The following is a 72,089-nucleotide window of genomic DNA, read 5'->3' on the forward strand; positions in this document are numbered from 1 at the left end:
ATTGCAAAGATATATTTTAAACTAAAATGTTCTGATCTGTCAAGCTCTTCATCGGTTATCCTTCTCTTAATTTCTTCCTTAAACTCTTCAACTGTTATCTCTGGTTCTTCATATTCTTCTGCCCCCAAACAATTTCCCTATATCCTCTGCTGCGTCCCTCTTTCTCAACGATTTTAACATTTTCTAATTTGATCATAATTGTTTTTGTTTGGGTTTTTTCAAAGTTACGACACGCGTCTGACCGTTTCCTTTTGTTCTTCAGTAAGTGTTTTTAGGCTGCTAGTTCCCTTAAGACCTTCTGCTAACTAGCGGTAATAGATCCCTTAACACCCTGATGATCAGCGATAATAGCTCCCTTAAGACCCTAATTATCAGCCGTAATAGCGCCCTTAAGACCCTGCCGATCAGCGATAATAGATCCCTTAAGAATTTGCTTATCAGCCGTAATAGCGCCCTTAAGACCCTGCCGATCAGCGATAATAGATCCCTTAAGACCCTGTTGATCAGCGACAATAGCTCCCTTAGGACCCCGCTGATTAGCTATAATAGCTCGCTCAAGAACCTTTTAATCATCCAGTTTTTTTAATAGTTCTTGTTATTGGCTTAAATAACCTGGACCGCTTCTCCTCATCCTCAAGTTGAACTTCAACAAGTAGGGCCTGCTGGAAAGCCTCTTTTGCTCAATCAACCTTTTAAGTTATTCTTTTCTGTAAATTATTTATAATCATTTCATAATTTTCGTAAAATCAAGGATGTCAGAGCTAAATATGTACTTTTCATTCTGGGCGTCTTTCTTCAACAGGAAAAGAATCATGTTTTGATCCTTTGGTATCATCAAAATAAAACTTAAGCAGTTGGTCTTTGGCAACAGCACCGCAATGTTCTTTGTCAATGCTTTCAATAACAATATAATTCCTCAGCTGACAGACAGTAAACAGCTAAAAGTGATGATTATAAATGAAAACGCAGAAAGACTATTTGATGCCGGTGAAAACACAAAAATAACAGTAGTAAATACTTATGAGAATAATGAATATTTTCCCCGGCTGAATCGTCTGAAAACACAAATTCTACCCTACCCAAGAAGAAAAAAAAAATGTCTCTCCGATAAGCAATTAAAACTTTGCAAATTTAACAACTGATTTTGGTTCCTAACACTGTTACAGGTGGAACAATCTTTTTTGCACCTGACAACGTGTTAGGAAAACCTTTATTTACATACCATGGCTGTTTCCACTGTCGTTGACAGAAGTGAGTATACTGTTCCACCCTCTGAGGAGAAGGTTCAAAATCTGTTAAACGTTTTACACACAATGATTTTGGGAGAACATACATACCAGGAATGCAACTAAAATATAGACGCAGACTCCAAATATTTTTGACAGCTTGCTTATATCCCATATCTTAGTTGTACAGCTTATTCGTCTATAGTTCAGATGTGTTATGATTACACACTCTTTTTTGCTGAACATACACTTTGGAACTGATGTGCATAAAGATACATAGTTTCTTGCCAGTATGCTGTATTTTGTCATTGAATATGCATTTATTCTTGTTATTGTCATTATTATTATTATTATTATTATTATTATTAGTAGTAGTAGTAGTAGTAGTAGTAGTAGTAGAAAGTATTGAGTACAGAGTTTTAGTGCTGCAAAAGACGTGGGACACCTCTAAAACTGGCTTGACACCTCTAAAACTGGCTTTAATAAGTTGTATTAGTGAAGAACCAGATGGCACAATGTTACACTTTTTGGCGGCATATTAGGGAAAACGCTTTTCTGTGCGTTTCCTCGCAAATTAGGGGCACGTTATTATATTTTTTCTGTTTACAACATTTGTGTATATAATGCAATATAGTGTTTACGACAATCTCTTTTCAATCCAGACAGAAAAATGGGGACCAAATTCACAAATCTAAATTGTCTAACAATTTACAATGCATTTTCTTTATTTTAACATCTAATATTACGTTGGCTTAGAGAACATCCCCAGGCCCTACTTCAGATGTACAGCTTGTAAAAAGAAGATCGCTAACTCTGTGTTGTCATTTAATTTTTGTAACCATCAAAGACAATTTATTAAAAATTCACGAGTAGAATAGGTAATTTGGATATGTATCAAAGAGAACACGAGTTATATTGTATGAAACGTAAATTCAAACAAAATAAACAATTTTCATTTTTTTTCTTCACTCTTGTAATTGGCGTCCGCCTCGGATGCGGGAGGTCATAAAAGGTATTTTCAGAAAATGGTATTCAAAGGGCATGCAAAGCTAGCGTACTTAAAGTGCTTTTACTCAGCACAAGAAACAGCCATTTTTCTGTATTATGTCTGCTTCAGACAGCATGCGGTTTTGATATTGGTCATACAAAATACGTGCCAGTTCAAATGGTTGAAAGACACGTACGTATATGTTAACTTTCTTCATACTGTGAGAGCTATAGAGCAAACAATTCGTCCCATCCTCACTTTTCAAGGCGCTCTAGTGATATAAAGAGGAGGAGAAGAAAAAAGAAATGCTACGCAAACATTGAGGTAAAAAAAATTGCGTTCCGTTTTCAGATTAAAAGGATTTGAAAGGGAGTCGTTCCGTAGCCGCTTTACACATATTTTGTTGTCTCTCAGAAGCTGAATAATCTTTAGCATAGTGTAAATTGTCATGTCCCTACCATTTGTGTCCCTGTTTTGTGTTCTTCTAGAACAAGAAAAACAGAACGGGGGTGGGGTTGTAATGATGTTCGTGAAATCATAAAATGTAGGATAATTTTAAGCAGGGAATAATTCGTGGCATTAACAAAATGAAGGGTATTATTATAGAAAATCATGAATTGTAACCAACTGAATATCCAACTGTAATAAGTGTGTGGCCTGGACAGACGAAGACCCCGGCAATAAGATTCTAAGTTTTGTTAGTGGCGGCCCTAAAAATTACGGGTAAGAATAACCGGGACAAACAAGAAGTACACACCGAGTGTAAAGTGAAATGATTGAGTCTCAATTATCGCAACAGTCGAGTGGTGAACTTTGGCGTATTGAAAGAAGCCTTGCCGTCTGGACAGGATGGAAACTTTAAAGTGACCACCTACGAACCGCTCAAGATTTACGTTTACTCACTCACCAAATCATCAGCCGTCCCTTGGAAAAACTGTATCAAATCGTGTACCAAAAGCGAGTGAAGCTTCCCAACCACTTCACTTTGCCGGTCACGTCGATATTGGTCAGCATATAAAAAGGAACAACGTATAAGACCAATAGTTCATTGTCACTAACAACGTTAATCGAGAAAAATTAATCCTTTCAAACAGCAAGTATCGAGCGTAAGACTCAAGTCCAACGAGAAACTCAGGTGTGATTCTATGCCTCACGTTCACATCACCAATGCAGCACCACATCTTAGTTGTTTATGTACTAAAGCCATGACAAACTACGTACAACCAGTGCAACATCCATACCACAAAACTTTACCTTATGGACATGCTGATATCACCAGTAGAAAAAGGAACGACTTCCAGGAACGACACTTCATTGCGAGGACAAGCGACTAGAAAGATGAATCACTCTACGCAGAAGAAAAGATAGAAGAAACAAACACCACTGACCTCTTTCACCACCATACCGTCACAGCAAAGTGCGTTCAAGGAAGGAAAGAATTCAGTAGACCTAAAGGAGTACTTTAGCATCCAAATGACTCAGACAGCGACCTCGAGAAAATTTAGGACGACAACTTAAACCTACACGGTGAAATTTAAAGACTTCGCATCTGACATTCCAGCCGAAGAAGTAGCAGGTTTCATTACGGACCTACTTGACTCACTGTTAGAGGAACTCAAATGCCATTGTCAAGTCAAAGATCGAGGTCGACTGAGCCTATCTATGTATCACGACAGTTTGAATTCGCCTGTATGTCTTGGGTTTAACACACCTGGAGAACTAACTTCTTCCAAACGTTTGAGGGCTATAGAAGACGTGCAAACGATGAGGGGAAAAATTTACATCACCGATTTATTTAGCACGATGGACATAGCATCAGATTTACGAACGAAAGGGAGTACGTGATGGGAAACATCTACGCTGGGACACAAATGGTATCTGACCAGATTTTTAACAACTTGTATGTCGGATACAGAGAGAAACATGAACTTTGTCCTATTGGTTGATACTTGTTTTGTTTTAGCTTTTTCTTATAAACGAACATTAAATGTAAATACTTTGCATATGAAGTGATTTTAGAAAGGAGTGAACTTTAATGTTAAACAGTAGTTTACTAGAACCAAGAACTAAATAACTCGTAAATAGGTTTGTTTCATGTCCAATGTTTATGTATTAAATGGATAGTGCTTACACCAAAGCACAGGCCAGAGAGCCCATGTATATACTTGAATATATGTTTTGAACCCATACAATAAACTCTTCTTTTTCGAGTCTCTATTCTATCTGTGAGTCATTCTTTAGAATATGTCTGTCCTCTTTTCTGTGTGTTTGGATGCGTATTTGTTTGTTTCTGTATGTCTATGTTTGTCCCAATCAACCCTTTGTCCCTACAAATATATTTCACCTATAAAAAGTTTTGACCCTATAAACCCCATAACGCCACCCAATGTTCAATTCCCATTGACCTACAGGTGACATTCTCATGTTAAATTCCGACTGACGCCAAAGTGCAAACCCCATTTTGTAACATTAAAGTCCCATTGACGCTAAAGTGCCCATTATTACTACTACTAATTCAGGGGTCTCAAACACGCGACCCGCGGGCCTCATGCGGCCCGCCAAACCGTATACTGTTGCATGTAAACGATTGGCGTCACAAGGTATCATGAGAGATAACAAAGGTCTGCGGCCGTTGGGCCATCGAAAATGCCATCATGCGGCCCTCAGAGTCGTTTGAGACCCCTTCGACTAATTGGTTCTTACTGATAAGCTAACGCATTTCCACTCGCTCTAACCGATCTCTACTGATCACAACACATCTACATTGTGAGTTGCTTCCAATATTAAAGAATACGGTTTTCTTTAGAAAATATCAGTTGTAATGATTAATAGCAAGGTTCTCTTTAGAGAATATCAGTTACAATAATTAATAGCAAGGTTCTCTTTAGAGAATATCTGTTACAATAATTAATAGCACGGTTTTCTTTAGACAATATAGATTTGAGACTAACATGCAGCAGCACTACTTGCACCCTTATTGTACTAAATCAATCATACATTGACAACTGTCCTATTTTGGGAACTGTTCTCCAGATGTTCACGGTTAGACCGAGTGCGTCATCCTGCGTACGGTAAGAGCAACTAATGCAGATAGCATTTCTGCCCTGTGGTACGTCCCGTGATCACGTTCCAGCCAGTTCCATGAACATTTTAGGAGCAGTTGATGAAAAATATATAATCAGCTTTGTATTTTAGGTATTTAACTACTATTTTGTTCTTTGTTTTGCCTTTATCATTATTTTGTAAGCTTTCTGTGTGATACCTAAAACTGTTTGGTACTATATAGCATTATTTTAAACTGAAAAATGAAGCTAGCAAGACGACAACTTAACAATGTAAACGGAGGTAATTATATATATATATATATATATATATATATATATATATATATATATATATATATATATATATATATATATATATATACCGGAAATCTCGGACATTCGCCTCGGCCGAATATCCCGTTTTTCGGTACTATTCGGAAGTATTCGCCTCGGCAAATAATACGCGCACAAATGGTTACAAGTAAAATAAGTCAAAAAATATCGAACTTTAAAAAAAAAAGTTTTTTAATGCATAATAATTTAGTTCAAATTAAATTATAATTACACAAACGGTTAACATTCCATTGGACTTCATGAATCATGATTGATGTCGCACCTACTACTCGGTTCGTGCCTGGATCTGGCAAATAGTACATCCAAATACTCGGATTCGGTACTCGGTGAAAATTATCTACTCGGTTAGGCCCTAATATATATATATATATATATATATATATATATATATATATATATATATATATATATATATATATATATATATATATATAATACTGCATAAAACATCTGAGGGGTAAAAACACGTGACTTATTAAATGTTTCATATGCAAAATTTTTATTTAATATTTTTGATTATTTGAGAGAAAAATGTATTTGTTTCTGGGATCTATATACTGGGGGAAAAATTGACAAATATCTTAACTTCTAAGTGAAACTAAGGATGTTTCTCGACAGTAACTCACATTGAAAAGTCACCGGACTCCTGAATTTGGACTGGAAGTTTTTTTCACGGAATACATAATTGCCGGTTGCAACGAGTACAGATATGCCTAACATTGTGCAGGAATTTGTATATACAAAAGTTTTAAACACACGAAGTAACCAATAGCAATCTTTATGTTGCGTAAGAAAGGAAGGGAATATAGAGTTGTTCTAAACACATTTTTTGTGCGTAAGAAAGCAAGGAAATACAGAGCTGTTGTCACACAGTTTTATTATTAGCATGTCAGAGATTTGGGTGAAGGTTTTGAATTGCTACGGAAGTAACATGACAGATTTGGCTGAAGATTCTAAATTGCTACGGAAGTGACATGACAGACTTGGCTGAAGGTTTTGAATTGTTACGAGAGTGACATGACAGATTTGGGTGAAGGTTTTTAATTGCTACGGAAGTGACACGACAGAGACTTGGATGAAGATTTTGGCATGTTACAAAAGTGACATGACAGAGACTTGGGTGACGGTTGCGAACTGCTACGGGACAGTGATATGACAGATACTTGAGTGAAGGTTGTAAGCTGGCTACGGGGCAGTGGCATGACAGAAAGATTTGGCTGAAGGTTGTGAGTTGCAACAGAACAGTAAAAATGGGGGGGGGGGGCAGGATTACAAAGATGCAAATCATTATGTTGACAAGTTATGTGGCAGAGCAAATATTCTTATGTTGATGTGCAGAGAATCATCCCACACTTATACACTGAGCAGAGAATGTTTGTGGTTTTGTGGGTTTTAACATCATTTTTTTCAGCACATGATAGGCCATGGTTGACGGCCACTATATTTGGTGCAGGAAGAACTCTGGAAGGCGCCGGGAATAACCATCATCCAAGGAAAGCTACTGTTTGTGAAGCTTTGTCACATACTCACGTTGGTCGAGCCAAGACTCGAACCCACGCGGACAGAGGTGAGATTTGTGCGTGATCGGTAAATGCGAGTGCCTGATAGTTCTTAGCCGCATGAGGCCCTGAGCTGAAAAGGACCCTCTAAATCTAATTAATATTGGGTCAAGCGGTACTAGATGTCATATAGATAATTATAGCCGATGCACCCAGACTCAATCTCCCATCACCCCGAAAAACCAATGGATACAACGAACAGACGGAACTTGGCGGCAGGATGAGTCAACACAAGAGCGAGATATGACATATGACAGTGTCTGTGTCTTGTGAGTTTACCGCCATTTTCAGCACGTAATGTCTTTCACATTATCGTCAGTACATTTGGTGGAAGAAGAACCCTCGAAGACCCTAGGCAGAACCACTGATCCACGGGACTGAAAAGATTTCTTCAACACACCCCACGTTCGCCGGAGATGAAACTCGAACACATCTGGAAGAAGCGAACGATTCTTAGACAAGTCGCTAACCCTGGACACCGATATAGGACAGACGAGAAGGTGAACAAAATATTTTCCCATTGTCAATGTTCTACTAAGACTGGGTTTTATGAGATTTAGGCTACTAACGTATATCTAGCAAAGAACAAACTGGAGAACGTCCCTCGACTTAAAATGCATACTAACATTTAGTAACCCAGTAACTTAGATACACTTAGGCCTATTTGAAGATGAGCAGACAAAAAAAAAATAAAAAAATAAAAAAAAAAGGATTAGGCGTGGGATGGGGTTGAAGACTCAACTACACTCCAGAATTGGTGTCGGTTTCTGGGTTAAATACACAGTTAATACAGTATTTACGCAGTCGCACGTGAACGTTAAAGAAAACGTTTTTGCGTTATCATTTTTGTTTTGCTTATTAATTAAATAATTAATTTATGTTATGTATTAGAAATTAGGTATACTACGTGTTACGTCTCAGATGTTGCAAGAAAGAAATCTACTGAGGCCTGTGAAAACTGAATGTGTGAATCTCATCAATCCTGTCTTGTTCAAAATACCGCACCTAGTTGTGTACAAAATAATATTCCATCTTACACAGAATATGGTACTGGACGAACTCGAGTGGGTGGAAAAAAGGCAAACCTGACAAAAACAAGACCTATAAAAACATGCTAAATGCGCATTTAAAGTGCCTCAGATGTCAAAATTCGCAATAATCAATAATGTTTATCGTTGTCATTAATATATTTTTTTTTCACTTCAGAGCGTAGAAGATTAATTCTTTGTTGGACTGTCTTTCTCAGTGGTAAATAAAAATATATGTTCTCATTACTGACTCATTTACCTGATACACACCCTGTACACTTAATATAGTAGTATACAGATGAAAAAAAAAGTCACCTCTCAACCAGACTCGCTTCAACTGTTTTCCTTGAACGAGGGCTGAGTTTGTGCAGCACTGCATCTAGTGAGCTGCATTGTTTCGTTTATATTGAAAATAAAACTATATTCAGCGACGGAAACAATGTAGGTGGAAACATATTAACTGTATCAAAGTCACTTTATTTCAATAATATAGGCCTCCGGGCCATAAAACAAAATTCTATTATGATATACACAATTGGAAAGCCACATTTTCTTTAATGCATGTGAGGCATAAAATCTTCCTTTACTTCTACACTTTTTCCGAATAGTAACATTTTCGCATGATTTTATCGGATGGAGATAAAAGAGCCTCTCTCCTGGTAAATGGACTACGTGTATTGATAAATTATAAAGCGTCACTACATCACTGCTAGCCATAAGGGACACAAATTTTTCGACGCTTGGTTGTACATAATATACATTTAATAGATACATGTATAGTCTTCTATTGTCTCACTACACGTTTCCTCTTGAAGGTTATGCACGTAAACTTGCCAGCAACACCAATATACAATCTGCCATTGATAATAAGATGTCGTATACTCTACACATATCTATCAGAGATATTCCAAATGTATTATACTAGTCATACCGGTTAATTCTCAGTAATGTAAAAGCATCGTTTCCATAATCAGTATCGTTTCCAAATCAGTATCGTTTCCAAATACATAGTGCAAAGCGTTGTCTGGTGTAAACTGTTCATGCGTGTATTAAAATCACCTGCCAGTAGCAAACTAAAACGAGCCTTTATCGACTCGATATTTTTACACAAAACTGTAATCCCATTTTCTTCTAGATCATTAAGCATTGACGATCCTTGCGTTCAGACATATGCATATACAAGTACGATATCCGTACTTCTTTATTCAAAGGGAAATAGGAAACATATTCTTCTTATTTACTGGATCCCCCAGATAACAGACCTTCCTTTATAGTGTTATGTATATTTAATTTTTAGTATTTGTTGGCATTTCTTAATGATTATATGTTATATCATTTACATTTTGTACTTGACCTTGTCCAAAATCAAATTTACTGTGTGAATGAAAAGAGATATTGATTTTGTAAACAACATAATACATAGCTGTCCATAGACAGTCCCACCCATGTTAAATTTCCCCTTGTCCGTATATGGTCCCACCAATGTTAAATTTCCCTTGTTCGTATAGTAGCCCACCAATGTTAAACTTCATCCAGTCCGTATGGTATGTTTGAGTGCTAGATTTATGTCTCTAACCATGTCTCTAATCCTGTCTCTATGTTTATGTCTCTATTTGTCCCTTGTCCCTAGAATAGCGTATATTCAGGCCAGCCACTTGCAACACTGTTCCTAACTACTCCGCTCGATTGCGGTCAGCCACTTGCAACTTTTTGCCATTGTTTCCCCAGTGTCCAGTACCGTGACGTCACCCTATCCAATTCCCATTGTCCCTATACAGTCCCATCCATGTTCAGTTTCTATCTAGTGCCCCAGATAGTCCCACCAAGTTAAATACCCATTGTCCCTAGACAGCCCCAATCCCTTGTCGCTACGTTAAACTTCCCTTGTCGCAAAGTTAAATTTCCCTTGTCGCTCTACAGCCCCAATCCCTTGTCGCTATACAACCCCAATCCCTTGTCGCTATACAACCCCAATCCCTTGTCGCTATGTTAAATTTCCCTTGTCGCTATACAGACCCAATCCCTTGTCGCTACGTTAAATTTCCCTTGTCGCTATTCAGTCCCAATTATTGTCACTTTGTTAAATTTCCCTTCTCCCTATACATGCCCACCCATATTAAATATTCTCTATGTTAAATTCCCGTTTGTCCCTAGACAGTCCCAATCCCTTATCGCTGTTAAATTTCCACTGTCTCTATACGGGCCCACCCAAGTTAAATTCCCCTTGTCCGTTGAGTATCCCACCCATGTTAAATTCCCCTTGTCCGTAGGGTACAAACCCCCAAATTTAACATTATGGTCCCCTTGACCCCATATCGTCCCACTCTACTAATCAGATTTACAAGTGGTCATCAGAATTTTTTTTAGCGTTATTTATGTTTCACTTCGTTTGAAATATTTCTTTTAATAACATAAAAATATTAAATGTGCTGATTAAACGTCCTCGAGATGCCTAAAATTTCAAGTGGCTAAAACGGAGTGGCTATTTATTTTTTGCGCCAGTTCGCCGTGAAATTTGCTGGCATCGGACCGGCGGGCAGGCGGCAACGTCACACGCTGCTTCCACATACGTTAACTGGACAGTTTGCACGATCATGACTTTATGCATGCATTGACCAATAGGTACGTCACTTAATTCACGCTCGGGTCTATTGGTTTTCATATTTATGCCTGATTTAGAAAATGTTGCCAGCCTTCAACCAATATGGTTGTCAGACATTAAGTTATATAAATGTCTAATAATCCCAGCACTTGATTCATAAAATGACCTTCATTTTCTTGGCTTGTGAATAACTCCTACGTACAATAATTACCAGTTGTACTGTATTCCAAAATAATAAAAAAAATGCATCATGCGACAACTGTTTATCTTCAGTGTCTGTTATGTTCCTTCGGTGCTCATTAATAGGATGAATATTATTTTTCTGTGAGTCATTCGTATTTAACTCAGCAATAAGCAACTGCAATAGTACAACATAGTGTTTGGGCTTATTAACACTTGGAAATTAACATAAAAAGTTATATTTACACATGCCTTTATTTAAACATGACTTTAAAACTGTAAAGCAACACCCTTGTCATTTGCTGATGACGACTTGCAAATCTCGCTTGTAGCTGTATCTGGGACCATATTTAGATGCGTTCACATCCTAACACTTAATGACATACACACAACGAATATTAGGATTGTATCTGCACGCCACTCATCACATTCTTACCGTAAGAGATGTGCACTTGAAACTGGAAAATGTTTTAAAGTGTTTGTCATGTCTGCCCAAATTGATTCTGTAAATAGCAAGATAAAATACTAGTCCCATACACAGGTGCTCGACGCTAGCTTGATGTTAAGAAGAAGAAAAGAAAAAAAAAAAAAACAATAATCTGAAGGGAAAAAAATCTTACAGAGTGACAAAAGTACTTTAGATTACCCCCATGAACGGTTCTGACATAGGAACCTCTTTATCGATTTTCGCGAATTTTACCTCTTCGGACAAGTCCGAGCACATGTGACAACCGGTGAAAAGAGCTATATGTTACATGTCTGCGACTCTACTCTACATCCCTTCTTTAATTACAGAACAGTGGTAGATGCAGGAGTAAATTTTACTTACCATTAACTCGGTTCAACTTTAGGAATCCTGTTCCATGGAATAATCAGAAATTGTCTTTTTCACTGCACACATGGTAAAAGAGCGACTCTATTTTCAAAACATGTAAACCATGTGGCACACACGTCAACGCCGAAATATGATTGGCTCACCGGTTGTCACATGTGCTCGGACTTGTCCAAAGAGGTAAAATTCGCGAAAATCGCACGTTTCGGAGCCTGTAACTTCAGTTTGGTACAACGCAGACAATTCAATGATGGCTTGATGAATATAAAAATATATCAGGAGTAAAACAAGCCATATAGTGTGGCCGTGTGCTGTTAAAGACAGAAACAGCAGAAGGAGGTCGAGGGTCATAGGTGGAACCAAGTATTTGGAAGTTACGTACCTTCTCTCTTATATAATATGATAGAGAGGGTCCTATATCAGAACTGGTCATGGGGGTAATCTAAGGTATTTTTGTCACCCCCTGTATGATGTTTTTCCTTCAGATTATTGTTTTTTCGCCGCAAAATCCGCGTCGAGCACCTGTGGTCCCATACGATGAAAAGATAATGTGTGCCTGACAATATTTGACTGTCTTGTACAAACTGATGTAAAGTAAAGATATGTTATGATAGCAGAAACATGTACTGTCTCTTATGAAGTAAGAAACAAGTGTATACGGCAAAAACAATTTTATCTATAATATCATCTTCCCTTTCTTCTTCATGTGTATGCTTAGTGGAGAGGTTGGAAGTGAGCGCTGGAAAAGTTGAAAGCAGAAGTTATGAAGCAAAATGCGTGTTCTCAAATGAAACTAACAATAACTTGCTTAAAATAGATTGATCTAATTTGTTCCATTGAATCCATCGTCAGTCAGATATATATTTGTATTGTGTCTGCGCAAATATATCAGACACTTTACAGGGTCGGCTCAGTCATTGGGCACTTTATAGGGTCGACGCAATCATCGGGCACTTTAACGGTCGCCTCAATATAGATAATGCTAGCAGCTTAAATTATACGCGACACTTCAAGAGGAATGTTGAAAAATTGTTCATAAATTTTGCTTTTTCTTTTCTTCTGACGTTCAAAATGTTGAAAATTCGTGAAATCAAGATTGTGTTCAGTGTAGAAAGAACAAAAGATTGCTTTTAAAGAATTAAAGTTTGGACGTTCCTAGGGGTTCCCATAACGACAAGCAATATGGTAACATGACGCCTAAATGTGTAGTCCGAGACGGGAATAGTATTTAGACGTCAAGATATTTCACGTTGATTTCTGAAATCCATTTACTGATGTTACCCATGGGTCATTCTGACTAAAATCAGATCCCCCAGTCCTACATGGAGATCTGACAGACATCGATAAATGTTCGTGTTTTATTCACCTATGGAATTCCCATTCCACTTATCTATCGTAGCTTTTCAGATAAAGCGTTGTAAATTCATGTTAGGGTGTGTGTGTGATTAGGATTTTTAACGTAGCTTTAACAATTTTTCAGTCATATGGCTACGTTGTCTGCAGTGTGACAGTTTGTAGTGATGTCTAGCACTGGGGCATCATGCCGCATACATGTAGCATGATGTCCCACCCAGTCACATTATCCTGACACCAGACCGACCAGTCCTAACACTAACCTCTTAATGCTGAGCGCCAAGCGAGGCAGCTGTTAGTACCATTTTTGTAAGTCTTTTGTATGACTCGACCGGGGATCGAACCCACGACCTCCCGTATCCGAGGCGGACGCTCTAACCACATGTTAGGGAGAGTTATGGCCTCGGAAATTTTGAACGCTTTGATTCGATTGGTGAACCACAAGGTCAGTAGAACACGACCTCTTATTGACGTGCATCAGATTCACACGTAGGACTGGAGATCTGACTTTAATCGGGTTGTTCCATGATTTGACGACGTTTTAATACGCACTAATTTATTTTGTAAGGAATAAAACAGTTTTGATTTGCAATATTTACTGCAGTGGATATAGCAAGTTATTTGTTGTATAATGGGATCTTGCAGGTCATTCACAGTTGTTGCCAAGTGAAAGTGTACTCTCTTCTCTCTCTCTCTCTCTCTCTCTCTCTCTCTCTGTGCAGTTGCATGTCTAAGGGCCTTAGACAGGCAACTGTTGCTTATATGGTCATGTATGCATTCATATTTATGACTCATGTTTACATAAATAATAAGTAAACTGAGGTTGCTAAAATGGCTATGCTACGTTATCGGACCATACGCTATATACAATTGAAGCAGCAAAACATCAACATAGTTTTTGTTTGTTCATTCTTTGCGCAGACCTTTAAAATTGTATCCAATTATAAGCGTGAAAGAAGAGAAAAACTTTTTTAAAAATTTAATTATTTGTTTTTAAGTAATGTTTCATCCAGTATTTCACTAGCGTTCTCTTTATCACTTTTCCAAGTACCAATTTTATTCTTATCTTACTCTAATCCGACTACAAGTTATACATTCCGTAGGATAATTTATCTCAGTCATGTTTTATTCATAGCACCGGATTTTTGAGGATGACGAAGTTGGGCAAAGGTTATTTATTCTAGCGGACGGAAAATCGATGGAAATGGATGTTTTCGAACAGCGGGGAAAGACTTGACAAATGAACTTTAATCCAGTATACCAAGCTTTACTTCTCGAAAATGACGTCCACGAGAAATATTGATTGATTCGATCAGCATGTACTGCTGGATTTTATTGTATGTGAATATTCAGTGTACGGGGGAATAATTATGTTGTACACAACTAAGTGTGTGTGCGTTTGTATTTCATGTAAGTACTTGATAGCATTGCTTTGTTTCAAAGTGGAATGATCACATTGACGATAAAAGCAGCCTGCTTTCGGCTGTTACAGGCGGCGAGTCAAAAGCCTTTCTAATAACTATAGATATATAATCATTCTTCTGCCGACAGCAAGTAATACCTGTCTAATAGATATAAGCGATTTGTACAGAGCGTTTCATTGCTGATATATACTGTACCGACCTACTTCAATTGGCTGTGGAATTCTGCCTGTTTTATTTATGTGGAATGTATTTCCAGGTGATTCTGTATTCACGGAGCGGTCAACATCATTCATCCAGTGCACATCTTTTAGTTACTTCGAAGTGACATCCATCAGTGTTGCCTATAAAATAGCAGATTCAAGCGAAATATTCTTTCAATTTGTCATTCTTATATCAAAGGCCTGAATTATTAGCCTTCAGTAGTCGAAGGAAAACCCCACGGCGACAAATAATTAACACGCGAGTACCGTTAGGAACATGATGGCCAGAGAGGAAGACGGCACTGTTAGTGCAGAAAGCGACACATTTGTTGCTGAAAAGTGCAAGCAAGACTTGCAGTCAGAAATTGAGGTGGCAAAATGTTACGTACAATATCTTAATTATATACACAGGGACCTCACCTCATATCTCGACCAAACTGTGATTAATATCGTACAAATTAAACAAGAGATTGTGAGCCGAACAGTGTTGCGTGATTCTATAGAGCGCGACATAGACGAGGAAAGAAAGCGAGAGACAAACAGAGTAAACGAACGAATACTGGCTGTGGAAAACACTTTGAAAAAGATCAGTGATGAAGTGGACTTTGTATCGAACACCCTAGCATCTCTAAACAGTACAACTGTGATAGACGAAGCACCTGCTTTATTAAAAAAACTGAGGGACATTGTGAACTTGCTTCCAATAATTCATACAGATCGTTATATTTACAAGTTATCGCCAACACCAAAGTCCGCAACAGACGATGAACGCAGTTTCGATAAGGTTCATGTGTCGTCGAGAGTGGCAGTAAAAAGGATAGCTTCTTTTAGACCCAAAGAATGTGCTAGCGTCCGCTTCGTGACGTCACTGTGTCCGGTGTCCGAATCGGAGGCCTGGGTGGTGTGGCACTGGGGACCGCAAGTTCACTTGGTGAACAAGGACGGACAGCTGAAAAGGACTGTAGACACTGGCTGCAAAGTGGATGATATTTCAGTGGACTTTGACGGGAATCTTGTGCTCGCTTGCTTCGAAACAAAATGTTTGAAGAGACTAAATGAGAACTATGAGGTCAAACAGGTCATACAATTGGAGTTCGTACCGAGAGGCTTCCGGTTCACTTCGTGGGACGAAATTGTCGTATGCTGCGTCCAGAACATCCACCATCAGAACGGTGACATATGTCGCCTGGTAAAAATCAACGTGGAGAATGATAGCGTCGTCTCAGAGATCGGGGACCCAACTCATTTTATCCAGCCATGGAGGATTGCAGTCAATATCAACGGAGATATATGTGTATCTGACAGGAACAAGGGGACCGTTTCTATATTTGATCACAACGGCAAGTTGAAAGCAACTTATTGTGGCCCTACGGAAAATACTCGTCATGCATTCGCGCCACATGCTTTGTGTTGTGACTCATTCGGACAGATTTTCGTTGTGGATTACTCCAACCACACTGTGCACGTTCTTGATCCTCTTGGAAGATTCAGGGGCTTTCTGATTATGGACACGGAACTAGAAAAGAGGGCCATTTTTATGGGCACTAGCTCCCCGTTCTCCATAGGTATTGATAAAATGGGGGACTTGTGGGTCGGTAATAAGTTTGGTTACATTACTGTTCTCAGGTACCTGTAAACTGATTTAACAATCATGAGATGAATGTGATAAGACTCGTCCCTCAAGGGTTTTCTGTTTTCCTTGTAGGTTTCAGAGACTGGACCGCTTCGGTCAAGGCAGCCTTGCACAAGCTGTGTGGATGAAGGTGCATTATTATGTATTCAGATCCTGCATTTCGCATCCCAAGGATCTCCAACTCCTTTGGAGAACTGAGCTCCAGGCAAAAGCTCGCCATCGCTCTATAGCTCATCCTCTCAAGCCACGTGAGACAATTCGCTACGCACATCTATCACCCCTTGTCACCTTTGCGGAAGATTTCCTAGTTATGTATGAATATGCATATGCCTGCTTAGCCAATCACTGTGAGCGCGATTACATTTTTCTGGCGATTTTTATCTGGCAAGAATTTCACGATGTTTGAATGAGCCAGTCTAATCTTCTGTTTCAAGCACAGTCACTTATCGAGCACTTTCTTTGATATGTAGGAGATTGTTAGATTGTGTTTTTCGTAACGTATTAATGTTTATGCATATCAATGAAAAATGAAAGGCCCGGCAGCACATGCAGCCACCGGTGATAGGAATGTAGCGAATTATCACCCGCGGTTTGCGACGATGTCAGTCTGTAGGGCTCAGGAATGTTATAAATCAGTATTCATAGGATATACTTGTAGCCAAATTAATTTTTCTTGTTATTTTGTTAATCAGATAATTTTATTATATTTCTTCAATATTCATGATTTACTGTATTTTCAACATAAAGAACCACATGATTTTTGTTTGAAATCATCAGTTTACTCTTTAGTGTTATGAAAGGAATGGAAGCTGTAAACTGTAAATATAGATACACATCAAGAGAAATTCAAAACATTGTGTTTAAGAAATGCTTTGATCTAAAATATTATGAGTTCCAAGAAGGTTTTGGGAAATTAACAGATGATGCGTTGAAACATTCATTCGATGAGATAGATAAACTCGCGGTCAAATGAGAAGATAAGAAATAATAATGTATTACTGTTCTAAATATTGTTCGGCAAACTGGAGAAACTTTAAACAACTTGAAAAAGCTCTGGAACTGACCAATGAAAGATATCCGAAAAGGATCTTACGATATACCAAGCAATATGTGCAAGACAGCATGTCATTCCAGCAAAAGTGAACAGTTGATAACCAAAAGTAATTCTGTCTTTATAAAGGAAACTGGTATGACGAGTTTCATATGGTTCGGTTATCATTTAGATTTATCAAAGAAGATTAAAATCATGTTACAACAGCTTACATACAGCGTTTTGCATTATATTTTGTCTCATCACAGAACGTAAGGAGGCATCTTTTATCTATTTTTGTACCATCATTTTTTGCCTAAACATTTTTTAATTTTATGAAGGTTCTGAGGTCGGATATGGCGTTGTTTTAAAAAAGAATGTTGTTTCAGGTTGGGGGAAAGGGTGTTATCTCGGGGGTGAGGCTCTAGTACCCTAGCATATATAATATATGGGCTACATATGTTTGACCGATTAATTCGAACATGTCTAGCTGGAATACATTCAAATTTGAAACGCAGTTTTATATGGATAAAACATTAAGTGAGTTTTATTTCCAGGGTTCTGATGACTTCATTTAAAAGAGTTATGGGCATTGATAACTTGTTCTCTTGACTTTTGTTTCAAAATCAAACCTTTAGCATGGATTTTAGGATTGCAACTAAAACTGGTATGTGGAGCTTTATTGATGAAAGCCTAAATGGATCTTTTCAGCCGTAAGAGTTCCGACCCTGATTGTTCATCTGTTCTATAAAATGATCTCTGCAGCATAGCTTTATGGTTGTGGATTTCAAGTAAAACAGCTGTGTACTTAATATTACTGAGACATCAAATGAATTTGAATTCCAGCTTTCTATTTACTGACGTAGATGAGTTACGGCCCCTTATATCCAGTCCAACTTTGCAAGTACAATGTGTGCATTAGACGGAACAACCATCATCAAATGATATATATATATATATATATATATATATATATATATATATATATATATATATATATATATATATATATTGCATTTTGAAAATATTGACAATGCTTGCATAGTCTGTTAGTACCTAAACTGTTTTCAACTACATGTATTTATTTATTTGTGCATATTTTACCTTGCAAAGTGTGCTCAGCTGTGCCTTTCCCTTTGTGTCAGCTTACCTCCCCCTCCACAATGCATGTCAAAATATGCAAAATGACCCAACGTCAAGCAGTCCCTGAATCACGTCAGTAGGTGTCCAAAATTGGTGGAATGGTGGCCCGGACTTGGGTGAATGACGTCATTAGGTGTCCAAAATTGGTGGAATGGTGGCCCGGACTTGGGTGAATAACGTCAGTAGGTGTCCAAAATTGGTGGAATGGAGGCCCGGACTTGGGTGATCTAATCAAACAAAATTTAAATAGGAAATACTTCCCATGCAGGAATCGGAAAATATTTAGAACGTTCAGTCTACATTATAACCTTTGTAATGATATATGGGTACTGGGCCATGTACAGAAGTTCTCCTTAGATGGCCTCTGGATCTTTCTTTTAACTCATTCTTAATTTTACTTTGAAATAAATTTCTAAAGAAGTAAAGTTCTCTGGTATATTAGAAAACATTAGCGTATGTAGAAATATGACGGTGGTGTACTTGCTGCAAATGAAGCGGCCATAATCATTTTGAATAAGATTATATTATTGCAGGTAATGTTTATTGTAATTAATGAACAGGTGCACGAAAGCCAAGAGAGTTCATTTTTATATTAAATTTAGATGAGTTTTTTTTTTTTTTTAAAGAAATGATTGTGTCCAGGCCATTTGTTTGACCTCACAATCTTGATTATATGATAACGGTGACTCTAATATCTCCACAGAAAAATAAAATGGCGCGCTACTTCGACGTCTTAAAATAAAATCCATTAATGGTTAAAGTTACCTGACCCATATTGACATAAGATTTTTGATTGCTCTTGGTTATGCGACAGAAATGTACACCTTTATATCTACGTCAGAACTTTAGTTCCAACGGTAACGGTTACGCGTCTGTGCCAATGTGCCCTCGCGTGCGAGTTGGCTGACTGAGGCAAACTTCTCACGACAGCTTATTGCAAAACATATCATACCTTCAACCGAACAAGTATTTAATGTATTGACAACGCTGCCAAGTTGGAAACAAGAGGCTTATGTTGGCCTGAGATCACCTGCCTGAAATCCACACGAACGCCAGATTTAAGAGCGTTTGGCTAAGAAATCTGGGCAGGTATGATGCAATCTTACTGAATCATTTGCGCAACAAAACAAAAACAAACAAATAAAATAGAAATGCCTTCGCATCAGGGTGATTTCTGTCAATTTTATTCAGATTGTTTTAAAAAATTTGTTTGAATTTGTTACTCACCTAGACGTCGCACGTCGTGCTTCTTCTTGTTCAAAAACGTTATTTGCAATTTCTTCGAAGAACTGCTCAAAAGATATTTACTGAACTGACAGACGGCATCGTGGAATTTGTTAATATAATACCGGTCCGAGCTTATATATATGGCTGCCGTTACTTAAATTTGAAACCTCCAAGATTTTTTTCTCTCTCCAAAACTACTAGAGAGAGTTTAACCAGATTTAATGAATGGCATCCTGGTATAACAGTTTTTAAAGCAGTTTTCAAATGATACGGATCCACGGTCAAATATGACCGACGTTACTAGGATTAGAAGATAAAAAATTTGAATGATTTCTTCGAAAATCGTTCCAAAAATGTAATAGAATTTGACTAAATTTTACTGGAATCGTTCTAGCATAGATTTTCTTTCAGCTTTGTTCAAGCGACGTTGATCATATGGTACTTGTTACTAAATATAAAAAAGATGCAAACATTTCCAAAAATCGTTTAACATAATGTGTTCAAATTTGACAGAAAGCAACTTGATTAAAAGTTCATTTAGACTGATTCAAAAATGTCTATCCGCCTTCAAAAATCCCTGTCGGTACTAAAATTATATTTTTTAAAACTTTAAATGTCGTCACAAAAACTTCTTAATATAAATTGACCAAACTGGACAGAAAACATTCGAGTATAAATATCGTTCACATCTAAGCCGTTCTATCGTTAAATATGACCGCTGAAACTAAAGGTTAAAAACAACAACTTAAAATGACTCCTCAGAAACTCTGATCATACTGTGAGGAAATATGGCACACACACACACACACACACACACACACACACACACCGGCAATGTTTCGGCAAGAAGTACTTTAAAATTTATATAAATAATGCTAATTCGCCATTAAATATCGTTACTGTTACTAAAAATAGAAATCCTTCCAAAGACTTCAGAATTTGACAGACAGGATTGGCATGTAGAGCTTTTACGTTATAAAATAATTGTCGGTCTGCCATGAAATATGGCTGCTACTACTACTAAAAAGTAGAAAACATTCTGATAACTACTTCCGAAAATCCGCGTAAATAAATGATCACATTTGAAATAAATTTTCCTAGCTTAAAATGCTTTCAGATTTATAAAAATTATAATGATCCACTATCGAATATAGTGACCGTAACTAACGACAGAAGAAAACGAAGAAAACAAAACAGCATTTACGCAGCTTGAATTAAAATCAAAACCCGCTTAACAGAATTTGACCAACATTGACATGAATCGTCGTGGCATAGAGGCAATTCGAGGTCAATCCTATGGGTCATATCTTGAATATATGCGGATAGCTACGATTCAGACCACATCGAAACAAGGATTGACAGAGAAGTTGCTAATGCATGGAATAATTTTTTTTTAATGTGCAACGTCACGGTGAATCAAACTATTAAATAGCCACGATGGTTCGAATAGACTGCAGTTTCTTGTCTCCGAAGAAATTTTAGGCGAATAAAATGTTTAATTTTTCTGTAAATTACTGCGAAGACATAAATCTGAGGTATTTTTCCGCAGAAATAACCAAGGTGATCCGAATGCTTCTATGACAAAAATGGTGGCCATGATTGATTACATAAAGCATCATTTCTTCCAGCATGAATGGCGTCTCACCAGAATGCTTTATGACAAGTTTGGTCAACATCCTTTCATCGGTTTTAGAAAAGGAGAAACAAAAAAGCCGTTTTCTCTAAACAAATTGTATGTTTAGTAATTTCGGCAATATTTGATAGCGGGTAGGCATCATTTGTACAAATTTTTAATTCTTTTCTCAAAGGAAGCTTCCTGTTAAATTTGGTCATTATTTTCATTGGTTTTGTAAATGGCAGATCGGCGTCAGTGGAATAAATTTACAAGCCCTTTATACAAGGTCGCTCTGTGGAAGTTGAAAATAGCAGATGTACAAAAGAGGACGGGCGATGCAGCACATAGGGCCTTACAATAAGCTGATACAGGTCACGTAATAACCACAACTGTAGCGAGTCGAATACAGATTACAGACTGATGTTCTGGATTGTCAACTTATTTCCAGTAAAATTGCAATTATGTATGTTCTCTCTTTCTCTCAACTACACACATACATACATACATACATACATACGCACACACACGTACACACATACACACACACACACACACATACATACATACATACATACATACATACATACATACATACATACATACATACATACTCTTTTACACATACATGCTCTCCTGACATCAAACAAATATTCGTCGGGATAAAATTTCGTTGATGGCGAATAAACTAGCGATACATTTTTATAGGGTCACACGGTTTATCTCAACTCCAATTTTCCGTGGTAAATTTGATATTTTGAATATTGGTGATCGACAAAACAAAAACCGAAATGACATCTTCAACGAATATGTCTGGTTGTACTCAGAGGATGTTTACATACAAGTGGAATCGCTGCCTATCTGCATTTGTATAAAACCTTTCATATTTGTCTTGTACTTCATTTGTGTGGAGAGAAAGTAACTTGATCTTTAAAGTAATGACGTCATTCATGATTCATGTAAGATGTAACCTCTGAATGTCCGTATATATTCTATACACGCATTGTTAACGTTCCTCATGTTTTCTTTGTCGTACACGAAGCTATTATGCAGTTTAAACGTTATCAGGTCATTGCACAAATACAGACACAGGTTGAACAGTCAGTATGAATAGGTAAGATTGTTTAGAAAAGGTCTTTTTCTTGTAGATATTTCCATGCAGTAGCATGTACAATTGTCGGATCAAGGGCAGATAAAAAGCTTAAGATAACTCACGATAATCTCCTGACAACTTTACTATTATCTAGTATATATTGAGGAACCCTACAACTATGTTCAAGTCAAAACAAAATATATAGTCGATTTTCACAACATTAACATCTGTTGACATTATTAAAAGACTCGTTCAGTATTAGGAATTTAAAAATTATACATAATACCAACTCTCCGTTGACACTAAGAACTGACAAATCACGTGATGCACTTAAGATCATAATTAAAACGGTATGGATGATGCAATATATATGGCATTTTAGACATTATGTACATAATCTAAGATGGTGAAATAATTTACATACATAACGTAAAGAAATATAGTTGAGTGTCATTCATCATACATATACATGTAGAAATACATGCATTTTCCCCCGAAGCTGTTAGGAAGTGAGCTCTACGGTTCTGCATCGAGATCTATATTTAAAACAAAAGGATTAGTACCATATCTCAGTGTTCTCAGCATGGGCGGTTACAATGAATCTTTATATCGATGATTTTACCCACAGTAGTTATACTGTGATTCAGGTTTCATGAACGGCGTTTGGGGGTGGCAAGTGGGAGACCGCCCCAGGCCCCGCTCTTGAAGGGGCCCCGCGCTTCAGGCCTAAGGTCGTCCTTATGAGTTTGTCAAGCTATATTCTCCGGTAAATTGGAAACGCCGATACAGGCCGCACGTAATGCACGCAAAGTTGCGAAGTCAAAGGCATTGTCGTTATGTTATTATTTCGATTTAAAAAAAAACGTTGTCCACAAACAGGATTTTTTTAATGAAAAAACAAAATTCGTGCGCCAAAAATAAGCGAAAGTTGATCTAGTCTAGACATAATCAGTGTCTGCAGTAGCATACCAATCGAGATACCGATACTCTGGCCCCGCGCGGTTATGGTCGGCTCTAGCCCAGTGCAGTCCTAACGCCGCCTCTGTTCAGTTTCGATGTTCTTAGCCGGAGAGTTCTATATCGTTGTTGTCACCCGGGGCATTTTTACATCGATGTTCTCACCCTGTGCAGCTCTATATAGATGGTCTCACCCTGGGTAGTTCTAATGTATATTTATATCGATATTCTCACCCAGGGGAGATGTACTGTATTTCTATATCAATCGTTTCACCCTAGGTAGTTCTGTATCGATGTTCTCACTCTGGGCAGTTTTATATCGATATTCGTGGACTTCCTGGTCCTTTTATTCTGACCTCGTCCTTCTTTCTTTCTTTTCCCCGTACTCCTGTCTTCGGACAGTCTCGTCTTCCTCTCCGAAACTGTTCCTTAAAGGACAAATTTACCCCATAATACTGTATACCTTCTATAGACATGTATACAATTTACTTATTCTTTATTCAGAGCCTGTGGCTATCCACACAAATTCTGACTTAATACGTTAGGACATTGACCTCGCTTTTCAGCGGCAAGCCTTAAATTACCACGTGAATGACTACTAAGTATTGCCGTATTAATTTGCATATGTTACGACATGTTCGATTACTATTGCATGAAATTCAAAAGAAATGTAACTCACAACATTCCTTAACTACAAGATTATCCAAGCATTACAAAATCAGATATAATTAGGTAATTATCGTTAACTCACGATGATCTGTATCATCCTAACAACAAAGAAAGTTATTTCATATAACTATATGAAATCTTACACATATGAACATTTGGATCGCATGCAATCAATTCTACCAATGAATTAAAAACTGTAAAATTAAAAAGGGAAATGGCATAACAATTCTACCATCAACACTTTCAATGAAAGTGAATAAAATATATTACATAATAACTCTAGCCTCAACATATTTCCATGAAATTGAATAAACGATACATAATATAGAAACCTAGTCATAGCAAACACATTTTCATAAAACAAACAATCAAATAATATAATATTACGTGAAACTAAAATTGCGTACCTTGTCGCTGTATTTTTTCCCCTTCCTTCAGGACTTGTGCGTCCTAGCACTAAACATGCCTTTCTTTTTACACGACGACCAACTGGTCCCTTTTCTTCTTTCACGGGGAAAGCACTAATCTTTAGGCTTCCACGGAAACGACTAAGTTTCATCTTCTAGGAAATTTTCAGACTAAATAATTTCGACTAGGGTCGCACTTTAAAATCAGATTGTTCTAAAGTGTTCGCTCTAATTTATTCTACCCATTCGTAGGCGGTGGTCCCTAATCTTTCCCAAAGAAATAATTTCTTTCATCAGATTTAGACAGCTCAGAATCTATGTACGACAGTGCGTGACAATTTCCCTTATATGATAAGTGGACATAGGTTCATGCCAAGCGGTTAGGGTTGGTAGCTCAAATGTTTACTTTCCAAGAACCGTGTTAAGATACCCCGGTCTATTTCACTGGGTCGAAAATATTGTTCTTTTGAAGTTTACACTGACATGGGGGGGGGGGGGAGACGAACGAAGAAAGTTCGAAGTCACCTTTCACAAAGACTTTTCTAGCTTAACTGCGATAAGACTTCAATTGCTAAATGCATTCAACTTTAAAATTTTCTGTAATTCAAAATGCGAGACTTCATACACACACACACACACACACACACACACACACACAGATATATATATATATATATATATATATATATATATATATATATATATATATATATATATATATATATATATATATATATATATAATGTGCACATTATTGCCAAATCTACCGGATTTGTCAAGTATATTTCTTTCACTGTTACTGAAATACGTACTTTCATGAATGAAAGAGCAGTGCAATCTTCAGGTTCTTTTATATTAAGTTTTAAAAAAACATGACTTTTAAATAGGTAACAACCTTAATTCTTTTAGTATTGAATATGCTAAAAATTGAAATCTGATGCCAGAACCAACATGCTCTGTCAAGTTATAGTTTTCATACCTAAAATACGTACTTCGCCTACTCTTATTAGTGTTCCATTCAGCTCTATTTCATCACTTTTTTCCTCATGGGATATGTATATATTTTTATGTACATTTAATTTATATTGTGTGCTTGACTTTTGTCCCTGTTGAGGGTAGAATTATGGCCTTCCTGCCTTCGTCACTTTTTAAAAAGATCTTTAGTTCGATTCGAGTTCAATTCATACCATCCGCTCCGGTGGTTGCGGGAGATCGCGGGTTGGAACCCAGGCTGAGTCAAACTAAGGACTTATAAAAAATGGTACAAGCAGCTGCCGCGTTCGGCGCTCAACATTAAGAGGACATAATACTATATATCCCAGTGCTAGACATCTTAGCGATATGATTGGAAAATAGTTCAAGTTACATTAAAAATCCAAATCTCTCTCTCTCTCTCTCACACACACACACACACACAAGTCCTAAACTTCTTTATGAATTTAGAATGTTCTAGAAGCGATCTGGTTAACTATTTTATGGAATTTTCAATTTAAAATGACCCACAACTTGTGCATTTTATTGTGTCGTGGGTCAGGTGAAATTATTATGTATAAGATGAAGTATTCATTCCTGTTTTTAATATCAGTCGTTGGGAATCTAAGATCAGAGTTTTGGTTTTGTTTAGATGTCATTTGAGAGGAATCATTTATTTATTTATTTAAATTATTCGTTGGTATTTGCAAAGTGCACATTGCCATTTAGGAATAGAAGACTGCTTTTGGATTAGTGTGAATTCATTCAAAGACATTCTGGAGTATACCGTTGTGATACATCAAGACTGTTGGTACATCAACATTTTAAAAACTATTGGTACATCAGCACTTTAAAGACCATTGGTACATCAAGACATTGAAGACTCTTCATACCACATTAACAACAGTTACAGGGCAACTCTGATGTATTTGTCAAATATTTACAAGGCTTTGTAACACACACACACACACGCGCGCGCGCGAGATCAAACATTGCTCTTGGAGTGCCAAGTGGGACAAAAATTGGAATCAGATTTTAATAGGTATCTCTTCATGACATGAATCTGTGCAACCTGCCTCAGTAAGGTATTCGGCTGAAATAAAACAAGACAGTAAGGTATTTGCCTACATAGCTAGACTATTGCCTGCTGTTCCTCATGCGTCAGCTCGATATATGTGTAGTCGATGTTGGAATATTTTTACAGACTTGAAGCACCATATTTGGGTTGCATGTCTTTATATGTCGAGTTTCAGAAACTCATTATGGTGTGTCCCGACTAATAACTTTCCACTGAGCCTACATGCTACATTATTTAATGCAGAAGATGAGCTGCAACTGTAATATCTTCTACATAAAAGGTTTCAATTTTTGTGATCGACAAAGATAACTCCAAATTGGTTGTCCCTGTGCAGCATACCTTGTCTCGCAGTGTACAGCTATGTAATATAAACAGATTTTATTGTAATTTGCATCGTCCGCAGATCATGCAAAATTTAACGATGGATATAACAAATTCATCTTGGGTTTAATATTTTGTTTTATAGCATAGACCTTCTGTGTTATGTTAGTCGTATTAAATACACATCTTTGTGTTTTTTAATGCACACTGTTGTTGCTATCGCCTCTACGAATGACTATTGACCTTATCCTCATGGGTCAAGGCTGCATATTTTGCTTACATCTTTCATTATTTGTATATACTGGTTTTTGTTTTATGATTGTGATTAAGTCATTTTATTATGCTTAATTATCATACCATGGAATCTTCTACGGAAGGAGATGATGATGATAATGAGGATGATGATGATGATGATGTCAGACCCAACATGCTCTACTCTCCAGTTATAGATTTCATACTTAATATGCATGCTTATATTTTGTCTTCGCCTTCTATTATTATTTCTCCATTCATCTGTATTTCATCTCTGTGTTCCTCAAGGAGTATATGCTTCTAAGACAACGTTGGTAACACTTACCCATCCCGTCTGTAATTATATTTTGACCTTTGACATAGGCCTATGTAATACTCTTTTTACGCGATCATAAAACTTTTTCTCGTATGTGCTAATATTATACTTTTCTGTCCAACACCAAACAGTTCTATCACTTCATATACAATAAAATGTTTAAAAAAATTACCCTTCAAAGCAAACGATGCAACCCCCAGAAAACTGTATGCAGCAAATAAACTAAATTCCCTCTTTTTCACACACCTGGTGCATGTTAATATTATGTATATGCCATTACTCTTGCGCCCTCTCTTTTCTAAATTACCAATCTTATCCTTGTTCACTCTTTATAAATTTGAAACTTTCTGCTGCATTACATTTTTTGACACAAATAATATAAATTAAGTAACCAATTTGTGGTGACGACTCAAACTGGCCGAAACACGTTTCCGATATCCATTAATAATAAGTATATTTTTCTGCTATTTCCACTTTGAATAAAACCATTCTTTCCCGTTCTATTGTTGAGTTGGAAAATTTCCCTATATAAGTAAAACAATCAATGTGTTTCAAGATTTTCACACGTTCACTTTCAGCTGATCTGATCAAAAATAATTTAGGTCATGAACTGTCCATTACTCGCTATTTCTTACAGACTAACTTCACATAAACTCCCCAGACATACCAAAGCAGGGGTGCACATTATACAGCCCGCGGACTACATGCGGCCCAGCAACACATTTTGTGCGGCACGTGCCATTACTTGACGCATGTGTATTGCAACTTTTATTATGGACTTTATATTTTCGCAGTGCGAACCGCTTAATTCCAGCCTAGGTCTATTCTTTCCCATGTAAACTTTTGAGTTGTGCACTAAAGTAATAAATGCGGACTTAACGGGAGGCATTACGTAAACTAGATTAAAAGTTCCAGGCCATTTAGTATGTAACTCATTGTTTAGCGTTGTTCATCAGATCTGATGTTCTGATGTTTAAGTTTTGTGTGTGTGTGTGTGTGTGTGTGTGAGAGAGAGAGAGAGAGAGAGAGTATATATATATATATATATATATATATATATATATATATATATATATATATATATATATATATATATATAATTGATATATCACTAACGTACAATGTAAGAAACTCACTTCACAGTAGAACCCGACCGCTGTGTCACGTAAGAATGATCCCCCTGGTGACCATTGTCCGCATTTATTATCATGGCATGTAAAATAAATAAATAAATCATGACATAATAAATAATTAAATAAATAAATAAAAAGAGTGCCCAAAATGATACTGATAAAGCTGTGGAAAATCTCAGTACACCAAGCATATTATAAGTTTGCTCCATGTTTCATTTTAAATGCTTATCTGGCTATAAATAAAATCGCATCATCATTTGGTAACAAAATATTTTTAAACCAAGAAGAAGCAGCCATACCTGACCCGATGGAATTGTCGTCGAGCCTTATTATTCGGACCACTGAATGAATGTATTTCTGATCAAATGCATCAAAGAGAGAGAGAGAGAGAGAGAGAGAGAGAGAGAGAGAGAGACTACTTTAATAATGTCTATTCGTTAACTCGTTTCATATTAAACTGTTACCTATTTGAGCTCCTCTATCTAGTTCGTGACATGGTATCATCCGATGAAATATCATTTATGGCGGGAATCGTGTACTTATCAGTGTCGTATCAACCGCTTGATGAATCCCATTTTTAGGGGTGGGTGCGGAATTGACATTCAGCAGCCTATCTATTGGACGTAGGTTCCATAATTAAATTTCTCAAGGGGTGAGAGAGATAATTTCTTGCTGTGCCACTGGTATGAACATTTTGGGGAATAAACACGAGTGCCATATATACGGAAAATTGTGATATATACGGTAAAGTGTGAACTGTACCAACTTGAATGCGTTTTAGAATTGAATAATAACTAATGAAGCAGTGGCTTAAGACTCTCACACCCGGTAAAAGTGAAATATCACCTTTTGACCTAGAATCAATCTAGTGTCGACAGTTTGTAATAACTGTCGGAAAGACACATGATTGCACAGCTCATACATACTGTAGACCAACTTACCGCTATTAAATCGCTGATCACGTGACTCAATGCAGCTTGCTTTATATATGCCCGTTGTCGGTTCCGCAGTCACTACACACTGGGGTCTACGAGAAGACGCGTTATATTTACTGCAAACTTTCTTGTTAATATCAAAATATTTACGCACCTTAGATTTTTTTTGGTTTTGTTTTTTGGGGGTTTAGGGTTTAAAATGAGGCCAATCCGAGCTGACTGTAAAACTGTGGATTCCAACGGTAATAATATTTCAACATCTCATTCTTCACCTACTAGACTCCAACCGCTGCTGTCGGAAAAAACATCGCCTGCACTAAACCACCAGCACGTGAGTACGCTAGCTAGAGAGGCAGACAAAACCGTTAGTGCAGAAAAGTGCAAGCAAGACTTGCAGTCAGAAATTGAGCTAGCAAAATGTTACGTTCAGTATCTTAATTATATACACAGGGACCTCACCTCGTATCTCGACAAAACGGAGATTAATATCGTACAAATGAAACAAGAGATTGAGAGCCAAACGGTGTTATTTGATTCTACAGAGCGCGACATAGAAGAGGAAAGAAAGCGAGAGACAAACAGAATTAATGAACGAATACTGGCTGTAGAAAACACTTTGAAAAAAGTAAATGATGAATTGGACTTTGTTGCGAACGCCCTTGAATCTTTAAACAGTACAACTGTGATAGACGAAGCGCCTGCTTTATTTAAAAAATTGAGGGACATTGTGAACTTGCTTCCATTATTGCCCACAGATCGTTATATTTACATCTTATTGCCAACATGGAGGTCCGCGAAAGAAGGTGAACGTATTTTTGATAGGGTTCATGTTCCATGGAGAGTGGAAGTAAAGAGGATTGCGTCTTTCAAACCCAAAGAATGTGCTAGCGCCCGCTTCGTGACGTCACTGTGCCCGGTGTCCGAATCGGAGGCCTGGGTGGTGTGGCACTGGGGACCGCAAGTTCACCTGGTGAACAAGGACGGGCAGCTGAAAAGGACTGTAGACACTGGCTGCAAGGTGGATGATATTTCAGTGGACTTTGACGGGAATCTTGTGCTCTCTTGCTTCGAAACAAAATGTTTGAAAAGACTAAATGAGAACTTTGAGGTCAAACAGGTCATACAATTGGAACTCGTACCGAGAGGCTTCCGGTTTACATCTTCAGACGAAATTGTTGTCTGCTGCGTCCAAAACATCCACCATCGGAATGGAGACACGTGTAGCTTGCTCAAAATCAATGTAGAGAACGATAACGTCATCTCCGAGATCGGAGAACGAAGTCAGTTTATTCAGCCGTGGAGAATTGCAGTCAATATCAACGGAGATATATGTGTATCCGACAGGAACAAGGGGACTGTTTCTATATTTGATTCCAGAGGCAAACTCAAAACAACTTACTCTGGCCCAAAAGACGATACTCGTCATGCATTCGCGCCACATGCCTTGTGTTGTGACTCATTCGGACAGATTTTCATCGTGGATTACTCCAACCACACTGTGCACGTACTTGATCCGCTAGGGAGATTCAGGGGCTTTATGATTATGGACACGGAACTAGAAAAGAGGGCCATTTTTATGGGCACTAGCTCCCCGTTCTCCATAGGTATTGATAAAATGGGGCACTTATGGGTCGGTAATAAATACGGTTACATTACTGTTCTCAGGTATGTGTAAAATGATTTGACAGTCAGGAGATGGGTGTAATAAGACTCGTCCGGCAGGGGTTTCTTTTTTACTTCTACTTTAAAAGAACTCGTGTTAAGGCGACCGTGTACCAGAAGTGCACCTGAAGTAACAGTATAATGTATTCAGACCATACACTCCATATACTATGTATTTCTTTTCCATTTGAACAAATGAACAAAAGGCGAAAAGCTCCTATTCACTCAGTAGCTAGGACTCTGGAATAGTGTAGAGTTACTGTTTAGCAGTTTATAATTATTAGAACAAATTTGCTTATGTCCTTTTACCGTTGACGACTTTCATCTCAATGAAACTTGAGTAAATTCACTCTGCACTCTTGTGGTGAATTTGAAGCCCCCCCCCCCGCGACAAATTTGCATAATTATTTGAACTATATAATAGAATGCTGAGAATTTGAAGAGGTATACAAAATAATCTTTTGAGAAAAATTGTTCTTGTTATAGGACTTTATAATGTCATTGTGTTGTATATATCCAGAATGGTTATCTTAAATCGAACTATACATGTAAATCAAAACAGTCTTGGAAAATTAACGTTTTGTATGCGAAATTTGGAGAGCTGACGGTTTTCTGTGTCACGTGGCCTATTATGTTGGAGTGTACAAATGAGGGCCTTGGCAGTTCAGTGTAACTATTATTTTGATGATTTTAGCTTTGTTGATAATTTCTACAGTGCAGATTTTAAATAATTAACCGTGCTAATTAATAAACTGTAATTGTATTTTCATATTGTATTATTTTATGGTTTTTATTATTCCCTATGAAAATGTAAAATAAAAATATAGCACACTAGAAAAAAATTTGATTATAATATATTTTCGAAGTTTATTTATTGGTGTGTAACAGCACAAATTAGTTTTCGTCTTTTTGGTAGCCATACTATAAACGTATTCCAGATTTATCTTCGGATGGTCTTTATTTGCCATTACTGGTTGTTTTGTGACATGATGAATGACAAAATATGATGGAACGTTCGAAAACCATACAGCTTTCAAGGTAATTTACTCCAAACCTCAAAATTACACATCTGTTAAGCTTTTAAAGTGTATTGGGATTTACGGTCGACAAGTATTGCATTCCGTATTTAAAGTATAGATACTGTGGCTGTGAGCTCGATACAGTTCTCCAGAGATAGGTATAAATTCTTACCACCTTATTATTTTATTAATTAGTCCTATGTAATGAGTTTGGGAAACTCTTTTCGTCCAGAAATTGATAACCATTATTAAGGACTTCTAATCTGCTGGCATAATAATAATAATATTTATATAAAAAAAACATCTGCTAGTAACATACCATTTGCATAGGCCGCAGGATGTGTACGTACGTGTGAATGTATGTATATATATATATATATATATATATATATATATATATATATATATATATATATATATATATATATATATTTGCGTTGTGCTTTATATAATACGGTACTACTTTTGAAGCGTCAGCATAATACAGTTTGTTAAACCAATCCTGTTGTAGAACATGAAATTGTGATGGCGTATGAATACGCATATAATTATCGTTAGACTATTGTATGTGTGATAAAGGACTCTATTGAATAAGGGCCATTTTCTGCCCCCTCTCTAAATGTCCTTAAATCATTTCAGTTTCTTGGCTTCCATCGCGACTGAAAACTGAGCTGTTACTAATTTTATTTCAAACCTGTAAAGTGACAGATGTTGATATTATGGATATAAATTCTTAAAAGAAAAAAGAAAAAAAATGGAGGTTTGGGATTCGAACTTGGTGCGACAATTAGCACAGTAATGCTATACCGTTTAAGTTATTGAAGCTAGATTTATATAACTGCAGATCATCCTGTATTTTTTGCCAAATTACAATAGTTTTAAAGAATTAATATTGTTACTATATGATAAAAGACACAGTTAACACAATATAATGACAAAATACGCTGGTTGTAACTGTTATTTCCATCTGGAAATTGATAGATTTATTTAAAGATTACATGTACGGAATTACACTGTAATAGTGAATTAAACGTAGCAAACGGTATCGTGATGGAAATGAAGAAAAAACCCTGTTATTAATGTGCAAAAGATATATATATATATATATATATATATATATATATATATATATATATATATATATATATATATATATATGTATGTATATATATATATATATATATATATATATATATATATATATATATATATATATATATACCCTATTATTCATAGCATTGTTTTGAAAAAATTGGCAATGTAAAAGTAAATTCCTTTTAATGTTCGCTCCACGTAGTCTTTGTTTACATTTAGTTCAAAATGCCCCTTCAGTACCTCTTTAAAAATCTTGTTCCCAAGACAATTTAGAAAGACCGAAGAAAGAGATAAACGAATGGATAACAATGTTTTTAAAATATCTTAATCGTTATTATTTACGGAATATTTTAAAATATAATCATGAAGGAAATAATATAGCGCACTCTAGAAATGCGAAGCTATACGTAGGCAGCTACTGTGCAACAGGGAAAACAACGACAATGATAGACATCAAAATTTAAGAATGTTTTAATTTTTAGTGATTAGCGTAAACGTGCTCATATAAATTAATATGAAAACCCACACATTTTCATACAAATTAATCATTGTAAGTACCTTGTCTGATGAAGCCTGCGCTTAGATCTTATTTCTTGTTTCAAGTTGCTCAAATTTAGCATTTTCTCTTAAATTTCCCATATCAGACCATATTAAAAGGTCGTGTTTAGGCATGAAAAATAAATTTATATGCATATTTAATGCAGAATAGGGTGATTTATACGTCAAATAATACAATGAGACACAGAATTGTGATATTTATAAGAATTTTTTCCCCCCATAAAAACGGGGGCAGGAAATGGCCCTTATTCAGTATAGTCCTTTAATCATTATTCATTTTCATGTATCTGTTTGTAACCTGAAACGCTAAATATCTACTCTATATTTATATTGACGAAATAAAGCTTATTTTCCCCCAGTAACCAGAACTGTTAAACAATGCAGGAACTAACTGTAATTTCTGAATTTAATGCAGAATGAAAAGGATAATAGTTTCTTCTCATTACTTTAATTTCCACTCTTCTAAATCAAGAGGTACGCGAGTGCAAAGTGCCCTTTTTCAGATTTGGAGTCGGTCATGTTTACAATTGTCAGACTAGAATATTTGTAAGCCGCAATAACGTCTATAATGACCCCGCTATTCTGTGAAATTATGATTATGTCTGGAATTGTAAGATCACTGTTAAAAGCCGCGTACTGCACTTGAACTTTAAAATATCTAGTGCATGTCTTGTGCGCTCGAATTTCATCCAGGTAGTTGCATGACAGGCTGATTTTATTCTAATTTTAGCCGCAGTATGTCTAAATTGTCCGACGTTGCTTATGTTTGATCCGCAAATGTCCGTACGCACTAAACTATTCAACTTGAATGAAAACTCAACGTTTTTCTTTAATTACATGAATGAATACTGTGTTCATATCATGATCACATCATGATTGTTCTGTTTGTAACATGTATACTTACATTTAATGACGTTGCTATTGATACAAGGATAATATGATGGTTAAAGCGTAATGAACTAGTCATCAAAATGTATTCGAAATAGTTTCCGTGTTTTTCTTCAAATAAAATCAGCGTTGACTACGGGTGGTAAATTGTGTCGTAAATTTGTGCACTCTCTCTCTCTCTCTCTCTCTTTCTCTCTCAGGGGCTCCGAGTGGTCTAAAGCGCTCTCCGTCACGGATCACTGCCATCTCACCTCTGGCTGTGTTGGTTCGAGTCTCGGGCTCGGCCAATGTGGATATGTGAGAAAGCTTGCCGGTAGCTTCTCGTGGGTCGGTGGTTCTTCCTGGGGTTTTCCCGGGTTCTTCCTCCACGATTAATACTGGCCGCCATGTATAGCCTATCTTGTGCTGAAAAATGGCGTTAAACCCTATAACAACAACAAAACTCTCTCTCTCTCTCTCTCTCTCTCTCTGATAAGACCAATACTGATATTATATCGATCGAATTGTGATTTACTCCTCCTCCATGCCATAAAGGACAAAACTATTTGAATTTATTTGCTTGGGGGGGGGGGCGGCACCAGACAGATGCCTCCCCCCCCCCATTTCCCCAAAAAAGTGAAAAGTGTTTTATGTGTATCACCCAGGTATGTTGCTTGTTTTATTTTTATAAAAAGAATTTTCAATCAAAAAATTATATTTTCAATTTTTGATATGGTATTTATATTTCCTAGTGTTATCTATAGGGGTGTTCATCCGAGCCAAGTTTCTTTCACCTAGCTCGAATTCGCTCCCCTAGTTCGTGTTTGTGACCTTTGCTAGAGGTCTCCTTAGTCTCGTGTTTTCTATATGTGTATTGCTATGTGTGAATGCTATATTAGTTTCCGTGTTGAGACATCATATCAGTCAACTTCCCCAGTTTGCCTTAGTACTAGTTTTTATTTTATTTTTTATTATACTTTATTAATCATTTTTGAAAGGGCAACTGAGCGGTGTACTATTTTCAATAGAAAAAAAATCTAATGTTTTATATGCGTGCTTATACGTGTCGCTCATGGCATAATTTTGAAATGAGGCGGGCTGTACTCGAGTGAGGGTCCATACTTTATTTGTCATATTTCACCAGACTCGAGTTTTGGCCCCCTCTGTTATTTATTTATTGTGGCTAAAAATCCAATTTATATTAGTCAACTATACAGTACGGGAGCTGTATAGTTAAGAGAGAGCGAGAGTTAGAAATAAGTAGAGGTGTTGTGTTTGTTTTTGTGTTTTGCATATACTAGTGTTCCATATTGGGTGTTTTTCTTAGGCTCTTTTAAGGGCCTTTCCACTTCGCGTGGCGCCATGTGATATAGCCCCATTACGTCATTACCTCTTACTGTATTTAAAGGTAAGGAGAATATTCCCTAAGGATTGTTTGATATTTATATATAAACACATGCAAACTAATAAGTGTTTAACGATATATTGGCCACCTCCAAGGAGGGGCCCCGAGTGGCCGAGTGGTCTAAAGCGCTCTCCGTTACGGATCACTGCCATCTCACCTCTGTCTGCGTGGGTTCGAGTCCAGGATTCGGCCAATGTGGGTATGTGAGAAAGCTTGCCAGTAGCTTCTCGTGGGTCGGTGGTTCTTCCCGGGGGTTTCCCGGGTTCTTCCTCCACCATTAATACTGGCCGCCATACATAGCCTATCGTGTGCTGACAAATGGCGTTAAACCCTACAACAACCTCCAAGGAGATCAGGGTGGGAACGAGGTCTTAGCCCGCGTTTAGCGCTCCTAATGAGCGCTATACCAAGGTCCCTTTCTTACCCCTACTCCCTGTTTGGTATTTGGTATATAAACACATGCAAATTTTTTACTGTTTAACAGCATATTACTGTTATATGTTTGTTTGTTGGTGTGTGAGGGGTTTTTTTTGGGGGGGGGGTAAATCCATTTCATATTTAATTTTTGAGAGATATCAAGTCATTTTTACTGACTTTAATTAGTCCATAATTTTTTGAATTTTTTAATAATTCTATCGGTTATGATGGCCTATGTTAGTTATTTTGTAATTGTTATTACCTGGCCACAGACCATCATTGTTTTTGTAATGTAATCTGTTATCTTAATTATTTTTTTTTGGTCGAAATTCCCATCCAAATATAGAATATGTTTCCTTTGATATCTCTTTTTTTTTTTTTTCTTTTTTACAAATCTCCATAATCAGTTTAATCCGGTCATCCTTCCTTCTTTCACATTGTGCGATGGCATTATATTTAGTGAAGTTGGATATTTTACACATGGGACATTTGATTATTGTGCAAATCATCCTTCTTCTCAAGGCATTCTCGCCTGTTAGCCACGCATTATGCAGATATTTGAATATGAGACTTTGTATTTTAACTGATCCGATGTTGGCCCAGTGCCTCCACACTCTATCCCAATCTATATGGTTGTTTTCCTCCTCTATTTTGTTTCTTTTATTTTTTGCTTCATATTCCCTAATCCAGTCATATGTCTCAGGTATATGAAAATATTTCGAGTGAAAGAAAAAAGAATACGAGCTGGATGAAAACCTTGAACTTAAGCTTTCTTAAAGTAACCTAGAATTCGTGTCCTTATAAATTCCTTATAAATGTATGTGTATACTTTCCTTGGCATTATTCTACAGTGTTTACACGGTTCAAATTATACAAAGTTACAATAGCATACGCAAGACGAAGACCGTACTGTAAATTCCTTGGGCGACACCCATAATACTATGATCTATTTGATTTTAAACTCTTAATAACGTTCTAAAACGGATCATTTCTACGTATTACATTTCCTGAAGAGCTCTGTCTGTCTGTCTCTCTCTCTCTCTTTGATAAGACCAATACTGATATTATATCGATCGAATTGTGATTTACTCCTCCTCCATGCCACAAAGGACAAAACTAGATGAAAATATTTCGAGTGAAAGAAAAAAGAAAAAAGAATACGAGCTGGATGAAAACCTTGAACTTAAGCTTTCTTAAAGTAACCTAGAATTCGTGTCTTTATAAATGTATGTGTATACTTTTCTTGGCATTATTCTACAGTGTTTACATGGTTCAAATTATACAAAGTTGCAATAGCATACGCAAGACGAAGACCGTACTGTAAATTCCTTAGGCGACACCCATAATACTATGGTCTATTTGATCCTTTGTTTTTAAACTCTTAATAACGTGCTAAAACGGATCATTTCTACGTATTACATTTCCTGAAGAGCTCTCCCTCTCTCTCTCTCTCTCTCTCTCTCTCTCTGGACAATAGTCATAAACCACTGAAAACTGAAAATGGAGCATAGCGATGTGTCTGGATATAATGATGATTAATCTGAGAGAGAGAGAGAGAGAGAGATTGGGCGCAAAGAAAGTATTTACATCAAATGTAAATAACTGTTTAATTATCTTGTTTTGATTATTCAATTCGACGGTAATCGATTCGAGTCGATTGGCTGCAATTTCACTGAATTAATCACGTGGTATACATACTATATAGAAAGACACACACGTATGTATGTATGCATGGAAAACTGATATATGTTCATGTGCAGGTTTGGGTATAAATTCTAATTCAGCAGAAAATCATTAATATATTCATACTTTATTCCTTCATGTGCTTTCATAATCTTTTTATATGTTTTTAAAGAGAATCATTCATAATGATTATATGAAAGCGCTTGGAGGAAGGAAGGTGTAAAGTAGGAATATGTTATTATTTCCTGTTGAATAAACAACTCTCTCTCTCTCTCTCTCTGCATCAACATAGCTCTGTTAGCAAACTAATTTTCCAAGGGTCGCGGATTCGATATTCGCTCCAGGTAGCCCGAGTCGGCTGTCAGACTGTTTGCTTGGGAAAGGCACTTAGCTTGTATTTTTATCTGCATGATATAGCCAATAATGTGTTAAAAAGTGCCGCAAGAGACAACAAAATAAAAATATTCACATACATGGGCAAAGTGCTTGCAGTAATAAATCCGATGACCTCAAGCTCTCTGGCTGTGGATTTCACAGTAATTAGAGAATGAAGTCAGACTATAGTATTACAATATAACTTATTGTGTGAGGAAGCTGTCCATTTTGCGCTACCAGTCTTGAGATTCTGTAGAAGTATGTGAAATACCGCTCCGGTTGCCTAGTGGTTAGAGCGTACCCTTCAGAAGCGGGAGGTCGTGGGTTCAATCCCCGGCTGAGTCATACCAAAGACTAACAAAAATGGTACTAACAGCTGCATCGCTAGGCGCTCAGCATTAAGAGGTTTGTGTTAGGACTGGTCAGCTTGGTGTCAGGATAATGTGACTGGGTGGGACATCATGCTACATGTCTGCGGCATGATGCCTCAGTGATAGACATCACTATAAACTGCCACACTGCAGACATCGTAGCGATACGGCTGAAAAATTGTTAATGCTACATTAAAAATCCTAATCACACACACGCGCGCGCGCACGCACACACACGCACACACACACAGTATGTGAAATATAAATTGCATTCTTTTCGATATATATATATATATATATATATATATATATATATATATATATATATATATATAAAATCTTTTTGGGGGGCATCAGACAGATGCACCCCCCCTTTTCCAAAAAAAGGTGAAACGTGTTTTATGTGTAAGTGTATGTTGCTTGTTTGTTTTTTTGCTTTTTTTTATAAAGAATTTTCAATCAAAAATTTAATTATTTTAAATTTTTTATGGGTATTTATATTTCCAAGTGGTTCATCCTTTTTTGTTGGGGGTGGGTGGGCACCAGACAGATGTTTTTCTAAAAGGGTTGTTCGTCCGAGCCTGGTTTCCCTCACCTTGCTCGAAGTTCCTTCCCTTTAAATTTTTTGACTTTGCTATAGGTCGCCTAGGTCTCAGTGTTTGCTATATGTAGTGGTGCTATATTGTGTGTATGCTATATTTTCTGTATGTTTGAGATAGCAAGTATAAATCAAATATCTTTCCCAGTTGTATTTGTTCCTAATTTAGATTTAAGATCCGTTATGATATATTATATTTTATCTTTTAATTGGTTTTATGGTTTTCGAATTTTGACGATGGAACGGTGTACTATTTAGATTTTGTTATATAAAAAAATTCCTAGTGTATTATTCGAGTGATAATATGTGCCGTTCCTCGTAATAGTTTTTAAAGATGTTGATAGGTAAAAAAATTCCCCCTCCTCAAACCTTTCCCAGCTTACTCCCTGTTTATTTTTTTATTATTGTTGTTACCCCTCCACTAATATCATTATTTGTAAAACTGTTGCATATCACTATTGCGTTAAGTTTGTTTTCTAATAAAAATTTGAATTCTGGCGTAATTCCATTGTGTGTTTCTTGTATCATTATTACATCAAAGTTTGTTTCTTTGGCTATTTTGTCTGCTTTCGCTTTGTCTATCCCATTGCTGTTGATAGTAGAATTTAATTGTATGTATTTCAGTTAAAGTTGTTATATTAAAAAAAAATTATATTTTATTTATATTATGTATACATTCCTGTGGGACTCGGGATTGGTCCCAGAGCCTCGTTTGATTGGTTGCTGTTTTCTGTAAGCTGTGAGTCGTTTATGTTTCCATGTCTGATTCGTATTCGCTTTCGTTTTCCGTGTCAGTTCCATTTTCGTTTTTTGTTTGTTCTGTCGTGGTTTCAGTGTCCTTGTCTTTGTCTTTGTCTTTGGCTTTCCTTTTTTTTTTCATGATTTTAGCCCTTACGGGCGGGATTACTGTTCCTTGGGTTTTGTTTAGTATTTGGTACACATAGCTCAACTCCCCTTCAGGGGAGGAGTCATGCGACGAAGTGGCGTGTTTGCGCTTCTGCGCTGGTGTTGATTTTGATGTCATGGGTTTGATTCCTGGTGGCTCTTCTTGTTTCCCCTCACTCTCTTGGATAATTTCATCCTCAAGTTGTATTAGAAAATGCAGGTTTTTCCGCAATATTTCATCCTCGTATTTGTGGGTTCCTGGACGGCAGGTCTTTTTTTGGGTGACAAAGTCTTCCCACTCTAGATCTTTGCCGGGTCGTATTTATCGTGGGTGTCTGAGTGTTTCCATAAGGTGTGGTTGTTGTGTCATTTAGTTGTGAGGTTGCCTGGTCAGTTATGTCTGTATTTACGAAATCAATAAAATTTTCGCCATTTATTTCCTCATCAACAATTTTTTTTTTTTTTTTTTTTGTAGCCGCCGCACTTGCATATGTGCTTGGGGCTAACGGATTTGTACAGTCTCTGGGCGCATGCCCAGTTTTCCTACATCGTGTACAGGGAAGCTCGTACTCACGTCCCTTGTACCATGTTTTTAGCAGGAAACCCAAAACAGAAAAATACTGGGAGCTTGGCTGCGTCCTCTTTGGCAACTGTAATGATTCTTACCCCGGTTTTTATTTTCTGGTACCCCCACACAGTTGCCATTTTTTGGTTTTTAATGCTGATCTGGAATTTCTGTGTTTTTTTGTCTATCAGGGCTTCGTTATCAACTTCCAAGGGGAGCCCCGAGACCATTACGTCTCTTGTTCTGGGCTCTAACCCTCTGGTGATTTGTGTGTGTGTGTGTGTGGGGGGGGATGCTTCTGACACCTTTGCTGTCATTCCCTTAATGTCTATTTGCCCCATGTCTGATAGGGGGTGTCATAGTCTTAGGGGTAGATAATAAATCTATTTCTCCCTCCATTTTGTATTCCCGCAACCTCATAATCCTTTCACTTTGAAAGCGGAGATTATAGCTGATTGTCGGGGGCAATCTGCAACGCCCCCGAAATCTAGCAGTTGGCATCCTTTGGGGTGAGAGGCTATTAAAATATCTCTCCCATCCCCTTTCTCTATTTTAACTGCAAAGTACTGATCAAGTCTTGCGCCTTTATACATAGTTTTATGTCCCTGGGCCATAATACTATTTGGAGAAACAATTCCCAAAATGTTTCCAAATCTAACACACTGTAGTAGAAAAGGCACAATTCTCTATACTACACAATTACACAAATTGCCAAATTAAGTAATACAAAAAGGATTAATTGGTATAATGGATCACGGCTATGGTCCAAATTATTTATCAGCTAATCCTAAGAACGACGAGATTTTCGCTCATATGGTCTCACGCTGTTGTGTAAAACTATGTCATGTATTTAAAAAAAAGCACTCTGTGTCAAAGTTACAGATTGCTACGAACTAAATTTAAATTGTTAAGCAACAAAATATGAAACACTGGACAACAAATTTTTACAAAAGTCATGTTACTGAAATAAAATTAGTCAATTCTTATCAATTTTTATGTGCTGAACACGAATATGACAGTCAAATTGCAAAATTGGCTCTAGTCTTTTTTGTAATCTGCAAGAAATTAATGTTTACATAACGAAATGCATTCCAATAGTAAAAGGTCAACTGTAATAGCCTACCTATAAAAAATCAAGTCATTGACTACATCTTAGATTTCTTCGCCTGTCTCTTGTACAGCTGTTCGGGAGCATCTCTGAGGAGTGTCCAGCAGTAGTCAGCCAGCATTGTAGTGGACCATTTTCCCTGGTATCTTTGTTCCATTGTTGCGATATCTTGATGAAAACGTTCGCCGTGTTCATCACTAACAATACCACAGTTGCTAGGAAAGAAATCCAAATGGGAATGAAGGAAGTGAATCTTTAGAGACATATTGCAGCCAAGTTTCTTATACTTCATCAACATGTCTTCTACTAGTTCCTTATAGTTTTCTGCCCTAACATTTCCGAGGAAGTTTGTAGAAACTAGGCGAAAAGCATTCCATGCTTGTTTCGCGTCACCTTCCAGCAAGTTGTTGAACCGGTCATCTTTGAAAAGCTCTCGAATCTGAGGACCCACAAAAACTCCCTCTTTAATCTTTGCTTCGCTGAGTCGAGGGAATTTTTCATGCAGGTATCGGAATGCTGGCAAAGTCGGGTCAATGGCTTTCACGAAGTTCTTCATCAAACCTAGTTTGATGTGAAGGGGTGGTAGCAAGATTTTCTGAGCCTCAACCAGAGCTGGGTGTTGGATATTCTTCTCTCCAATGGCTACATTCTGCCTGTGAGTCCATTCCTTCCTCATGTAGTGCATTTCCCTTGCTCGGCTATCCCACTCGCATAAGAAACACATGTATTTTGTATATCCTTGCTGCAGTCCCATTAAAAGGGCAACTACCTTCAAATCACCACAGAGGTGCCAGCTGTACTTGTTATACTCAATGGAATTCAGTAGCTGCCTTAAGTTATCGTATGTCTCTTTCATGTGGACAGCATACGCTACTGGAATAGATGGAAGAATGTTTCCATTGTGCAAAAGCACAGCCTTGAGACTCAGTTTCGAAGAGTCCACAAATAGTCTCCATTCTTGTGGGTCATGAGTGATTTTTAAAGCATTCATGAGGCCCTCAATATCGGAACAGAATATCAGATTACTTTCCTTTCTGAAGAAAGGCTCCAATTGCTGGTGGCGCTTTCGATATGCAGTAATTGTGACATCTTCTTCTAGAAGATTCCATTGTTGGAGTCTTGATCCTAGCAATTCTGCCTTGTTCTTTGATAAGTCCAAATCACGAATCAGGTCATTTAGTTCTTCCTGTGTTATTCTGTGTGGGGTTGATGATGCACCACAGTGAAAATCTGGATCACTGCATGCTGATGGACCAGGAGAAGAACAGGTCGACTCACCTTTGTCTTCGTCAGATGAATCAAGAGAATATTCTGCTGGAGGTTCTGGAATAGGAAGTCCCTCACCATGTGGAACTGGTCTCAATGCAGACGGAATGTTTGGGTAGACTATTCTCGACTTCTTTCGCTTCGTTATTCCGCCGGAAAGAGGAGGAACCAAGCAGAAGTAACAGTCATTTAGGTGGTTGCTTGGCTCTCTCCACACCATTGGGACTGCAAACGGCATTGATGACCTTTTGCAATTCAACCACTGTGAAAGCTGTGGTGTACATGTAGCACAGCATATATGCGGAGCCCAAGGCTTGTCTTGGTCACCAACCTTGCATCCGAAGTAAAGATGATATGCCTTCTTCACTTGAGAATTGATACTTTTCTTCTGGTTGGCAAATGTCACTTCCCCACAAATATAGCAAAAATTGTCCGCGGTATTAACACACTTTCGAGGCATTACTGTTCTTTATTGTACGTAAATGGATAAAATAATAAGTTTTATGTAACAGTAGCTTGAACTGTCTCGCACAACGTCTAAAATATTTTAAATGCTGAACCTATCTGATTGGGCTTTATATAGTACACTGCTTACGTCAGCTTCAGCAGCCGCCTGGCATTAGTATAATAGGCCTACACATGTATAGTACACTGCTGACGTCAACTTACTTCAGCAGCCGCATGGCATTAGTATTGCATTGCATCAGAAAATGATGCAATCAACTGTGGATGATGTGAGCATGATGGTATTATGCAATGTTACATCATTATTCCGGATGTTGCTGCAGTCCTACTGGAGAAATTTACACAGTGAAACATAGAAAATGAGGTATATGAATATCTTCAAAACGAGAGCCAATACAAATTTTTCACGGTTATATTCGTGTTCGGCACACCAAAATACTACAGATTAGGGCCTTTTCAAGTCAGTAATGATTTCACTGTTGACCAGTGAAATCAATGTAATGAATGAATTAATAAATGCTTACGAACAAGTAGTTTCAAGTTGTTATAGAACGTACCCAGAGTACGTCTGCTCTCCTCAGCATTCACGCGTTGTTCTTGCGTTAGTTTTACTTTTGAAATTATTTTATAAATCGCCTAGTACGCGACATATCTCGACACTTTGTGAAGAGAAATAAAATCTTGAGCTGACTTGAGCTTGTACAACTCGGGTATCTTAGTTTTATCCTATTAAACATTTCTAACATTAGATCTACCGTTTTTCATAATCATAAACAGAGAGAAACCTGAATTCAAAATTCAGTTTTTTCAAAATTATTTGTACATACGTAAGTACCTAATTACTAATAAAGATTGGAAGAGGGAAAATACACAAAAAGTTTTGATATTTTTGGAGAAAAACGAGGGGATATTCCTAACGTTCTTAACTAGCTATGTATGTTTGGACTTGCCTGTGGGATATCCACAAATAAAGAAGTACAGATTTCTGCTCTGTCTCATACTTTGGTCTTAGGAAAGATCACCTTTGTAGGTGCAGCAACAATGGTAACAGCAGGGAGAGACGCCGTCGCTGCTGCCAAAAGGGTAGTTCTTCTAAAAGTGGATTTAGTATTTTTTTTAAAAAAACTATCAAATGAAGAAGAACGTGTGTTAACACAGGGTTGGTAGACATCGTGGTCAGCGACAACGTAGAAGTGACTGAGAGAAAGAACATCGTTGTCGAGTAGCGTGGTTTTCTGAAGTACGTACGTGTCCTAAGGGCACAGTGCCGTCTCTAGCTCTCTTGAGGACACCAACTGTCTGTTTTTTTTTTTCTTTCGTGGTAGGGTTAGAATCTAAGGGTTGTCAAGATGCATGAGGTGCTTAAGACGCACCGTTGTCGTTGGGTTCCTATACATTTGGCTTTCACTTGCCATTGTGAAATAGACCAAGGCATTGTGACAACAAGAGGTAGAGAGGGTATATATGGAGAGAACAAACTTGGTTAAATCATTTCTGAATCAGCAATCGATATCACACGAAAATAAGTGTTCACTAAAATCGAAGACATGAGCGAATCTGAACCAACACCATCCACGTATGCGATCAGACAGAGAGAGCCTATTCCAAACCAAAGTCCACCAGTATCACCCGAAAAGTATTACCACATCTGAGAGACGGAAAAGGGCTTCTCTAGAAAATTTAGAACGACGGCTTGCACTTACACGGTGAAGTTCAATGATTTCAAGTCCGACGTACCGTTGGAGAAAGCAGAGGACATCATCATCGAGGTGTGGGATTCTTTGTTAAGCACACTGAAACGACAATATGAAGCTAAAGAGAACGATCGCTTGAGACTTTCCATTCAGCACGACAGTTTGAAGTCACCCGTTTGGATCGAGATTAGCAGCCCAGCAGAATTGACACCTTCCAAAGTCATCGACAAGATTCAACACGTGCAACATCCCAACAACAAGTTTCACATCACCGAATGGAAAAGCCACAATGTTCATGACCCACGTGTCTCTTCCTCAATGGACGGGACGCAAAAAAGTGTTTTTGGTAGACGACCTTCTCAACAACAAAAAGAGCCTCGTCCAAATTAACAACCCTCAAGACCAGATGTGTTTAGCCCGTGCCATCGTCGTAGGACGTTCGTATACCAAACAACAAAGAGATGCAGAACTCTGTTACAAAAAGCTGGCCTGTTCAAAGACACCCTGTGGCTTTTCTGAAATGCAAAAGTTGCAAGACGTCTTAGCTCCACGCTACACATTGAAAGTGCACCCTTAAGAAGTGCGTGGACCACTGTTATTTCGAGGCAAAGATTTCAAAGACGAAAACTACATTCACGTCTATCATCACAATGAACATATCGATACCATTACCACTATCACTGGATTCCTGGGATACAGATATTACTGTGAGAAATGTGATTATGGCTATAACAATCGAGAGCAACACAAGCACCGTGGATAGAAATGCTCGGGATGTTTGGCTTCTAAACCCCCTCTAGACGAAAGACAACAACGAGTGTATTGCTCTGCTTGTCAGCGCACTTTTGTCAGCCCTACCTGTTACCAACAGCATATAAAAACGCAAGGTTCACAACGGAAAAGTGCTCGTCAACTCCTTATTTGTGGACAAGGCATACGTACCAATAGTGCAAAGGCACACCTGTGTTCAGAAAAGAAACGATGTCGCATTTGTCACCAAATCGTGGACTTGGAACACCAATGCTACATTCAAAAATATCATTCCAAACATCCGGAGGAGGAAGATGATGAAGAGAAAGGAAATTTCATCTTTTTCGATTTCGAATGCACGCAAGAGACTGGCATTCACATTCCTAATTTCTGTGTGGCTCATCGAGCGTGCGAGAAGTGCATCCAAGAGCCTATCATCAGTCATTGCCCTCAGTGCAGTAAGATTCCTGGAGGACGTGAAAAAATATTTCGGGGACCGAACACGCTAGTCGAATTCGCCCAATGGATCTTAGACCCCATCGATTAGACGTGGAGCCAAGAGAACATCGAACGTTACGGAGATTGTATTTGCCATGCCACAGTCATGGCTCACAATTTCTAGGGATACGATGGACAGTTTCTTTTGAGATACAATACGGAACAAGGCACCGAACGTCCGAAAGTGACTTCGAACGGAGCCAAAATCATTTCCATTCAAGTGGGACGGGTACAGTTTAAAGATTCGATGAGCTATTTGGCCATGCCTTTGAGTTGAATGCTTAAAACGTTTGGAATGACAGAAATGGGCAAAGGTTATTTTCCTAACTTTTTCAATACCCAAGCCAATCAACTCGCCGTTCTACCCCATTTGCCCGAGGCTCACGACTATGCCCCCCACAACATGCGTACCGAACAGCGAGAAGCTTTCTACGCTTGGTACCAGGCTCACGCTTCGGACCTCTTCGACTTTCAGGAAGAAATGTTAAAGTATTGTCGTTCCAACGTGGACATCTTACGACGTTGCTGTAGAAAAGTTCGAGAACTGTTCATGAAACTCGGGGGGATCGGTCCTTTGAAAAAAGTCTGCACCATTGCAAAAATGTGTTCCTTAGTATACCGACAACGATTCATGCCCGAAAACACCCTGGCTGACATCAGTCCTGAAACGACCAACTTTGTCAAACGTCAATACTCGGTCAAAGCCCTACGCTGGCTACATTATTTGTGCGACAGAAAAGACAAATGGATCCAGCACGCCCGCAAAGGAGGAGGCGAAAAGACCGTCGGAACTTATTCAGCGGATGGCTGGGACTTAGAAAACCCTAAGATAGTGTACGAGTTTAACGGTTGCTTATTTCACGGATGTTCCTCTGCTACCCTGAACGTGACAGTAAAAATCAGTTTTTACAAGGGACCATTGAAGACTTGTACGAGGCCACCTGTCAGCGGCGCTTGAAGTTAGAACAGGAAGGATACCAAGTGGTGAAGATGTGGAAACACTAGTACGATCACCGTTAGAAAACCGATCCTGAATTTAAACGCATCGTAGAAAATGACAATCTGGTCGACCCACTGAGCCCGCGAGACAGTTTGTACGGAGGACGGACGGATGCCACCTGTTTGCTGTATCAAGCCAACGAGGAGAAAGGAGAATAAATCAAATACTTGGACGCGTGTTCACTGTATCCTTACGTGTGCAAATAGTGTCGCTTTCCTGCAGGGCTCCGGCAATTGCTGACGGAACACATCGACTTGGACAACATTCGACAATACGAAGGATTATTGATCAAGTGTAAAGTCTTGCCTCCCACCGACTTGTACCGTCCTGTGTTACCTCACCATTACCAAGGAAAACTGATGTTTCCCTTGTGCCGTACTTGTGCCGAAACGTGCAACCAAGACCAACCTTGTCAGCACACCCAGGAAGAACGCGCCTTGACGGGAACGTGGGTCAGCGTAGAATTGTTCAAAGCTCTGGACATGGAAACCAACTGTTAGAAGTGTACGAAATTAACCACTTTCCCAAGACACAAAAATATCACAAAGGAGACGAGACCCAGAAAGGCATTTTCGCAGACTATGTGGATGCCTTTTTGAAACTGAAACAAGAAGTCAGCCACTATCCTTCCTGGTGCCACACTCCCGAAGAACAAAAGAAACTCAAAGTGAAATACTGGGAGCAGGAAGGCATCACCTTAGATCACATCGAGAAAAACGAATGCAGGCGATCGTTTGCCAACGTGATGTTAAATTGCTTGTTGGATAAAATGGCACAACGACCGTGTTTCTCCAAGATAGAGTATTTGACAGAATCTTCCCGTTACATTCAGATGATTCACGACAAAACCAAACACATGAAACACGTGGACGTCGTTCGCGAGGACTTGATCTTTGTCTTTTTACGAAGAAGAACTGCACTTTGTACAAGCTGACGAATTTGGAAATGTCATCATTGCGGATTACGTGACAGCCCATGCTCGCTTAAAATTGTATGAACCTTTAGAACTGTTAGGTGATCGCGTCCTGTACTTTGAGACGGACAGCTGCATCTACATCGATTGCCCGTGTCAACGTCACCCTGACATCGAAGGAGACCGTTTAGGAGCCTGGACAGACGAACACCCGAACGACAAGATTTTTTAGTTGCGCTAGTTGCGGTCCTAAAAATTACGGCTACGAATACCGGGACAAACAAGGAGTAGTGCACACGGAGTGTAAAGTGAAAGGATTGACTCTCAGTTATCGCAACAGTCGAGTGGTGAACTTTTGTGTATTGAAAGAAGCCTTGCAGTCTGGAGAGGATGGAAACTTTAAAGTGACCACTTACGAGCTGCATAAGATTGTATGTTTACCCACTCACCAAATCGTCAGTCGACCCTTGGAAAAACTGTATCAAACCGTGTACCAGAAGCGAGTGAAGCTTCCCAACCACTTCACTTTGTCGTTCGGTCACGTTGATTTTGGTCAGCATATAAAAGAGACAAGGTCCAAGACCGATAGTTCATTGTCACTACCAACGTCAATCGAGGAAAATGAATCCTTTCAAACAGCAAGTATCGAGCGTAACACTCAAGTCGAACGAGAAACTCAGGTGTGATTTTATGCCTCACGACCACATCGCCAATGCAGTACCACATCTTAGCTGTTTATGTACTAATACCATTACAAACTACGTGCAAGCAGTGCAACTTCCAGACCACAAAACTTTACCTCATGGACATGATGATATCACCCAGTAGAAAAAGAGACGACTTAACAAGAACGACACTTGATTGCGAGGACAAGTGACGAGAAAGATGAATCACTCTATGCAGATAAAAAAAAAAGAGAAGGAACAATCATCATTGACCTCTTTCACCACCATACCGTCACAGCAAAGTGCGCTAAAGGAAGGAATGGATTCAGTAGACCTAAAGGAGTATTTTAGAATCCAAATGACTCAGACAGCGACCTCGAGAAAATTTAGGACGACCACTTACACCTACACGGTGAAATTTAAAGACGTCGCGTCTGACGTTCCAGCCGAGGAAGTAGCAGGTTCCTTTACGGACCTCCTTGACTCGCTGTTAGAGGAACTCAAATGTCATTGCCAAGTGAAAGCTCGAGGTCGTTTGAGCCAATCTATCACGACAGTTTGAACTCACCTGTATGTCTTGGGTTTAACACACCTGCAGAACTAGCTTCTTCCATATTTTGAGGGCTATAAAAGACTTGCAGACAATGAGAGAAATTTTTTTACATCACCGATGGAAAAGTGACCATTCATATGATATACGTTGTACCTCTATGGGAAGAAGACGATGACTGTACTTGATTTCCTTACCCATAAGTGTACCTAACACGATGGACATAACAGCAGATTTACGAATGAAAGGGAGTACGTGATGGGAAACATCTACGCTGGGACACATATGGTAGCTGACCAGATTTTAAACAACGTGTATGACGGATAGAGAGAAACATGAACGTTGTCCTTTCTGATTGGTTGTTGCTTGTTTTGTTTTTTACTTTTTAATATAAATAAAGATTTAATGTAAATACGTTGTATATGAAGTGATTTTAGAAAGGCGTGAACTTTTATTTTAAACAGTACCAAGAACTAAATAACTCGTAAATAGGTTTGTTTCATGTACAAATGTTTATGGTTTATATATCAAATAGATAATGCTTCTTCTCCTTCTCTTTCCGAAGAAGCAGACACTAACCTGTGGGAAAGCCTGCATTCAGACGGGGACGCAATCTTAGACGATGAAAGATTGCCATAATCCCCTTAAAGAAAACAGCCCTTTCAGGACTTCCCGAACGATCTGGAAAAGAGATACTAGTCAACTTGCCAAAAAATGTGACTGTCTTTGTGTGTTTGTCTTTAAATTGAAAAAGAAGCGTGTCTATAAGCACTTCGTTTCCCTGTCTTTTCAGATTGTGTGTGTGTTTGTAAGTAAAAAGTGAACGTGATTGTTTCTTTTAGGTCCGTGCGTTGCATGCGTTTCGGTAATGACACACGACAACAAGAGTGGTAAGATACAAATAAACACAAAACATTCTTAGGCCCCAACCATCTTAAAACTATAAGGTGACCTAAGCCAAGTTAAAAGGACACACACACACACACACACACACACACACACACACACACACACCACTGCAGAACTAAATAAACAACAACAACAACAACACAGTCTCCAATTATTAATTAACACGACATGTAAATCCAACACTTATACTCATACCCACATACTAATTTATACAACAAAAAGGGGCACAATATACCTTCTAAATTCAATATAGCTATTAAACAAAGAATCGTGGCGATAAAAGACCAGTCGCAAAATGAAGATCTAAGGCAATGGAAATCGAGTCGAAACAGAACAGCAAACTCTAGCAAAACAGCAAAACACTACAACAGCACGAAGAAGAAAGAAAGAGGGTATCACAGAATGAAGAAGGAGTAAAGAAGAAAACGGACATTGACTTTCAAATTGCCAATTTATATGAGGTTCTTCCTTCGGCTATTGAAGACTTCTTTCGATACAAGCTCTATACCCACAACCCTAACTCGATCCTTTGTATACCACCAACAAAATGAAAACCGAAAGTAAACACAGCGTGACCCAAACATGTATAGGGTGCCTGACACCCAGCTGATTGTCAACATTTCGGAAAATCAAACGTACACCATGTACACCAAATTCCAACTTTAATTAAAAATAGTAATGAAATTACACAACTCAAAGGATTAGGAAAATTACACGAGTGACTTACACACCATTGGAATAGATTTCTGTCCACTAGTACAACTGGACTTGAGTCCCGCGGACCCCTTGTCTCCTTTCCTCGGCCGGACATGTTCATGAATTAAAAAGTGCGCCATTCGCACATAAAAGCGGGACTGTAGTGACTCCATTCCTACAGTCCCGATCAATTGAAAATCTCGACCTTCGAGATTTAACCAGTCGCGAAAGCACTAGTTGATTGATTGATATTGTGAGTATTGTTGTAAGGATGTTTTCATTCACGTCCGTGCTTCAGAAATATCAAGCGGAGTGTACGTCTTCCTGGCTATCCGTCGCTGACCTTTCAACAGTGCGAATTGTGCAGAATTTCAAAATTACCAGAACGTCAGATGCACCTAGAGTATGCCAGGCGCCTCCTCGACCAGCTAGCCATGGAAGAAAAAGAGAAGAGGAGGTAAAGAAGAAGGAAGAGGAAAAGGAAAGGAAAAGAACGATCCTGTCTCACCTCATAATTAAGCCTCTGTGTGAGGTCAAACCTAAGGTGAGGAAACGTCCGCAGCCACTACGAGTACCACAGCCACAGCAACAACAATGTCAACAACAACCATAGCCACTACTATGAGTACCAATACCAAGAGCCACTGTCCCTCAGACAGAAAACTGGGAGGAGGTGCTGGAGAGACAGCGAGCAGCGAGAACTACGTCAAGGAATGCATCCCCGGGTGTGGCATAGAAGAAGACAGAAGGAATCAAATATTCAGAATCCCAGAAACTGACGATTGGGGTTCTGAAGCCACTCAAGAGTCCTCTGCGCTCCCAACCACAACTGGTTATTGGGAGCAAGACTGGAGTCGTCGTTGTACCTGTGGTGCCAGACCTGGAAGATGCCGTCATTAAATGGGTGCATCTAAAGTTAAAAAAAACCAGCCCTTCTCGGGGCTAATCATATCTCTAGAACAGAGACAATATTCAAGTTGTATGAGTGTGGAGTAGTGTGACTAGAAACACTAACTCCTTTTCTGATATGTGTGCGTGTGTTTGTGTGCGCTCGTACCTTTGTGTGTATGCATGTTTGTGTTTGCCTGCACTCGTACGTCTGTGGAGAAGGAGAAAGAGGAGAAGAAAAATCAGAATGTAGGAGAGAAAATAAGTTGGTGGAGGAAAAGAACAGTTATTAAATAATAGAAACTTAAGGGCCCTTTTCAGGGCTACTCATATGTCTCGAAAAGATCTTTTACTTTCTCTGCCACATTTGTGTGTATTTGTTTCGTGTTTGTGTTATGTTTGTGTCTTTGTATCTTTGTCTATGACTATGTCTATCCAGTTATATATCCCGCCCCGCCAGGCGATGTTTGTGGGTTTTTTTATGAATGGTCAGTACTGCGTGGAAGTTCATTCCCGCCCAGCCAAGCGTTATAGATTTATTTTCCGCTGTCACTCTTTCACCTGATTGAGGTCAACCACTTGCAACATTGCTGCCAATGTCCAGTACCGTGACGTCACCCTACCTATTTCATTCCCATTGTCCGTATACAGACCCAATATTTTTTGACGCTATATAATCCCAATCCCTTGTCGTTATACAGTCCGAATATTCGCCCTTGTCGCTATCTCGTCCCACGACCTTTTTGACTGGGATTTCCATTGTCTTTATATTGACCCCATTAACTACTATGATCTGTTTCAAGTTAGCCATTTTCAGACTTGGTCAGATAAACTGAACTGACTTTGTTACCATTCTATGGTCTTAAACTAAGTAGCAGAAAAGAGCGAAAAGCAGCAAGTTTTGGAAAATTCAACAAATAATTTCTTTCCTTAAGAAACAAAGTGAAAATTTAATAAAGAACTTAATCAGTGCGAATTAAATCCCAAATAATCCTAAAAGTTTTATTACAGGTCCAATTGTCTATAGTATCGAACATGATTATGTGCCATGGTCTGAGTTGTGATGATGTGCTAACAGTCTTTTGATATATCACAATAATGTAATCAAAAAAGTTGCTTATCTGAATTCACTATAATTCCAAATTAATATTCCGGTCCAAGAATATTATACACGAGCCCTTTGCATTTGCACTGAATAATAATTTGAATAAATAATTCCACGTTAATTAAATAATGAAGACTGGTTTTGTCTCAGATATCTTATGCCCCAATGAGTAATTTCTTAAATAAACAAGATTATATTAAAAGCTAAGACAAACATAGAATCAAGAAAAGGGTGAAAAGTTCATTTCTAGAATAGTCTCAGTTGTCAACAAGATAAAATATGTTACTTAAAGTATAATGAAGTAAAATGATAAACACTGAGTAGACCAGGTACTTATATGGGGAGTACCAATGTCCTATATCAGATTAATATAGACATGTTTACATTAATAATGATCTTAATATTTAATCCACACTCATAGAAAAATATTATATATGTATTGTTCGTTTGCAAAATAAAAGTTACTAGCTAGATACACAAAGAAGTCGATTTTGGACAAGGTCAAGTCCAAATTATAATTTTTCATATCAAATAATCATGGAGAATAAATGACAAACAATTGCAAATTAAATATGCATAACACCTCCCCTCATAAAAATGAAAGATTTGTACACTAAAACTTTCTTTTAACTATAAGTCAAACATACGTGTTATTAACGATTCCACAAGAGGAAATCTTACGAATGACCCATAATATACATTAGACAATATAATACTTCTATACATGTAAAAATTGCATCTACAATTATATTATCTTTTTACTTCATGTGCCTAATGTCAATATCAAACTCTACCTTTATAATCTCTGAATTTTGTGTTTCATCGTGCCAGTAAAGTAAAGGGATTGTGATCGCTGAATATAATAATCGGAGAAAAATCTGAACTAATTAATATACACTCCAATATGTTACAAAACCAAGAGCGAAGCCAAAGATTCCTTCTCGAATGTGAACTAATTTCTCTGGTACACACTGAATGATCTACAACATTTTTGACTTCTTGAATAAAAACTCCGCCAACCCCAACATCACTTGCATTAATAGACATTTTAAATGATCGACTGAAATTTGGAGCTGAAAGAACTTGTACACTCTTAAGAATGGCCTTTAAGATATCAAAAGCCTCCAGACATTTTTCAGACCAAGGAAACTTGGTCTTCTTACTCAACAAATCGGCTCTGGGAATTCAGAATTAGCCTTGACTTTAACTTCTATAGGATTTTCCTTGTCCTTGCCCCACGGTATGTCCTAAAAATGTAATACAAGCACGGCAAAACTCACTTTTACTGACACTAATTGTAAAATTTGCTTCACTGAGTCTATCAAAGAATTTCCTAATAGTCTGTATGTGATCTTTCCATGAATGGTTGTAGATGATGACGTCATCGACGTAAGCCTCACAGTTATGTAGAACAGATGTAATCATGCTCATTATACCTTGAAAAGTACAAGGTGAACCTTACATCCCAACTGGCTTATGAAGTTATGAATGCAGATATTTCCTTTTCCTTTTCCGTCAGTGGAATTTGCTAAAATCCTTTCAGAAGGTCAAATTTGGTGACATATTTTGTACTTTTTAATTTTGTCAATGCAGTCATCGATTCTTGACAGCGGAAATGAATCTGTTTTGGTCACGCTGTTCACTTTTCTATAGCCAGCGCAATTGCGAAAGTTTTTGGTTTCGACGCAAAAATATATGGTGAACGTCAGTCACTTTTTCTTGGTTTTGTGAAATCATTCTCCAGCAAGCACTGAATTTCTTTTCAAACATTCCTGTTTGAGAGGGCTCATCCTGTACAGATACTGTTTCACAGATGTGGATCCACAATTTCATTGTCATTGTAGATTTTATTTATTCTTACGGGAACATCTGAAACAAGTTCCCATATTCAAATTATAGCCGTTTTAGTTCACTCTTTTCTTGTGGCTGTAGACGTGAAAGTTTCGGGTCCAGATTATTAAATATTTCTAAATTCCAAAGATCAGTAACGCTAAAGTCACTACAGTCAGATTGCATTCCATCACTTAAATCCTCACTGTGTAGGACAGGTACAGTTTAATTGACTGCATGATTAACACGGCTATATCTATCAACATACCATTTAACATTAGTATCCCGCGAGTATTAATGACGCAATTTAAGTAACTTACTCTCTTTCGAACTTTATAAGGACCATAATACTTAGCCTGAAGAAGACTCTGAGGTATGTACAAGAGAGCCAGAATTTGATCACTACGCCGAAAACTCCTTTCCCTAGTATTTCAACCATACCTTAATTTCATTGCTGACCTGGTCTTAGGTAAGGGACAGATACATTCTACAATTATTCTGCTAAATGGTTCGTCATACGCAGGAATAGGTTGCAGATGAACCTAAGTGTCTTCTGATTAGGTTTTCCTACCATTTGACAAATGTGACAAGATCTACAGTATTTACAAACATCAGTTTTAATTTTCGGCGGATGAAAATGATTCAAGATCTTGTGATAAGCCTGACTGACCTCTAAATGACCAGCAAAACGAGTTTCATGGGGTAAGTCTATAACAATTTTCTGTCTATATGACCAAGGAATAAAAATTTGATAGCTTCCTGACAACTCGTCACCAGCAATATACCAGGTAGTCTTCAGTTTCTCATAAGGACCCATTGTAAGAAAATAACAAACATGTACTTGCGTGGCTTCAGAATCGATATTAGCCCTCTGAAATAAACTGTAGATCCCATGATCTTGTTTATGTTCGACGCCAAGTCCAAAAAATGATTTGACCGAACAGATAATCATGGAGATAAAAAAACTAACAAACAATGCAAATTAAATATTCATAACAAATTATAATTATACGATGCCTCCATTAAATGATAAGTAATGTTAGAACTTTTATAACTCAGTGACCTTGTTCTTCACTAACACTGATTCATCTACAAACGTGGTTATTATAATAATAATCTCATGCTGTAGTTCTGATGAAATGGTGTGATATATAACGAAGCAAATTCAGGTGCTCGCATGCGTAATGTGTATCACTGAATTCTTACTTGACCATGCCTCGTGTATTACACGGCTCTGGTCATTAAAGATTTTGCTCCTAAACACTCTCAACCTGTTGACGTTTCTAGCAACAGATGTCATGTAGCTCACCGTCATGGAAAATAATTTCGTGAATTTTGGATTACATCTCTCTGAACGCACTAATACGAGAGTTCCTTCTACGTTTTTGGTTCAGTTTGTTCTAGAAATATTAGAACTAGAAATTGCAAATATCGAGGTGGGTGGTGGTAAAAACAAACGAGAAGGTATGCAAATACTTAGTCCGAGTTTTACCCTTGCCACCCCATTTTTGAAGATTAAAGACATGACGAATGCTATGCTCACGATTTTTGAGAAAATAAATCATATTCCTATCGATTTCATGCAGGTATATCTCGATGAAAGGTCGTTCAAGTGTGCTGGGTCGGCTACAAAGTGGATACCCCATGCCGACACCAAATGGTGTCGGCAAATTCCAACTTTTCGATAAGGAATGCGCTATCCCCATACACCCTACACCCCAACATAAATGTCCAAATATCAACAAATGGGGTGGCAAGGGTCAAAAGAAACTCGGACTAGCGAATACTATAAATTTTATTTATTGGGTCCAAACAATTTGTGCTTCAACTGGAAGAATACTTCATACATTTTTTTTTTAATTCAATAATCCAAATAGATACGACAAGTCAGAAGTCCAGGGTTTTCAAACTAAATATTCGTTTTACTCTGAAAAACGTATAACTTGCACAGATCTTTCCTGTTGCGCAATGTACTCGACTCATAATGTTAATCATAATCAACGACAAGATCTGTTTTAAGGTTTTGTCCCTCATATCAATTTGTAAAGAATTTTACTTCACAATGCTGTTACTTCTGATATTGATTTAGACATGTTATCTTCCAGCATTAACAATATCTCGTAGGTCTCCTTAACCTTTTACATTCATTTCATCTAACGCATTTCTGTCAATATTTTCAAAACTATTTCTTCGTAAGTTATAGAAACGTTTGAAAAGATCGTTGTTGTCGTATTCTTCCAACTTGGTGCTCAGCATGAAGAGGTTAGTATATGGACTGGTTTGCATAGTGTCAAGATAATGATCCTAGACGGAACATGATGCTACACGTCTGCATCATGATGCCCCAGTGCTAGACATCACTATAAACTGCCACATTGAAGGCATCGTAGCGATGCGATTAAAATTGTTAAAGCTACGTTAAAATTCTAAATCAATCACACACACACACACACACACACACACACTGTTCTTCCATCTGTTCATTAATTGTTTCAATCGTTTTATTATCTACAAATCCACATTCTTTCTTTCTTTGATTCTGATCACTTTATGTAATAAAATAGATTATGAGATGGGTTGAGTTCATTAAGAAGTGCTTTTTAAATGGAAGAGAACTTTCTGTGTTTATAATCCAGTTAAATAAGACAGAAAGAAAATTGTTGAATCGGAAACAGGTAAGAAATAATATAAAACAGGGAAGATACTTTGTTGATACGTTAGAATATTTAGGATCTAACCCATATGGGGAAGTATGTGTAAAAGAAAAGATGATATAGCTATTAAAATCTATGTGACATTTAAATTTACCTTGGGTAGTCTTTTCTGTAAGCTCTATAGTTCCTGCCAGCAATAACAATTACGGGGTGCTCTCCACACTACATCAATAGATCAAATGTGGAACTGTATTCTACTCATTTAGGATCAACGAATCAGATGTAAAACCTCTATAATTCTTATTTTCTATGAGATTTTTGTAGTGTTTCAAAGTGATTGGAAAATGCATTATCAATCAGGGTACCTAAAGGTTTGGCACATTTAACAGTTTAATTTTTTTGTACCACTGGATTTTAAGAACAATTATTGTGCTGAGTATGTAAGCATTAATAGGATTTTCTGGAAATTAAGCTACGTTTATTGACATTCATCTATATCATGGCATTTTCACTTTGTTTTCGCCAACAATTCTAACATCTTTATCACTAATATCTGGTGATGTATCATCTGCATACATATCACTAACATCTGGTGATGTATCATCTGCATACATGTCACTAACATCTGATGATGTATCATCTGCATACATATCACTAACATCTGGTGATGTATCATCTGCATACATGTCACTAACATCTGGTGATGTATCATCTGCATACATATCACTAACATCTGATGATGTATCATCTGCATACATATCACTAACATCTGGTGATGTATCATCTACATACATGTCACTAACATCTGGTGATGTATCATCTGCATACATATCACTAACATCTGATGATGTATCATCTGCATACATATCACTAACATCTGGTGATGTATCATCTGCATACATATCACTAACATCTGATGATGTATCATCTGCATACATATCACTAACATCTGGTGATGTATCATCTGCATACATATCACTAACATCTGATGATGTATCATCTGCATACATATCACTAACATCTGGTGATGTATCATCTGCATACATATCACTAACATCTGGTGATGTATCATCTACATACATATCACTAACATCTGATGATGTATCATCTGCATACATGTCACTAACATCTGGTGATGTATCATCTGCATACATATCACTAACATCTGGTGATATATCATCTGCATACATATCACTAACATCTGATGATGTATCATCTGCATACATATCACTAACATCTGGTGATGTATCATCTGCATACATGTCACTAACATCTGGTGATGTATCATCTGCATACATATCACTAACATCTGGTGATATATCATCTGCATACATATCACTAACATCTGATGATGTATCATCTGCATACATGTCACTAACATCTGGTGATGTATCATCTGCATACATATCACTAACATCTGGTGATGTATCATCTGCATACATATCACTAACATCTGATGATGTATCATCTGAATACATGTCACTAACATCTGGTGATGTATCATCTGCATACATGTCACTAACATCTGATGATGTATCATCTGAATACATGTCACTAACATCTGGTGATGTATCATCTGCATACATATCACTAACATCTGATGATGTATCATCTGCATACATATCACTAACATCTGGTGATGTATCATCTGCATACATATCACTAACATCTGATGATGTATCATCTGCATACATATCACTAACATCTGATGATGTATCATCTGCATACATGTCACTAACATCTGGTGATGTATCATCTGCATACATGTCACTAACATCTGGTGATGTATCATCTGCATACATATCACTAACATCTGGTGATATATCATCTACATACATGTCACTAACATCTGGTGATGTATCATCTGCATACATATCACTAACATCTGGTGATGTATAATTTAGTGTATCCCCCAGGGGTGTAAAATTGAGGGTACAAAAGAAACCTTGGTGTCAAAACTGGGGTCAAATAAAAAATGTGGGGGTCAAAAATGTACTGACAAATTTTCATACGACTCGTACATTGTTTCAGCTTGAAATAGGATATTGCAATTTGCACAACATACTCTCTCTCTCTCTTTCTCTAAACATACAAATACCCCAACATGCACAATTAACAAGCAAATGCATTGTCCACTCAAAGAATAATTTTATTAGTTCATTTTTCTTTTAAAGTCGTACTTTTAACAGTTTCCTCAAGCAATATTATAGCCCAACACATTACATATAAGCCAATACAAAAAGCCAAAACAATATTTTTAACCAAATGGGAGTTAATTTAACGCCTTTCATAAAATATGTACTATCATAGGTTTCATTGTACTTCGTCCTAGAACACAATTATCCAAATATCAAGGAGGATATTGATTCATCTTCTTTCTAATAAGTTACACTTGAACTTTAAGATCTTTCTTTTATTGCAGCAAAAGTTAAAAACCAACAAAATCTGCAATGACCCGCTGACTTTGTAATCCAAATAACGCATTTGTCTCTGCAAGTTTACTGATTTCTTTGTTGTGAAATAATGTCTTAGGTTATAATGTGTTCTCCTGATATCTTATGGCGAACGAGGGCAGGTTATTAAAAATTCTAAAATCCTGTCACGAAAGGCTTATTCACTTTTGCAGTCTTTGCAATCACGCGATCAGAAGTCACACCGGTAATCATAATGAATATGCCGTATTCCAGTCAAGGGAATTATTTTCTCCATTTTTCATTAAAGTTAGATCCACAGTTACTCTTTTGTGTTCTGCTTCTTTCACTTTCTTCGCTAATGCTTTTTAGTGCATGACGTTTTAATCTGGAGATCACTTTCTAGTGCAACAAGCCACGAGGTTAAACATCTAGATGACAGCTTCCTGAGGTCGATGGAAATTGCGAGAAGCTCGCGAGATTAGGGGAAGCTACTCCGTCATAACAGTGCCTATGCTAGTCTGGTTCATTGTTTTATATGTTCCCTGTGTTGCACTTTTCTATACGAATAGAGAAGCGCAAGGCAGGGAGCAAACAAAGCGGGGAACCAGTCAGTGCCTATACTCGAAGTATATACGATGCCATCCTTCGTCAAATGCATTGGGTATTAAATAAATCCTGATCAAAATGTGTGCGTCAGTTTTCTCCAGCGTGCGTCCCTGACGCACAAATGTGCGTAAAGGGAAACACTGCTTGTCAAGCGCTTTGGAAAATTACGTATAAATGAAAAAGATAGGGCAAATAATTGATCCTTTGGTATTCCAGTGAAGTTATTTAAAATCTGAAACTATAGTATCTCTACAACCTACAGCTTGTAATCTCTTATTGAGAATGGATGAAAAACATTTTGATTAGATATTTATAACATTATATGCTGATGATTTATGTAGTTGCTATAGTATCTCCTTCACCTAATATGCCGACTCCATCGCCATAAAGTGATGGATTTGCTGATATTGTTAAAACTGGAATAAAAACATAATCTAATCAAAAGAAAGAACCTGGTAGCAAAGTAATATTGGAATTTTGTGGAAATATTATTATCAGTTAGTTTTTCAAACAAATAGCTAATGCTGTTTCATTTTGGCAGACCATGTTAAAATGCTTCTGGTGTCTGTTACATGATAAATAGTTATTTTATTCATTTTTTTAATTTTTATTTTTTTATAATTGATAAAGCAATTATAGCATTCTTACACCATCCATTTTTGTAAAACCCCCCCCCCACACACACACACACACACAGATTTTAGAAACAAAACGATTCAAGATTATAATAAGATCCTTTCATTCATTGATTTACAAATTCTAAAATGCAGGTGGTCCTAAATAATGTCAACTTGTTGGCGTTTCGAATCAGACGGAAGTATCTGCAGTAACACGGTCGCCATATTTGCGAGGGTGAGTCTATGTTTCCAAGCAACAATATAGTTGACTCTGCTATGACATAACTAAATGCAGTTTTAATATACAACACTTTTATCACTTCATCCCCGTTACGTAAGTTTCAGTATTTTCTAAACAAACATCAGTGGAATGCGAAATTGATCATTCATTTGATAATTGATTTTTCCAAACTTTTTAAACACAATATGATCTATTTTTGAGGTATTCTTCTGTAATTTAACTACTATATTGGAAGATAGAAATATTTCCAAACATAACTCTTACATTACTTATTCTTCGATGAAGATAAAAAATAATTCATAAGCATGATTAATGTTAAATATCCACAAACTCTCATTTTTTTTTTCATTACCTGTTAAGGGATTATTTTCTTAAACATTTAATTTTTCCCAAATACAAGGGTTGTCACATGTAATTCACTATTAATTATTTCATGAATGCTATATAAAATTAGTAATTGTCGATATTTTAAATAAAACACATCTTTGTCAGATTTTCCCAGAACGGAACATCAACGCCTAGTTTCACTTAAACGCCACAAGGATATTTCACTTCCAACAGGTACTAACCAAAGAGCACATTTCACTTAATTTTGACAGAAGTTCTTAGTAAATTCGTCTCGATATCTAAGTCATACATCATCAATGTAAAAAATATACAACATTGTAAACCGCTATTGTAATATATCTAACGTCAAAAAATCTTTAATTTGTTAAATAATTGATCCATTTATGACATACACATCGGATTTCTCCATTATGTTGTACAGATATTTCCATTTATTGAATATCCAAATTTTACAGCTGGATACTGTTTGCAAAATGTCAGTTTATCTTAGGTTGCAATCTTAGAGTCATTAATGTATTGCACGATTAAAACAGATCTAGTTTCAACTTATTGCATTTTATCAAATCGAGACTTTCAAAATTTCATTTGGTCATAACCGGTCATCTGTTTTTCTATAATTTCAATAGGTTTTTATTCTTTTGTTTCAAATTCGAAGAAAGTGGGTGATTCTGTGGCACTTGGATCAAACACGAAACACTGGATGGACCATCCGGATGGACACCCAATTAATACTGCTGCCAAATATTGTAATACTTATGCATCACTATTTGACGGTGATTACTCTGATAGCAGACACGGAAAGCAGTATAATATACAATTCTGCGGAATCAGTAAAACTGGCAACAGCTGGATGCAGAACGTTATTTTGTGATTTATCAATCAAGGTGAAACAGAGTTAGTAAAATCGGAATCGAGTTTTTACATTTACTTAAAGATAAGAATACTACCGTCTGAATGCTCACTAACTTTGAAAGATGAACAAGTTTTCAACGAACCACCAAAATAGCAAGATATGAAACATTTTAGCATTACTTTGACGTTCCACCAAATCATGACTGTTGATTCTTTCATGGAACATAAACAAATGATTGATAATGGACATGAAGAATATAAACCGGTCTTGGAGAGCATTCACCTGCTGATGTTTTAAAACATTTCAAGGGGCCCGAGTGGCCGAGTGGTCTAAAGCGCTCTCCGTTACGGATCACTGCCATCTCACCTCTGTCTGCGCCGGTTCGAGTCTCGGATTCAGCCAGTGTGGGTATGTGAGAAAGCTTGCCAGTAACTTCTCGTGGGTCGGTGGTTCTTTCCAGGGTTTACCCGGGTTCTTCCTCCACCATCAATACTGGCCGCCATGTATAGCCTATCGTGTGCTGAAAAATGGCGTTAAACCCCACAACAACGAAAACATTTCAAACATCATTACACCAATGGAGCTGGTAATGAAAAAATATTCCAGATGCTGAGGTTTACTCATTGGTAGCAAGTGATCAAAAATGGAACTTATTTCTTTCTTCAAGACAACCCTGGTGTGACAGAAGAATCAGTTATTACATGATGTTCATTTTAGGTGCTTAAGTTCAAAACAGAACATCTATTATACGATCTACTTCAACTGTTCAAGACATTGTTTAGAAGTTAATTTAGACGAGCAAAGTTATGGCATGGCTATGACAAGGTTATGACAAGACTGTGACATGACTGTGAAAAGGTTATGAAAAGACTATGACATAGCTATGACAAGGTTATGACAAGACTATGGCATGATTGTGAAAAGGTTATGACACAATTATGGCATGGCTTTGACGAGGGTTGACTGGACAGTGACATGCTATGGCAGATTAAAAAATTGGACTAGAACGTTATGTTAGTGGCGATGATACATCTTTATGTTAGTGGCGATGATAATTCTTGATAATGGGACCCCTCCGGTGGCCTAAGTTATAAGAGCATCCAACTCGGATGCAGAAGGTCGTCTGTTCGAACCCCAGCCGAGTCATACCAAAAATTTATATTAGCAGCTACCTCGCTTGGTATTCAACATTAAGAGGTTAGTGTTAGCAATGGTCGGCCTGGTGTCAGGATAAGGTGACTGGATGGGACATGATGTTTCGTGTTTGCGGCTTGATGCCCCAGTGCTAGACATCACTATAAACCGCCACACTGTATGTAGACATATTATTTCATCTTGGACTAAAGACTGTTATAAATATCAACGCGCTAAAGAATATCATTCCAGTACACGCTAAGCAGTTTATGGTTATTCTTAAAAAAGATAGTCAAGTGAATTGAAGATGAGAACATAGGTAATAACTGTATAGACTCAGGCCGTAGAGAGCGATCATAGGCTCTGGGGTAAGAAACACCCGGTCCTCTCCAAGTTCTTGTTCAAACAAAAAATTTCTTTTATAAAATTAAAAAGTGTTTTCGACCCAAGCCCCCTTAAGGGTCCGGGCCCTGGGGATACATACCCGGTTGCCCCCCCCCCCCTTGTCGGCCCTGGTTAGTTCAAACGGAAAGTGGTCATTATAACTAAAGTGCAATAGAAAATGGTCACTCTAAGACAAAAAGGTGATAGAAATAAATCCTTAGGATAATTTAGACTTACTTCTGGGTATATATCAAGGCATAAATACTTCGTTATTAATGACTGAAACAAAATTCGTGACATAAAAAAGAAAACAAATAACCAAATTAAACTTGCATTAGGTGTAGACATTTTATAGTATATGTTTGGTTGATAGCACAAAAGTACACCTCTGTAATTAATGACTCAGAGAAAATACATGCTCGTTGTTTTTTTTGTGTGTGTTTTTGTTTTTTGCAGCAAAGAAAAATAAGTAATCGAGACTGTATTTGAAGAAACCCATGTTAATCCAGAAAAAGAAGAGAAATTGTTGAAAAGCGAAACTGTATATATTCTTAAAAAGAACAAAAGAAACAAACGTTGGATTAGATGCGAGTACCGCTTCAACTGAAATTACTTATGTGTTTGTAATTTTATATTTACATTGTCAATCAAAATACTTGTCATTTCGCCAACAAAATACTTGTCACTCTACAGGGACAATGCTGCTTTGATCGTTTCGATGGATGCAATAGATTCCGTGGTTGCATGACGTAAGTTCATTTCTAGGTAATTTTCCTTGTGCTTGAAAAACAAACTTTGTATACTGCAAATACATAAAGCCTGTTTATATCCTCCTTTGTTCTTTTCATATGTATCAGTCCTGAATGAAAAATGATTTGACCGCAGCATGCATTAATCTCTAACTGGAAAACCATGTAACACTTTATGTCTGGACTTTATAAGCAATGAATAAGTATCCGCCTTAAATAGTCTAATTATATCCTCATATTTGCCTTTGGGATTGTTGTTATAGAATTAGCATGTTAATTAACAGAATTACTCAAAAGTGTAAAGCACCATAAATTAGTTTGGTAATATGAATTTTGTGTTTGTTTTGTTTTTATGGATAACACTATGCTGGAAGATAATAGATTTGTTTGCTTTCAAATTTGGATCTGTACATATTTTTAACTGTTGTTATCCCCCCCCCCCATCTGTTAACCAAACACTCTTTTATTCGTTAGTTTGATTTTTGTCTCAGATTTGTATTATTCTCATTTTAAGCCACGGTTGTTGTCAATCAAGACGATTCTGTATCCCTTTTAGTTTTATACCAAATTTATGTGTCTGTGGTTAATAATATATTTCTCTTTGTTTTTCAAGGTATATACTTTATAAATATCCTAGCAAGTGCAGACAACAATTACAGTAAATAACACATAGTTTCCAGTAGTATGTTTGTCACAGTATATTCAACCATTTAAATATTATATATCTAATACGGGACACAACCTGAGAAATGGGTGGGCGTGATGAACTGGAGAGACTCATTTGCGCCACAATTATTATATGACAGGATACTGTTAGTTAGATAAAGTGTTAAATGAAAGGACCTATCCATAAGTTAACTAACTCAATATGAAATTAATATTTATAGATATTTTCAAGTACATACAACTTATTTAGTGGCTGACACACTAGTTAAAGTGCATCTAGATCCTGTTTGCTCACCGAATGTGAAGCTACATACCAATCCGATCCCCCAAATTCTAATTCAGTTGTCTTGTACTTATTAAAATCGTGCAACGGTAAATGTTTTCTTAACTTTTCTGATGTATACTAAAGAGCAAAAATCAATATTAATTGCTAAATTAATTGGTTCAGGAATCATCTTCTCTAATGCCGCGCTGTCAATGCCTAGGTCAAACATTTTAACCAAAGGGAACATAGAGTTTCTTAGACTTACTTTATGTTCTTGTTTTCTTACATCTGTATTAATAAGACATGGGGAAAAGTAATTTTATCTATTTGATTTTTTTTTCTTCTTCACAGACATCATTATCTGTCAGTTTATAATGGCTTTATCGACAAAATGAGTGGGCTGTACTACAGTCATAATCTCAGACAAACTGATTGAAACGTAATACAGTCTTCATCTTAGACAAACTGAGTGTGACGTACTACAGTCGTCCTCTAAGACAGTTCTGTTTTAGACTTCATCTTAGACAAACTGAGTGGGATGTATTGCAGTCTTCATCTTATATAAACGGTGGGCTGTACTTCAGTCTTCATCATTGAAAATATGGTTTGAATGTACTACAGTCTTCATCTTATATAAACGGTGGGCTGTACTATAGTCTTCATCATTGAAAATATGGTTGGAATGTACTAGTCTTCATCTTATATAAACAGTGGACTGTACTACAGTTTTCATCTTCATCCTCAGATTTAAGTATCATGTAAAAAAAAAACAACATTTTTATAAGAATGTAAGTGGATGCATGTGTTAATGTGTTTTATATATATATATATATATATATATATATATATATATATATATATATATATCCATCATCAGGACGGAGATTCCCTTCTTGTACCACAACGATATGGTTATATAAACAATGCCCTGCATGCACAATATTACCGTGAATGATATCTTCATGAATTTTGAACAAAGTCCCTTCATTGTACAATGTACACGTTTGTACAATTTTAAATTTGTAATGAAATATGAGTGTTATCGAAAACAGGGATACGCTACCAGTTCATACAATTGAGCTACATTGACTTCCGTGCTATCTCACTCCTCATCGATGCTATGTTAAGGTGAAATTTGTGAAAATGTATAATGAGCCAATATGCATACAGTAATTAGCCAATAATTAGAAGACATTATAACGTACAGTATTAACAAGATTTTATGATAGCATAGATTAGCTTCGTAAAATGGACAATCACTGGTTTCTTAACATAAGGATATCTCTGGATATGTTCACGTACACGTGTTATTAATCTGAAATAGGAATAATTCTTTGTAGTAGATGTTGGGAGTAGGGTGGAGGTGGGGACGGCAGTGCATACCATGAAAACTTGAAAAGGCTTGCGGATGGGTCATATGAATGTCAAGCAAATTAAAACTATGCATTTGCGATATTACGGTCTCATTACTGATTGGTTGTTAGTTGATTAGAGAAAAACTATTTGTAATATTGGCGCGTTTATAAACCCTTCAGTTAACAACAACTGTTAGCTAGAGGAAGTTATATATAAGGGAAATATCAACCTCAAGTTAGAATCGCTTATGTTATGTTTAATTCCCTCGGTAATAAAACCTCTGTCGTGGAAACATTATTTTATCGTTTACTTTTTATGATATTTTAGATAACAGTACAGATGATATAATTAAAACGTTTCTGAAAATAGAATTATCTTAATGAGTATATACTGTCTCGGCATATCTGTAGCAGAGTATATACTGTCCCGGCATATCTGTAGCAGAGTATATACTGTCTCTGCATATCTGTGGCCGATTATAGACTGTCTCGACATATCTGTGGCAGATTACAGACTGTCTAGGCATATCTGTGGCCGATTATAGACTGTCTCGGCATATCTGTGACCGATTATAGACTGTCTAGGCATATCTGTGGCCGATTATAGACTGTCTCGGCATATCTGTGACCGATTATAGACTGTCTCGGTATATATGTGGCCCATTATAGACTGTCTCGGCATATCTGTGGCAGATTATAGACCGTCTCGGTATATATGTGGCAGATTATAGACTTCTCGGCATATCTGTGGCAGATTATAAACCATCTCGGCATATCTGTGGCAGATTATTGTCTGTCTCGTCATAGCTGTGACCGTCTCTGCATAGTTGTGGCAGATTATATGCTGTCTCGGTATATTTGTGGCAGATTATATACTGTCTCGGCATATATGTGGCAGATTATATACTATCTCTGTATATCTGTAGTAGGGTGTGTACTATCTCTGTATATATGTAGTAGGGTGTGTATTATCTCTGTATATCTGTAGTAGGGTGTGCACTATCTCAGTATATCTGCAGTAGGTTGTGTACTATCTCTGTATATCTGTAGTAGGGTGTGTACTATCTCTGTATATCTGTAGTAGGATGTGTACTATCTCTGTATATCTCTACTAGGGTGTGTACTATCTCTGTATATCTGTAGTAGGGTGTGCACTATCTCAGTATATCTGCAGTAGGGTGTGTACTGTCTCAGTATATCTGTAGTAGGGTGTGTACTATCTCTGTATATCTGTAGTAGGATGTGTACTATCTCTGTATATCTCTAGTAGGGTGTGTACTATCTCTGTATATCTGTAGTAGGGTGTGTACTATCTCAGTATATCTGTAGTAGGGTGTGTACTATCTCAGTATGTCTATAACATAGTATGTATAGCGCGTATTTTTGTATTATATATTTCCTAATAATATATTGAAGCATATCAGTGGGAGACAAATTATATAACCACAGCGGCGATATCACTTTTGGAACTACTTCCTTTATCTTTTAAAAGTGTATCTACCCTTGTTTATCCACCCGAGTGGCCGAGTGGTCTAAAGCGCTCTCCGTCACGGATCACTGCCATCTCACCTCTGTCTGCGAGGGTTCGAGTCTCGGGCTCGGCCAATGTGGATATGTGAGAAAGCTTGCCGGTAGCTTCTCGTGGGTCGGTGGTTCTTTCCGGGGTTTTCCCGGGTTCTTCCTCCACCATTAATACAGGCCGCCATGTATAGCCTATCATGTGCTGAAAAATGGCGTTAAACCCGATAACAACAACAACAACAACCCTTGTTTATGTTAATCAAAGCTATATTTCCATACTTACGCCTATTTAATTTTTTCATCTTCTTTCATTCCGTTTCTCCTACTATTCCCCTCTCCCCATCTATATGAATAGAGTTTAAAATGTATCAAGAAAGTTGACCCTCTGGTATACATTTATGTAATCAGTGGAAAGGCGCCGTCGAGAATGCATAAAATGTAACCCCAAAGAGCAAAAAGTAGGCTTCAAGTATTATTTTTGTTATCAAAGTTTTCCACATGTATCATGCAAATTGTCAGTGAATGAACTTATATGACCTGTAGCTATACGATATTCTGTGTCATCCATACACTATGGTATACGTGTTCACTTCAAGGACGAATGGTACGCATTTTTACTAAAAACTCTTCTTGTATATAGTAATAAAAACAGTTCATGTCTGAAAACGATGGAGAAATCAGGCAAAAGAAAACAATGGAGAAATCAGGCAAAGGAAAACAACGAAGAAATCAGGCAAAACAAAGGTTTTAAACTGATACAAAACCCGACACTCGCAGGCTCAACAATCTTAAGGTTTCCAGCTCTGGAAAGAAAGAAAGAAAGAAAGAAAGAAAGAAAGAAAGAAAGAAAGAAATTGTGAACTATGTATATGTAACGGGCATTAGCAGTACGCGGGGCCTAGGGACGACCATGACCGCGTGGAGCCAGAGTATCGGTATCTCGGTTGATATGCTACTGCAAACACTGATTATGTCTAGACTAGATTTAACTTTCGCGATTTGGCGCACGAATTTAGTTTTTTCAGTATTCATAAAATTCGCGTGCATTACGTGCGGCCTGTATCAGCGTTTTCAATTTACTGTAGAATATAGCTGGACAAACTTACAAGGACGACCTTAGGCCTGAAGCGCGGGGCCTTTCATGGTAACGGGCAACCGTTTTCAGTTTATCATTTGTCTGTTATTACCATCTTTATCAACTGCGTGTATTGTAAGATCCTACCCACTAAGTCAAAAAAACCATAATTACGTCCGGCAATCGATTGTTTAACGAGACAAGTTTTGTCCATGTTCCCGCAAGGAGAATATATCGACATATATCTGTATCAGGTACATTCGCAGAATAAGAATTGCATTCTAATTAATGACTTCTGGAACCTTTAGTGGCGTAGCAAGGATATTTGGGCCCCTGTGCTGGTCCCAATGCAAAAGCGTACCTATGGGCCCCGTTTAATATATAGTGTACAAAAATAATCCGTGGCCCCTATTCTTAGTATATTATTGATATATGGTAGCTTCTCCCCTCAGAACATTTACATAGAAATTGTTGTGCTTCAGATCGATAGTGGTTCTGATTGTACTGATGCATTTATAAATGTAATAAGTAATCACAGCAAAACATTAATTATTAGCCGAAAACCATGTAGAAGTAGGTTCTGCGATTTCTTCCTTATCTGAGTTATGGGTTAGATATCCGCCATGTCAGATCTAAACAATACCAATTTTAATCTTATAACCTTTCTTCGCCAGAGGCTTTTTTTATTACATAAATTTGACATTTTATTAATAAATACATGTAGAAATTTTTCTTCCAAATTTCATGTGTTACCATGTTTAAATTATTATTTGTAGATTATATTGCAAGCTAATTATCACTTGTGTGTCTGTGTGTGTGTATGAATTGGATTGTTTAACGTAGCTTTAACAATTGTTCAGTCATATCTCTACTATGTCTGCAGTGTGGTAGTTTATAGTGACATGCTGTAAACGTATATCATCACGTCCCACCCAATCACGTTATCGTGACACCAGGCCGACCAGACGTAACACTAACCTCTTAATGTTTAGCGCCTAGTGAAACTGCTGCTAGTACCATTTTTGTAAGTCTTTGGTATGACTCAGCCATGGTTCGAACCTGCGACTTCCCGCATCCGAGACGGACGCTTTAACCACTTAGGCCACAGGATCGGCTACTTGTGTGTATACGTGTATAATCGGATTTGAGTTTATGACATAGTTTTTTTCTCCTTGGAAATTCCTGGTCTACCTGAGGTTTGCCGGGTTCTTTACGACAGCTTAAGCTTTAGAAAATGCTCAAACTTGTTTACAGCTCAGCATGTTCTGGAAATGAACTTTTGACCCTCATCATGTTCCTCTTGTTGTGCCTTTGGTATTTCATATAAAGGAATTTACATCAAAATTGTGTCTTAGGCTTTATATTAAGAATATTTACATCAGAAGTAATCATTTCTATCTTGACATCTGTTGTAGAATCAGTCTATTAGTTGTGTTCAGTCAGTATTTGAGAGGATTTATTTATTGTAATTACTCACTGGACTTATAAAGTGCTCATTGTCTTTAGCACTAAATCGCTATTTTGGAATTATTGTTAATTCATATAAAGACATTGTGGATAATGTCATTGTGATACACCAAGACTGCTAGCACATCGACACATTCCAGACTACTTGTACTTCAGCACATTAAATGTTTTGGAATTTATTCGGAACACCACTTGAATTAATTCCGATTACTCTATACTTTAGGACTTGTGATAGAACTTTTAATACTGTTTGGGAGTTGATTCATAATACTGTAAGTTCCTTTTAAATTTAAACTTGTAGGGAAATACATTATATGTTCAATTTTATTAAACTT

At 37.4% G+C, this 72,089-nt stretch overlaps 2 protein-coding genes across 2 annotated transcripts; both read left to right on the forward strand.

The window, feature by feature from the left end:
* Window positions 1–14,302: 14,302 nt before the first annotated feature.
* Window positions 14,303–17,685, forward strand: LOC149804797 (uncharacterized). The gene has a single exon (XM_089944655.1). It carries the CDS (start codon window positions 15,068–15,070, stop codon window positions 16,424–16,426), a length of 1,359 nt encoding a protein of 452 aa, XP_089800781.1. The 5' UTR covers window positions 14,303–15,067; the 3' UTR covers window positions 16,427–17,685.
* An 11,946-nt stretch (window positions 17,686–29,631) lies between these two features.
* LOC149804798 (uncharacterized) lies at window positions 29,632–32,087 on the forward strand. The gene has a single exon (XM_089944665.1). The coding sequence runs from the start codon at window positions 29,768–29,770 to the stop codon at window positions 31,241–31,243; it is 1,476 nt and encodes a 491-aa protein (XP_089800791.1). The 5' UTR covers window positions 29,632–29,767; the 3' UTR covers window positions 31,244–32,087.
* Window positions 32,088–72,089: the final 40,002 nt, after the last annotated feature.

The sequence above is a fragment of the Sinohyriopsis cumingii genome, chromosome 2 (assembly GCF_028554795.1).
Source record: "Sinohyriopsis cumingii isolate HCF-2022 chromosome 2, ASM2855479v2, whole genome shotgun sequence".
In the NCBI taxonomy this organism is placed as follows: Eukaryota; Metazoa; Mollusca; class Bivalvia; order Unionida; family Unionidae; genus Sinohyriopsis; species Sinohyriopsis cumingii.

Bases quoted from the DNA above. Each gene is read 5' to 3' on its own strand.
- LOC149804798 (XM_089944665.1), top strand. From the start codon at position 29,768: ATGAGGCCAATCCGAGCTGACTGTAAAACTGTGGATTCCAACGGTAAT.
- LOC149804797 (XM_089944655.1), top strand. From the start codon at position 15,068: ATGATGGCCAGAGAGGAAGACGGCACTGTTAGTGCAGAAAGCGACACA.